At 36.9% G+C, this 72089-nt stretch overlaps 4 protein-coding genes across 7 annotated transcripts; 1 reads left to right on the plus strand and 3 right to left on the minus strand.

Annotated features, from left to right (window-relative positions):
* Positions 1-20496: 20496 nt before the first annotated feature.
* Positions 20497-22361, minus strand: LOC126615517 (protein MOS2-like). Its single transcript, XM_050283333.1, has 2 exons — positions 20975-22361; positions 20497-20660 (listed from the first exon to the last, which is right to left on the minus strand). The coding sequence occupies exon 1, from the start codon at positions 22311-22313 to the stop codon at positions 20982-20984; it is 1332 nt and encodes a 443-aa protein (XP_050139290.1). The 5' UTR covers positions 22314-22361; the 3' UTR covers positions 20497-20660; positions 20975-20981.
* A 6055-nt stretch (positions 22362-28416) lies between these two features.
* On the minus strand, positions 28417-31171 carry LOC126615519 (chloroplastic lipocalin-like). 3 transcript variants are annotated; one of them, XM_050283335.1, is made up of 5 exons: positions 30894-31171; positions 30267-30390; positions 29577-29816; positions 28943-29233; positions 28417-28766 (listed from the first exon to the last, which is right to left on the minus strand). In XM_050283335.1, exons 1-5 carry the CDS (start codon positions 30956-30958, stop codon positions 28488-28490), a joined length of 999 nt encoding a protein of 332 aa, XP_050139292.1. In that variant the 5' UTR covers positions 30959-31171; the 3' UTR covers positions 28417-28487. The 3 variants fall into 3 exon arrangements, with proteins under 3 accessions (XP_050139292.1, XP_050139293.1, XP_050139294.1); XM_050283336.1 differs by lacking the exon at positions 30894-31171 and having other exon boundaries at positions 29577-29857; positions 30267-30393; XM_050283337.1 differs by lacking the exon at positions 30894-31171 and having other exon boundaries at positions 29577-29857; positions 30322-30385.
* Positions 31172-31357: 186 nt separating this feature from the next.
* LOC126615518 (uncharacterized) lies at positions 31358-36227 on the minus strand. The gene is given in 10 exon segments (XM_050283334.1): positions 31358-31849; positions 32809-32880; positions 32883-32985; positions 33079-33168; positions 33668-33761; positions 34209-34237; positions 34858-34936; positions 35281-35393; positions 35819-35969; positions 36128-36227. Coding segments are annotated over 9 exon segments (1137 nt in total). The 5' UTR covers positions 35963-35969; positions 36128-36227; the 3' UTR covers positions 31358-31436.
* A 6600-nt stretch (positions 36228-42827) lies between these two features.
* LOC126614224 (septum-promoting GTP-binding protein 1-like) lies at positions 42828-45423 on the plus strand. 2 transcript variants are annotated; one of them, XM_050281814.1, is made up of 6 exons: positions 42828-43399; positions 43519-43639; positions 43728-43824; positions 43932-43971; positions 44110-44193; positions 45049-45337. In XM_050281814.1, exons 1-6 carry the CDS (start codon positions 43088-43090, stop codon positions 45091-45093), a joined length of 699 nt encoding a protein of 232 aa, XP_050137771.1. In that variant the 5' UTR covers positions 42828-43087; the 3' UTR covers positions 45094-45337. The 2 variants fall into 2 exon arrangements, with proteins under 2 accessions (XP_050137771.1, XP_050137770.1); XM_050281813.1 differs by having other exon boundaries at positions 42829-43399; positions 45069-45423.
* Positions 45424-72089: the final 26666 nt, after the last annotated feature.

The raw sequence follows: 72089 nt of genomic DNA on the forward strand, positions 1-72089 counted from the left end.
GGCGTTGTGGGCTGCACGTGCCGATTCACCACCCTTGAATCAAATTCTTAAAGATCAAGTCACCAACTGGAAGAAGAGCCCATCAATCTTGAAGATCATACCGTTGACCAAACTGCCCAGGTGTGAATTAGAAAGATTGAACAAAGCAACAAGTCGTCACCTTCACCTAGTGCCTGCTTGCCATGTGTTAGAGTCAACCTTCAAGAATCAAGCCTCAACGGCCCTTGAAGAAGCTTCCAGCCAAATTCAAGATCAAGCCTCGACGGCCCTTGAGGAAATCACAAGTCCGATTCAAGATCAAGCGTCCACCACCCTTGAATCAAATCCAATTCAAGAATAAGCTATAGAAAGCCAACAATTGGAGGAATCCAGAAAATCCTCCAACCCAGTTCAAGATCAAAGCTATGGAAAGTCAACAAGCGCAACAAAATGCGTGCTGATTCATCCAAAGCCAAAGATCATCTTCCACGTGAAGCTCCTTGTGGTCCAATTCCAACCTTCAAGATCAAACCCCGACGGCCCTCGAATGAATTTCAAAAAAAAAAATTCAGGAAAAAGCCTCAACGGCACTTGAAGAAAACTTTCAGCCCAATTCAAGATCAAGCCTCAACGGCCCTTGAAGAAATTTCCAGCCCAAATCAAGATCAAGCCCCAACGGCCCTTGGATCGACATCTACAATAAGGGACTTCAAAACGCATCTCCTACACGTGACAAGCACATGTATACGACGCACCTTGAAGTGGGGGCATTTGTAGGCATCGAAATTTTGGTAAATAAATGTTGACCGATAAATCAAAGTTTCAATGCTCATGTATTACATAAATTTTACACGTAGCGTGTCACTCGACAAAAAATTGAAATGAGTCGGAAAAGTCATCAAACAGGACACATGTCAACACCTAGCAGAAACGACTTATTTCATTCTATAAATAGAAGCCAATTTCACTCATTTCATTTCACCAATTTGATATTACACTAAAACCTTGAAGCTTTGAAACTCTAAAGCTCTCAAGCAAATTCCGAATGATCGAGAAAACTCTCTTCGTTCTTCGCCAAATCCGCCTTCAAGCTCAAGCCCCGACGGCCCCTTGAAGAACTTCCACCAATTCAAGATCAAGCCCCGACGGCCCTTGAAGAAAGTGTTCATCGTTCATTATCCGTTCATCCTAAGATCAAGCCCCAACGGCCCTTTGGATCAACAACGTCGACAAATCCACACATCCAACCGTCCTTCAAGATCAAGCCCAAAAGCTCTTGAAGATCCGTTCATCACTGTTCTTCCAGATCAAGCCCAAAAGCCCTTGAAGATCTGTTCATCACTGTTCTTCAAGATCAAGCCCAAAAGCCCTTTGAAGATCCGTTCATCACCGTCATTCAAGATCAAGCCTCAACGACCCTTGAAGAAACTTTCAACCGTTCATCCAATATCCAGTCTCGACGGCCCTTGGATCAATCGCACATCCACAAATACACACCTTACGAAGATCGAATCAGAGGATCAAATTTGAGAGAGATTGTAACCCCTAAATCATCAAATACAAATATTATTTTGTACACGTGTTCTTGTCTCGTTTGTTTCACGAAAATTTCGTGTTTACAAAAGTACAATAAATTAACTACATGAGCACTACTTTCTTGGTAAACTCATTTTAGCACAAATATTATATCACACTCTAATGCGCATGGTACAGTACTCATGCCCTACAGGCCCGAATATAATGTTAACGAGCTATTGTTGCATAAATGATAAGTTTCAAATCATTCAACAAATATCCTAGTTTTGGTTATTCAGACCAAAGACAAAAGGATTTAAAAAAAAGATACGGAGATGTGCATAACGAACACACTTTTACAAAGTGTAGCCTGTGCGTATAAACTTGAACCAAAAGGCCAATAGGAGTCAATCAAGAGTCTTTCATACGCCTATTTGAACGTCATTTTGCAAGAATTTTTTGCAATACACCGTGCCAAAGTTTTCATCTTTCTCAACTTGGACCCGGAAACGATGAAGAAGACATGTATGACTGTTCCTAGGAAGATCGCGATCATACGAGTAGCCATATGGCGAACAATAGTTCCGTACACGCTTGAAATGGGACAAAAAACTTAAATGAGCATTACACATCATTATGCAGTATAGCTGCAATAACCAAACGTAATGCAGGGGTAAAGGCCGAACAAATGTAAAACTGATCTCTATTACTTACGATGTTTCATGAAGTTTTTTAAATTGGCAAGGTAGTTGTTTTATTACTATTGTAAATTCCCCAATCATTTTGAAAATGCTTTACACCTCAAGGCAACAAAGTGAAGTAGTAACAAGGCATTAATGCAAATACATTGAAATTTTATTCTAGCTCATGAAACATCCCACAAATTTGTTAGCCCTAGAGATGTTAAATTCTCTATTTAAGATAGAGAAGAAGGTGGTGCCACGGAATTTACAATTATACAATGATTAAATAGTCGGTCAGCCCTGGCTTGAATGACAGGTCTGTTCCCGGTGTGTTCATAAGTAAATGTGTTGTTCACGAAAACATTATGGCACCATCTTCCCAACGCCACAAGGGACCGACAACTAAAGTCATCAATTTTCTTCCCTTTGAAAATGTAGTTGTAGACGTCGAATGCATACTTTATGCTGAAATGTTTATTGCACTCAACCACAGCCGGCGAGTCATCTAGATGCGCTATTGTTGGATGTGCACAACTCACCTAAAGCAAAATAACCACAATTGGACACATGTTTAGTCCGGCCATATTGGTGGAAAGAATTAATAGCTTTTGATTTTCTTAGAAAATGATCGCTTAGATGCAGTTGAACTTTGACGAAAGGTGTTCTACAATTATAAGGGATGAGGCAAAGTTGCGAGTTATTTGTAAAATGAAAAACGCATTTTCATTTAAAACTACTTTAGCAACGTATTTACTGATGTGAGTTATCAAATACGAGGGTTTCTAATTTGGTATTTATTTTGGTACGATAAACGCAACTTACAAGTTCCCATAAATTGTTTAATTAATCTCAACAATCACATAACTATTTATTATTTCGCACAAAAATTACTTGTTTGTAAATTCGTACAATAAGTAGTTTATTACAATAGAATTGCAGAAATCGTGAACTGAACTTGCATGTCGTGTTAGTGACCATCGTTACGTGAAAAAGAGACGGCAAGTAGGAAAAAGAATGCGACTAGCCTTAATTGTTCTGCAGTAAATGGACAAATGTATTTCTCTGCATTATTATTCCTACTTTATCAAAACGAAAATGGGACAAAAGAGATTAAATTTGTTAAGAAGTGAAGAACTGTTGAAGTACAATAGATTAAGTAAATGAGCACTCATTTCTTGGTAAACTCATTTTAGCACAAATATTATATCACACTCTATTGCGCATGGTACAGTACTCATGCCCTACACGCTCGAATATAATGTTAACGAGCTACTGTTGCATAAATGATAAGTTTCAAATCATTCAACAAATATCCTAGTTTTGGTTATTCAGACGAAAGACAAAAGGATTTAAAAAACAGATACGGAGGTGTGCATAACGAACACACTTTTACAAAGTGTAGCATGTGCGTAACAACTTGAACCAAAAGGCCAATAGGAGTCAATCAAGAGTCTTTCATACGCCTACTTGAACGTCATTTTGTAAGAATTTTTTGCAATACGCCGTGCCGAAGTTTTCATCTTATTCAACTTGGATCCGGAAACGATGAAGAACACACGTATGACTGTTACTAGGAAGATCGCGATCATACGAGTAGCCATATGGCGAACAATAGTTCTGTACACGCTTGAAATGGGACAAAAAACTTAAATGAGCATTACACATCATTATGCAATGTGATTGCAATAACCAAACGTAATGCAGGGGTAAAGGCCGAACAAATGTAAAACTGATCTCTATTACTTACGATGTTTCATGAAGTTTTTTAAATTGGCAGGGTATTTGTTTTATTAATATTGTAATTCCCCAATCATTTTGAAAATGCTTTACAACTCAAGGCAACAAAGTGAAGTAGTAACAAGGCATTAATGCAAATACGTTGAAATTTTATTCTAGCTCATGAAACATCCCACAAATTTGTTAGCCCTAGAGATGTTAAATTCTCTATTTAAGATAGAGAAGAAGGTGGTGCCACGGAATTTACAATTATACAATGATTAAATAGTCGGTCAGCCCTGGCTTGAATGACAGTTCTGTTCCCGGTGTGTTCATAAGTAAATGTGTTGTTCACGAAAACATTATGGCACCATCTTCCCAACGCCACAAGGGCCCGACAACTAAAGTCATCAATTTTCTTCCCTTTGAAAATATAGTTGTAGACGTCGAATGCATACTTTATGTTGAAATGTTTTTTGCACTCAACCACGGCCGGCGAGTCATCTAGATGCGCCATCGTTGGAAGTGCGCAACTCACCAAAAGCAAAATAAACACAATTGGACACATGTTTAGTCCGGCCATATTGGTGGAAAGAATTAGTAGTTTTGATTTTCTTAGAAAATGATCGCTTAGATGCAGTTGAACTTTGACGAAAGGTGTTCTACACTGATAAGGGATGAGGCAAAGCTGCGAGTTATTTGTAAAATGAAAAACGCATTTTCATTTAAAACTACTTTAGCAACGTATTTACTGATGTGAGGTATCAAATACGAGGGTTTCTAATTTGGTATTTATTTTGGTACGATAAACGCAACTTACAAGTTCCCATAAATTGTTTAATTAATCTCAACAATCACATAACTATTTATTATTTCGCCCAAAAATTTCTTGTTTGTAAATTCGTACACTAACTAGTTTATTACAATAGAATTGCAGAAATCGTGAACTGAACTTGCATGTCATGTTAGTGACCATCGTTACATGAAAAAGAGACGGTAAGTAGGAAAAAGAATGCGACTAGCCTTAATTGTTCTGCAGTAAATGGACAAATGTATTTCTCTGCATTATTATTCCTACTTTATCAAAACGAAAATGGGACAAAAGAGATTAAATTTGTTAAGAAGTGAAGAACTGTTGGAGTTATAGACATCGAAATTTTGGTAAATAAATGTTGACCGATAAATCAAAGTTTCAACGTTCATGTATTACATAAATTTTACACGTAGCGTGTGACTCGATGAAAAATTGAAATGAGTCGGAAAAGTCATCAAACAGGACACATGTCAACACCTGACAGAAATGACATCTGGAATATTATATTCAAAATTAGGCCTTGGAAAATTCTATAATTAGAAGTCAATTTCTTTCATTTCATTTCACTAATTTGATATTACACTAAAACCTTGAGGCTTTGAAACTCTAAAGCTCTCAAGCAAATTTCGAAGGATCGAGAAAACTTCCTTTGTTCTTCGCCAAATCCGCATTTAAGCTCAAGCCCCGACGGCCCCTTGAAGAACTTCCACCAATTCAACATCAAGCCCCGATGGCCCTTGAAGAAAGTGTTCATCGTTCATCATCCGTTCATCCTAAGATCAAGCCCCAACGGCCCCTTGGATCAACAACGTCGACAAATCCACACATCCAACCATCCTTCAAGATCAAGCCCAAAAGCCCTTGAAGATCCGTTCATCACTGTTCTTCAAGATCAAGCCCAAAAGCCCTTGAAGATCTGTTCATCACTGTTCTTCAAGATCAAGCCCAAAAGCCCCTTAAAGATTCATTCATCACCATCATTCAAGATCAAGCCTCAACGGCCCTTGAAGAAACTTTCAACCGTTCATCCAAGATCATGCTTCGACGGCCCTTGGATCAATCGCACATCCACAAATACACACCTTACGGAGATCGAATCAGAGGATCAAGTTTGAGAGAGATTGTAACCCCCTAAATCATCAAATACAAATAATATTTTGTACACGTGTTCTTGTCTCATTTGTTTCAGGAAAATTTCGTGTTTACAAATTTGGCACGCCCAGTGGGACAATCTCTACCTCTCATCTCTTTCTCCGTTCAAGGAATCCAAACACACCTCAAAGTCAATGGCATCAAGCAATGGACAAGCCATTCTCACAACCACTGAGGGAAGGATCCTGAGCACTTCTTCCCCGAACGGACAATCCATTGTTGCCACAACCACTCCTCAACATGCCACTTCAAAGTTGGTGCTGCTAAAGCAGCAAGGGGAGCATCAAAAGCTCGAGCCCGTCATCAACCTGACCTCGATGGGGGCACCGAAGCATGCTGATGAGGCAGACAAGATGACATCCCAAAGCAGCCAACGACGTTCTTCGTCAGCATCCTGGATGTCTAAAGGAAAGTCACGTCTATTGGTTGCACAAGTCATGACCATCGGCGTTACCTCCATCGAATAACAACTGGCTCAAATGAATGAAGCGATCGCAAGGCTAACACAGATTGTGGAAGAAAAAGATTTGCAAATCACTGCACTCGTTAACCGACTGGAGCCACAGAACGGCGAGAACCCCGACCCAGAGGATGATCCACTAAAGAGAGGAGCTGGTGAACAAAATGAGCCTTCAGTGGAGAAAATCGATGTGAAGCCGGAGCCAGACCAAGCAGCGGCGCTCATGGGATCTCTCTCCATCCAGCAGCTGCAAGAGATGATCACCAACACTATCAAGGCACAGTACGAAGGGAGTTCACATACCTCATTGTTCTACTCGAAGCCCTACTCCAAGAAGATTGATGCCCTGAAGATACCAAGGGGTTATCAACCACCAAAGTTCATGCAGTTTGATGAAAAAGGAAACCCAAAGCAGCACGTTGCACATTTCATCGAAACTTGCAACAACGCGGGGACGGAGGGAGACTACCTCGCCAAGCAGTTTGTGCGCTCGCTGAAAGGAAACGCCTTTGAGTGGTATACGGACCTAAAGCACGTTGCACATTTCACTCATTTCATTTCACCAATTTGATATTACACTAAAACCTTGAAGCTTTGAAACTCTAAAGCTCTCAAGAAAATTCCGAAGGATCGAGAAAACTTTCTTCGTTCTTCGCCAAATCCGCCTTCAAGCTCAAGCCCCGATGGCCCCTTGAAGAACTTCCACCAATTCAAGATCAAGCGCCGATGGCCCTTGAAGAAAGTGTTCATCGTTCATCATTCGTTCATCCTAAGATCAAGCCCCAACGACCCTTTGGATCAACAACGTCGACAAATCCACACATCCAACCGTCCTTCAAGATCAAGCCCAAAAGCTCTTGAAGATCCGTTCATCACTGTTCTTTAAGATCAAGCCCAAAAGCCCTTGAAGATCTGTTCATCACTGTTCTTCAAGATCAAGCCCAAAAGCCCCTTGAAGATCCGTTCATCACAGTCATTTAAGATCAAGCCTCAACGGCCCTTGAAGAAACTTTCAACCGTTCATCCAATATCAAGCCTCGACGGCCCTTGGATCAATCGCACATCCACAAATACACACCTTACAGAGATCGAATCAGAGGATCATATTTGAGAGAGATTGTAACCCCCAAATCATCAAATACAAATATTATTTTGAACACGTGTTCTTGTCTCGTTTGTTTCAGGAAAATTTCGTGTTTACAGAAGTACAATAGATTAAGTAAATGAGCACTCATTTCTTGGTAAACTCATTTTAGCCCAAATATTATATCACACTCTATTGCGCATGGTACAGTACTCATGCCCTACACGCCCGAATATAATGTTAACGAGCTACTGTTGCATAAATGATAAGTTTCAAATCATTCAACAAATATCCTAGTTTTGGTTATTCAGACCAAAGACAAAAGGATTTAAAAAAAGATACGGAGGTGTGCATAACGAACAAACTTTTACAAAGTGTAGCATGTTCGTAACAACATGGACCAAAAGGCCAATAGGAGTCAATCAAGAGTCTTTCATACGCCTATTTGAACGTCATTTTGTAAGAATTTTTTGCAATACGCCGTGCCGAAGTTTTCATCTTTCTCAACTTGGACCCGGAAACGATGAAGAAGACTCGTATGACTGTTACGTGAAAAAGAGACGTCAAGTAGGAAAAAGAACGCGACTCGCCTTAATTGTTCTGCAATAAATGGACAAATGTATTTCTCTGCATTATTATTCCTACTTTATCAAAACGAAAATGGGACAAAATAGATTCAATTTGTTAAGAAGTGAAGAACTATTGAAGTACAATAGATTAAGTAAATGAGCACTCCTTTCTTGGTAAACTCATTTTATCACAAATATTATATCACACTTTATTGCACATGGCACAGTAATCATGCCCTACACGCACGTATATCATGTTAACGAGCTACTGTTGCATCAATGATAAGTTTCAAATCATTTAACAAATATCCTAGTTTGGATATTCAGACCAAAGACAAAACGATTTAAAAAATGATACAGAGATGTGCATAACGAACACACTTTTACAAAGTGTAGCATGTGCGTAACAACTTGAACCAAAAGGCCAATAGGAGTCGATGTAGAGTCTTTCGTACGCCTATTTGAATGTCATTTTGTAAGAATTTTTTTGCAATACGCCGTGCCAAAGTTTTCATCTTTCTCAACTTGGACCCAGAAACGATGAAGAAAACACGTATGACTATTACCAGGAAGATAGCAATCATACGAGTTGCCATATGGCAGACAATAGTTCCGTACATGCTTGAAATGGGACAAAAAACTTAAATGAGCATTACACATCATTATGCAGTGTAGCTGCAATAACCAAACATAATGCACGGGTAAAGGCCGAACAAATGTAAAACTAATCTATATTACTTACGATGTTTCATGAAGTTTTTTTAATTGGCGCGGTAGTTGTTTTATTACTATTGTAAATTCCCCAATCATTTTGAAAATGCTTTACAACTCAAGGCAACAAAGTGAAGTAGAAACAAGCCATTAATGCAAATACATTGAAATTGTATTCTAGCTCATGAAACATCCCACAAATTTGTTAGCCGTAGAAATGTTAAATTCTCTATTTAAGATAGAGAAGAAGGTAGGGCCACGGAATTTACAATTATACAATGATTAAATAGTCGGTCAGCCCTGGCTTGAATGACAGTTCTGTTCCCGGTGTGTTCATAAGTAAATGTGTTGTTCACGAAAACATTATGGCACCATCTTCCCAACGCCACAAGGGCCCGACAACTAAAGTCATCAATTTTCTTCCCTTTGAAAATATAGTTGTAGACGTCGAATGCATACTTTATGTTGAAATGTTTTTTGCACTCAACCACGGCCGGCGAGTCATCTAGATGCGCCATCGTTGGAAGTGCGCAACTCACCAAAAGCAAAATAACGACAATTGGACACATGTTTAGTCCGGCCATTTTGGTGGAAAGAATTAGTAGCTTCAGATTTTCTTTGAAAATGATCGCTTAGATGCCGTTGAACTTTGACGAAAGGTGTTCTACACTTATAAGGGATGAGGCAAAGCTACGAGTTATTTGTAAAATGAAAAACGCATTTTCATTTAAAACTACTTTAGCAACGTATTTACTGATGTGAGTTATCAAATACGAGGGTTTCTAATTTGGTATTTATTTTGGTACGATAAACGCAACTTACAAGTTCCCATAAATTGTTTAATTAATCTCAACAATCACATAACTATTTATTATTTCGCACAAAAATTACTTGTTTATAAATAGTTTATTCCAATAGAATTGCAGTAATCGTGAACTGAACTTGCATGTCGTGTTAGTGACCATCGTTACGTGAAAAAGAGACGGCAAGTAGGAAAAATAATGCGACTAGCCTTAATTGTTCTGCAGTAAATGGACAAATGTATTTCTCTGCATTATTCCTACTTTATCAAAACGAAAATGGGACAAAAGAGATTAAATTTGTTAAGAAGTGAAAAACTGTTGAAGTACAATAGATTAAGTAAATGAGCACTCCTTTCTTGGTAAACTCATTTTAGCCCAAATATTATATCACACTCTATTGCGCATGGTACAGTACTCATGCCCTACACCCCCGAATATAATGTTAACGAGCTACTGTTGCATAAATGATAAGTTTCAAATCATTCAACAAATATCCTAGTTTTTGTTATTCAGACCAAAGACAAAAGGATTTATAAAAAAGATACGGAGGTGTGCATAACGAACACACTTTTACAAAGTGTAGCATGTGCGTAACAACTTGAACCAAAAGGCCCATAGGAATCAATCAAGAGTCTTTCGTACGCCTATTTGAACGTCATTTTGTAAGAATTTTTTGCAATACACAGTGCCGAAGTTTTCATCTTTCTCAACTTGGACCCAGAAACGATGAAGAAGACACGTATGACTGTTAGTAGGAAGATCGCGATCATACGAGTAGCCATATGGCGAACAATAGTTCCGTACACGCTTGAAATGGGACAAAAAACTTAAATGAGCATTACACATCATTATGCAGTGTAGCTGCAATAACCAAACGTAATGCAGGGGTAAAGGCCGAACAAATGTAAAACTGATCTCTATTACTTACGATGTTTCACGACATTTTTTAAATTGGCGCGGTAGTTGTTTTATTACTATTGTAAATTCCCCAATCATTTTGAAAATGCTTTACAACTCAAGGCAACAAAGTGAAGTAGTAACAAGCCATTAATGCAAATACATTGAAATTTTATTCTAGCTCATGAAACATCCCACAAATTTGTTAGCCCTAGAGATGTTAAATTCTCTATTTAAGATAGAGAAGAAGGTGGTGCCACGGAATTTACAATTATACAATGATTAAATAGTCGGTCAGCCCTGGCTTGAATGACAGTTCTGTTCCCGGTGTGTTCATAAGTAAATGTGCTGTTCACGAAAACATTATGGCACCATCTTCCCAACGCCACAAGGGCCCAACAACTAAAGTCATCAATTTTCTTCCCTTTGAAAATATAGTTGTGGACGTCAAATGCATACTTTATGCTGAAATGTTTTTTGCACTCAACCACGGCCGGTGAGTCATCTAGATGCGCCATCGTTGGAAGTGCGCAACTCACCAAAAGAAAAATAACCACAACTGGACACATGTTTAGTCCGGCCATATGGGTGGAAAGAATTAGTAGCTTTTGATTTTCTTAGAAAATGATCGCTTAGATGTAGTTGAACTTTGACGAAAGGTGTTCTACACTTATAAGGGATGAGGCAAAGCTGCGAGTTATTTGTAAAATGAAAAACGCATTTTCATTTAAAACTTCTTTAGCAACGTATTTACTGATGTGAGGTATCAAATATGAGGGTTTGTAATTTGGTATTTATTTTGGTACAATAAACGCAACTTACAAGTTCCCATAAATTGTTTAATTAATCTCAACGATCACATAACTATTTATTATTTCGCACAAAAATTACTTGTTTGTAAATTCGTACACTAACTAGTTTATTACAATAGAATTGTAGAAATTGTGAACTGAACTTGCATGTCGTGTTAGTGACCATCGTTACGTGAAAAAAAGACGGCAAGTAGGAAAAAGAATGCGACCAGCCTTAATTGTTCTGCAGTAAATGGACAAATGTATTTCTCTGCATTATTATTCCTACTTTATCAAAAAGAAAATGGGACAAAAGAGATTAAATTTGTTAAGAAGTGAAGAACTGTTGAAGTACAATAGATTAAGTAAATGAGCACTCCTTTCTTGGTAAACTCATTTTAGCACAAATATTATATCACACTCTATTGCTCATGGTACAGTACTCATGCCCTACACGCCCGAATATAATGTTAACGAGCTACTGTTGCATAAATGATAAGTTTCAAATCATTCAACAAATATCCTCGTTTTGGTTATTCAGACCAAAGACAAAACGATTTAAAAAATGATACAGAGGTGTGCATAATGAACACACTTTTACAAAGTGTAGCATGTGCGTAACAACTTGAACCAAAAGGCCAATAGGAGTCGATGAAGAGTCTTTCGTACGCCTAGTTGAATATCATTTTGTAAGAATTTTTTTGCAATACGCCGTGCCAAAGTTTTCATCTTTCTCAACTTGGACCCAGAAACGATGAAGAAAACAAGTATGACTATTACCAGAAAGATCGCAATCATACGAGTTGCCATATGGCGGACACTAGTTCCGTACATGCTTCAAATGGGACGAAAAACTTAAGTAAGCATTACACATCATTATGCAGTGTAGCTGCAATAACCAAACGTAATGCACGGGTAAAGGCCGAACAAATGTAAAACTAATCTCTATTACTTACGATGTTTCATGAAGTTTTTTAAATTGGCGCGGTTGTTGTTTTATTACTATTGTAAATTCCCCAATCATTTTGAAAATGCTTTACAACTCAAGGCAACAAAGTGAAGTAGTAACATGACATTAATGCAAATACATTGAAATTTTATTCTAACTCATGAAACATCCCACAAATTTGTTAGCCCTAGAGATGTTAAATTCTCTATTTAAGATAGAGAAGAAGGTGGTGCCACGGAATTTACAATTATACAATGATTGAATAGTCGGTCAGCCCTGGCTTGAATGACAGTTCTGTTTCCGGTGTGTTCATAAGTAAATGTGTTGTTCACGAAAACATTATGGCACCCTTTTCCCAACGCCACAAGGGCCCGACAACTAAAGTCATCAATTTTCTTCCCTTTGAAAATATAGTTGTAGACGTCGAATGCATACTTTATGCTGAAATGTTTTTTGCACTCAACCACGGCCGGCGAGTCATCTAGATGCGCCATCGTTGGAAGTGCGCAAATCACCAAAAGTAAAATAACCACAATTGGACACATGTTTAGTCCGGCCATATTGGTGGAAAGAATTAGTAGCTTTTGATTTTCTTAGAAAATGATCGCTTAGATGAGTTGAACTTTGACGAAAGGTGTTCTACACTTATAAGGGATGAGGCAAAGCTGTGAGTTATTTGTAAAATGAAAAACGCATTTTCATTCAAAACTACTTTAGCAACGTATTTACTAATGTGAGGTATCAAATACGAGGGTTTCTAATTTGATATTTATTTTGGTACGATAAACGCAACTTACAAGTTCCCATAAATTGTTTAATTAATCTCAACAATCACATAACTATTTATTATTTCGCATAAAAATTACTTGTTGTAAATTCGTACACTAACTAGTTTATTACAATAGAATTGCAGAAAACATGAACTGAACTTGCATGTCGTGTTAGTGACCATCGTTACGTGAAAAAGGGACGGCAAGTAGGAAAAAGAACGCGACTCGCCTTAATTGTTCTGCAGTAAATGGACAAATGTATTTCTCTTCATTATTATTCCTACTTTATCAAAACGAAAATGGGACAAAATAGATTAAATTTGTTAAGAAATGAAGAACTGTTGAAGCACAATAGATTAAGTAAATGCGCACTCCTTTCTTGGTAAACTCATTTTATCACAAATATTATATCACACTCTATTGCGCATGGTACAGTAATCATGCCCTACACGCACGTATATAACATTAACGATCTACTGTTGCATCAATGATAAGTTTCAAATCATTTAACAAATATCCTAGTTTTGGATATTCAGACCAAAGACAAAAAGATTTAAAAAATGATACATAGGTGTGCATAACGAACACACTTTTACAAAGTGTAGCATGTACGTAACAACTTGAACCAAAAGGCCAATAGGAGTCGATGAAGAGTCTTTCGTACGCCTATTTGAATGTCATTTTGTAAGAATTTTTTTGCAATACGCCGTGCCAAAGTTTTCATCTTTCTCAACTTGGACCCAGAAACGAAGAAGAAGACACGTATGACTATTACCAGGAAGATCGCAATCATACGAGTTGCCATATGGTGGACAATAGTTCCATACATGCTTGAAATGGGACGAAAAACTTAAATAAGCATTACACATCATTATGCAGTGTAGCTGCAATAACCAAACGTAATGCATGGGTAAAGGCCGAACAAATGTAAAACTAATCTCTATTACTTACGACGTTTCATGAAGTTTTTTAAATTGGCGCGGTTGTAGTTTTATTACTATTGTTTATTCCCCAATCATTTTAAAAATGTTGACAACTCAAAGCAACAAAGTGAAGTCGTAACAAGGCATTAATGCAAATACATTGAAATTTTATTCTAACTCATGAAATATCCCACAAATTTGTTAGCCCTAGAGATGTTAAATTCTCTATTTAAGATAGTGAAGAAGGTGGTGCCACGGAATTTACAATTATACAATGATTAAATACTCGGTCAGCCCTGGCTTGAATGACAGTTCTGTTCCCAGTGTGTTCATAAGTAAATGTGTTGTTCACAAAAACATTATGGCACCATCTTCCCAACGCCACAAGGGCCCGACAACTAAAGTCATCAATCTTCTTCCCTTTGAAAATATAGTTGTAGACGTCGAATGCATACTTTATGCTGAAATGTTTTTTGCACTCAACCACGGCCGGCGAGTCATCTAGATGCACCATCGTTGGAAGTGCGCAACTCACCAAAAGCAAAATAACCACAATTGGACACATGTTTTGTCCGGCCATATTGGTGGAAAGAATTAGTAGCTTTTGATTTTCTTAGAAAATGATCCCTTAGATGCAATTGAACTTTGACGAAAGGTGTTCTACGCTTATAAGGGATGAGGCAAAGCTGCGAGTTATTTGTAAAATGAAAAATGCATTTTCATTTAAAACTACTTTAGCAACGTATTTACTGATGTGAGGTATCAAATACGAGGGTTTCTAATTTGGTATTTATTTTGGTACGATAAACGCAACTTACAAGTTCCCATAAATTGTTTAATTAATCTTAACAATCACATAACTATTTATTATTTCGCATAAAAATTACTTGTTTGTAAATTCGTACACTAACTAGTTTATTACAATAGAATTGCAAAAATCGTGAACTGAACTTGCATGTCGTGTTAGTGACCATCGTTACGTGAAAAAGAGACGGCAAGTAGGAAAAAGAGCGCGACTCGCCTTAATTGTTCTGCAATAAATGGACAAATGTATTTCTCTGCATTATTATTCCTACTTTATCAAAACGAAAATGGGACAAAATAGATTAAATTTGTTAAGAAGTGAAGAACTATTGAAGTATAATAGATTCAGTAAATGAGCACTCCTTTCTTGGTAAACTCATTTTATCACAAATATTATATCACACTCTATTGCGCATGGTACAGTACTTGATAGGGATTTTACTACTCATGTGAATGGGCTAAAAACTCCTATTATACTTGCAAGAATCACAAGGTTGTTGTAATATAAACGGATCTCGCAAGGTCATTCCCCACAGGGATTATTAAATAATTCGAAGCAAAGCAAATTCCAATTAGTTATTGTAAAGTAGAAATTGAGGTGATTGATTTTATAACCTATTTAAAATAAAAACGAAATTAATTAATTAAAATAAAAAATTTGCAATATTGAAAACTAGAAGGAAAAGAAAACAGTTTTGGGAGAAATCAAATTAAGAAAGCACTAGGGTTTCACCATCACCTAGCAATCCTATGAACTTTTACCAATTACTTATGATCTACACATGCCACTTGGAAGGTTAGATTTTCCTAATTCATATTCTACTTGGAACCTCCAACATAGAACGTATATCTAACATGCAACCCGTCCGGACGTTCGGATCAAATCTGAACATGAAAGACTCATTATGCTTTGTGAAAATCCTTTGAAAAACCATGCAACCCTTAAGACGTGGTGTTCATCCTAAGTGAAATTACAATTATTAATCGCAAGAAGCCAGCGTCAATTTCAGGGAACCTTCCGACCAAAATTGCATCAAATTACTTTTCTAAAGATCCTAATGGTGATCAGGCATTAAGATAATTAGATAGTTTTTATCCCGGTGATTAACAATTCAAAGTATGCATGCAATCCATCATAAGCAATTAAATAAAAATCACATATTCATGCTAAGGCTCAAGGCTTCGCCCTAGCAAAAGAAATTAGTTCCGCATATTCATAATTGAAATCATAGAAAATATTATTAAGAAAATGATTGAAAACACCATCAAGTAGAAAATCTCCAAAACCCTAGCACTTCTCTTTGTCTCCAAAATTGCATAAAATAAAGCGTTTTGAAAAACTGTAGACGGCCAAGCAATATATCTGCTAAGCCCCCCACAAAAACCCTAGGAAACTAAAATTAATAAAAAAACCCCCATAAATTAGGAAACATAACCCCAAATTAAATGGTAAAATTCGTCTAAAATCTGAACAGCCACGTTTTGGACCCATAAGCTGCTCCAAAACTGGCCCAATATAGCTGGGTTTAATGTTTGGAATATTCTGAACACTTGTCCAGAAGGCCATGAACCCATCCGAGGTCATCTTGGGCTCCAAAAACGCAATTTAAGCCCAAAAACGTCATTTTCCAGCACTGCGCACTGCTTCTTTATTTTATCGCCAGAAAATAACCGCTTGGTGGAAAAATCCAAAATTTTGATACGATCAAGCTAAGTGACTCACGAACGTCCTTCAATTGGAATTACTCCAAAATTCCTCCATTTGGTCTTGTTTTGCTCCAGAGGAAGTTGAAAGTCTTATATTGAAAATACAATTCAAAGTATCAAAATTCTTCCAATATATTAACCAAAATATACTAAGATTAGGGTAAAATATATAATATAAAATCTATTCATCAGTACTCATGCCCTACACGCACGTATATAACGTTAACGAGCTACTGTTGCATCAATGATAAGTTTCAAATCATTTAACAAATATCCTTGTTTTGGATATTCAGACCAAAGACAAAAGGAATTAAAAAATGATACAGAGGTGTGCATAACGAACACACTTTTACAAAGTGTAGCATGTGCGTAACAACTTGAACCAAAAGGCCAATAGGAGTCGATGAAGAGTCTTTCGTACGCCTATTTGAACGTCATTTTGTAAGAATTTTTTTGCAATACGCCGTGCCAAAGTTTTCATCTTTCTCAACTTGGACCCAGAAACGATGAAGAAGACACGTATGACTATTACCAGAAAGATCGCAATCATACGAGTTGCCATATGGCGGACAATAGTTCCGTACATGCTTGAAATGGGATGAAAAACTTAAATAAGCATTACACATCATTATGCAGTGTAGCTGCAATAACCAAACGTAATGCACGAGTAAAGGCCGAACAAATGTAAAACTAATCTCTATTACTTACGACGTTTCATGAAGTTTTTAAATTGGCGCGGTTGTAGTTTTATTACTATTGTTTATTCCCCAATCATTTCGAAAATGTTTACAACTCAAAGCAACAAAGTAAAGTAGTAACAAGGCATTAATGCAAATACACCGAAATTTTATTCTAACTCATGAAACATCCCACAAATTTGTTGACCCTAAAAACTATCAAGCCTACGTGGCGCTCAGGCTTAGTGATCAATAAGGTAACTACATCCTTCGGTTGTGTTCGGGGCATGCCAACTGGACGGCCAAGCTCAGCCGATGAGTAAAATTTGTTGATGTTGCGTTGGGCGCGCTGCTGACTTCTGAATCTCGCGACTGCGATCGAGGAAGGAACACGTCTCAGCCTTCGGGTTCTAGAGCCTGAAGACTGATAAGCTCATATTTATATATATTTCACATCAAATTCACTTGTCTTTTCTTAGTTAGTTCCTTATATTTTTGAGCTATTTACTTTGTTTTTGTGTTTTATGGGATTTGTCAAGCAAAGAAAATAAAAATAGCACAAGTGGGATTTTAAGTAACAAATTCGTCAAAACTGCCTGTGCAGATCAGCTGACTTTGGAAGCAAATTTCAAATAGCTCAGAATGAATTAGAGAATGAGCCTTATAGTCTTGGAAAGCTACGGATGTCTATTTTCTGGAGCATTTCCTGGATTGTTAATATCATTTGTCTAGAAGAAGTTATGGCCGTTTTAACACTAAAAGGTTTCCAAGAGGCTGAGCAGTTTGTAACTGACAAGACTGCAATGAAGGCAATAAACCAAATAAATCTAACAGCCAAAACTGATGCAGCCAAGAACAAGTCAGCTGAAATTTATTCAAATATAAAAGGGAATGGAATTAAAGATGGGGATTATGAGGGAGTAATTGGCATAAAGGCTAACCAAAGAGTTACAATTGTTTTACCATTTCCTCCCACTTATTGTCATCATTAAATTGCTATTAGTGGGTGAGTTAAGGAGAAGAAAATGATGCAAAAAGAATTGGTTTAAAAGCAGCGTTGGGGAAGGAAGGAAAGGGGAGGAGGCCTCAGTCGATTTCTTTCGGTTCTATCTTCTCAAACTCATGTCTATCTTTTGTTTTTACTTAAGGATTGTGTGTAACTAAATTTTTAGTAGTTAGGGGCTATTTTGAAGCCTCGAATATGATTGCAAGTTTGTTATGACATTTCGTTTGAATTACTTTTTTGAATGGATGAAAATTGGTTCACTACTTGTCTCATTAATGAATTTTTTATTTGTTTTCTATGGATGCATACGTAGTAAGCATATCTAGGATTCTAACGCTATGAACATGTGTGTGCCTGCCCTTATCGAATGAGGACCTACATATGTTCTAGAGTAGTACTTGTTAATTGCGATTAACATGTGAACTAATTTCTAGGATAAGTAAGACAACGCCAGTACTTACGATGCCTTGTGATGACTCAAACTCTTTTCGTTCTTAATGATTTCTACTTGTTAAATCTATGAACACGTCATTCTAGATTGCATGCTAGAGACTAAGTTAAGTTGAAAACGCCATTCTCTTAACATACTACATAAGAAAGAGTAATAGGTTGAGTTCTAACATTGAGCCAACTTGAGCATCTTCATTCGGAAATAAAAGGAATTTGAATGAAATATATCATGTTTGCATGATTATTTGGTGGTGGATAGCAATTCCCCTAACTTGTTTTTCTTAATTTGTGAACTACTTAAAATTTGTTTATGTCCTGTTTTTGTTCTATTTAATTTAAATAGCAAATCAACTCCAAAAATCCCAAAAATTTGTAGAAGTGTAGCTCTATGTGTCTAGTGTCTGCATATAAAATTCCATAGACTTTAGATAAGTGTAAGTCGGTCTAATAATTATTTTTCGGTGGCTGGTTAGTAGGGACAGCAACCTAGTTTTTGTGACATTTTAAGTAGTTAGATTAAACAATCTTCTGCGGGAAAGACCCTTATTTTCATATGCTACAATTGACAAATCTTAATGTTAATAAGGAAAATCAATAGGACATTTGTGTGCTACTTTGTGGTGTGCATTTAATCCTATCAAAGATAAGGCTACTAGTTCTACGAAGTTCATAAATCGTCAGCGTCAGATTCGGTCACGGTGATTATATTTGTAAGACTATAAGCACGTCGAATCGACACCTGACTATATGGACACAAGTATTCAAAGCAGATGTACATCTTAATCGTAAATGTGGTTCGGCCGTCAGAATGCCGAACTCTAAATCCAACTTGTGAGTATCCAATCATAAAACAACTCGGCGTTCAATGCACCGAGTCTAGTCATTCGTAACACCTCACTTCGCCGAGAATGCTCGTGAGATGACCTCTGCCAATAAAGATTCGAAAACCCTTCTCGACCGAGACTTGGATAGATAACCAGTCGGCCTTGATGCAGTGTTGTTTATCCAAACTGAAGGTGCTTCACGGTCAGCTGATTCTACGACGGCAGTGCTGTTTATCCAAACTGAAGATGTTCGTCGGTTGCCTTCACAATGTTGTTTATCCAAACTGAAGATGTGTTGGCGAAAAAGAAAATAAAAATCTCAAGGTTGTTGAGAGGTTTCGTGTAGAGCGAGGGTTTGCGCAAGACAGTTTATGTGTTGAGTTGGAACAGCCTCGAACGATGCATCCCCTTCTTATTTATAGCAGCCAATCTCATCATGACCGAACGAGAACTATACTAGGATTAGGATACTTTAGCCTAATCTGACCAAGTCTTGGCCAATCCTACCTCCACCGGGACCCTGAATCGAGCTCTTTACCCGACCACATTCACTTCTCAAATCCCGGTATCCTTATTCCAATAAGACTCCTTATCATACTAAGACTCGGCCCATTCGCTCTCATCCAAATCAATCCTTCTTACAATAGGACTCGGCCGACCTGACTAGGCGGCCCATAGTATTCTTTGAAAAGTTTCAGACCGAACATAACCTTCACTCGGCCCAATAATATTATTTTGTGCCCTAACAGAATTGCAGGTTTTAGTTGGAATTGGAAATGCAGGGAGATGAGGTGTGTTAGAGGAAGCGTGAGGCTATGTTTTTGGTGGTAAGAAATAAAGAGGGGTGGCGGATGGAGGGGAAGAAGGGTGAGGATGGATGGTTTGGATGGGGTGGGCCCCACTCACTTTTTATTTAATTTTTATGGCACACAAATTTTTATTTTTAATTGCTTTATTTTATTTTTTTATCTACGTGGCTTTCACGTGAAATGGACGAGAAAAATAAAAAATATAGATTTCTAATTTGTCACATTATCACTTAACAGCTAAATTGACGGATTAATTAACATAAGTCTGACATTGCAGCAAATTCATACGTTGGGCATGACATTGCAATATTTAAAACATGAGATATAAGATTATGGTACAACCCATAATTGTAGTAGTTTTGTGTAATTTACCTAATAAACTAGCATGGGTGTGACACCAAGATTCACATTCCAGATCAAGAAAATCATTTGTAAAAAGCCTGTTATCTTAAATCACCTTAAAATACAGTACTAGTTGAAAAATGACATTTTCAGATCAAAATAATCACTCTCTTTGCAGCATAATCACGACCAACTGGTAAGGCAATGGCTTTTGGAAATTTGGACCTTCACACAACACAAGAATTGGACTTGTTAACCCACTGAGTACCAGACTAGCAGTAGCACCATTGTAATGGATACACAAAGACTAATCATACAATGAAGACTATGATGGTGGAATTCGCATAAATTATTAAATTCATCTGATTGAAATAATTAAATTCACAACAGTGGAAATTTCTTACATGGAAATAATGAGGAGACAATAGACTCCCAAGTAGAAGCAGCATGGCATGGGAAACGAAAATATCAAATTTAGTTGATAGGAATGTCAGCTTACAAACACAGTATACAGAGAATAAAATTGTGATTCAATGTACCTATGAATCAATATCCAAGGTCGTTGGGATCACCAGTAAACTCGGCAATCTGCTCAAGACCCACATTGAGCAAGGCATGGGTATCAGAATCCTTGACAACACCAGTCTCTCTGTCAGAATCCTTCTCCACAAGACTACCATAGACCCCCTTATGCTTCCCACATAACACAAGAACCGGTCCGCCGCGCCTTGGCAGGGCTGTCTCAAGAAAATCCTGAGAAACCCCCTGCACAAGCTCCCTACTTCCATCCATGGATATATCGCAAGTGTAGGGTCCAACAACATCCATCACCTCCCCTTTTCTCGAATACAATTTCCCACCTTTCAAGTCCTTGCTAATAACCCTGACCCGAATGTTCCTCGCAAGCCACGTCGAATGACCCCTTGGCTCTTCTCGTCTCGGCCTGCTATCACTACCCATTTTCCTTTGTGTCTCATTCAATCTCCTCAAGCACTTCTCCTCTTCTTTCGAACCCAATTCCGCAACTTCATCCGCATTCACTTTTACTACCTCTTCATCATGCTGTTTGCTCTTACTCAACAGCTTCAAAACCAGTTTCCCATTGCCCAATTTCTCTATAATCCTACCTCTCAAACCCACATGGTCTCGACCCGAAACGATCCTCACTTCCTTCCCCACATCTCCATCTTTCCTCTTCTCTTTCTCTTTTTCTTTCGAATTCTTTCTATCCTTCTCTTTCGAATTCGCAAGAAACCCTAACCCGTGCCTATCAGTACTCCTAGTATACTCCACTATCTTCACATCTTCCTTCGCATTCTTCCCAATTCCTCTACCCGGGTACCACCCGTACCCGGTAAGCAACGCCTCGCCGTAACCCTCCACCGGCATCTCTTCAAACTCCTCCAACCCCCTATGATCCGACAAGCGCTCCAAATCGTCTTTAAACTTCTGCAGCAGAGTATCCTCCACGCCTCTCAATCTCGGCCGGTCACCATTCCCCAACCCCTCCCGATTCTCCAATTCCGATTTCTCCCGGAGATTAAGACCGTACGAAATCTTGGCGTCGGGGTCGTCGGTGACGGAGAGCGTCTCGACCTCGAACTGGAGCTCGTGGCCGCCGGACTCGGTGATGGGAAGCTCGATGTTCTTCATCTTCTTGTGGGGCCGCCATTCGTTGGGGATCGGGGCGATCACGCGGGCTTTGAGGTCGGCGGAGAAGGGCTTCGAGGCGTCGAATTCGCTGACGAAGTGTTTGGAAACGGCGTCATTAGGGTGGTTTCCGGTGCCGTCGTTGAAGGTGGAGGTGGCGGAGGAGGGGTTGCGTTTAGGGTTTGATTTGGAGGATGATTTGGGAGGGAGAGAGAAGGAGAGTTTCATGGTTTGGTTTTTGGATTTTCAGCCGGCTATGTTTAAGTTTGCTCGAGTTTTTGGTGTGGGCTTTATATTTTGACCCAAGGGCCTTAATTTAACCCGTTCCAATTAGGATTGGGCAAAATTCCCACCCCTATCTACGCACTCCGAGGTTGTACCCCCTTCCCATTGCTTACATGAGGATGGGTTGCGCATCAACGTATTTGATCAAATGTCGGCCGTTCGTTGAATGAGGATCCTTTTCCGATTCTCTTTGTGAGGATTTGATGATCCTCAAATTATATCTGTTTATTATACATCGTGTGGTCAGAAATCATTTTAAATACTTTTATTTAAAACTAAACATGAACAATACCTAACGAAAACTGACCGCACAATGTACGATGAACATACACGATTTGAAAATTCTCAAAATCCTCACAACGAAGATCCGTATAGGATCCTCATTCGGGTTGTGCATCAACATATTTGACAATTCATTTTTATTTAAAAAATAAAAGGTTGAGATTTAATTAAATATGCGGATGGGTTGCGCTGCGCATCAGCATATTTTGACCAAATCTCGGCCTTTTTTTTATTTTAAAAAAATAGAAGGTTGAGATTTAATTAAATATGATGCATATTTGATAAAATCTAGATCTTTCAATTTTTATTTAAGAAAATAGAAGGCTGAGATTCAATTAGATAGGGGAGGGTGCATCAGTATTTGATCAAATCTCGATCATTCATTTTTATTTATAAAAAAAAAAATAGAAGATTGAGATATAATTAAATATGAGGATGGGTTGCTCATCAGCATATTTGATATCTTGACTATTTATTTTCATTTAAAAACATAAAAGGCCTAGATTTAACAAATATATTAGTATATTACCGCTCAACCCATGCGCATGTAAGCCATGCACAAGAGAGAAACCTTCTAATTGGGCTTTATAACTCAAACGGAAACAACGGTCAAGATTAAAAAAAAGTGTGTAAGAAGCTACAAATGGTGCGTGTTATCATGTTTCATATCCTTTACATGCATTTATGAATATGATAATATCTAGTGCAGCGTACGTATGTCTCAATCGAGGATAGACCTGACAATTTCTTGCAGGACTTGTTAACCTGACACGAAAATAACAATTTTCGGATCAATGGAATATACCCTACGCTAAAGGGTGGGGAACAAATTATTTTCGAATTCAGCATTTACAGTATTCGAACCTTAGACCTCTCATTTACAAGTAAAGAAAAATATCACTAGATCATAGTATTAAGCGAATAAAAACAATAGACCTGTATAGGAATTCCCCAAACTGTTTCCAATATGCACAATGACAGGTTTATGGGAGGCATTAAGATCACATAGAAGAATCATTAATAGCATAAACGAATAATCATAGTCATAGTTCATGTAGATTTACAACAAAGTAACAAAACGTGCACATCAACTTAATCTCTCTTTTGACAGATTAGGAAGAACATAACCAACAAGAAGAGCAAAAACTAACTAGCTCAGTGTTGGAATTAATGCACTAACCTAAATATTAAGACTCTAGACTTTCCCGAGAACAATTATTCCAGAGTTATTGTATTAGAGTTCCTAGCCAGTTGTCTAGGAAGAACTCTCTAGTACTTTGTATTATCTTTATATAGCCTTTGGCATATCATTTTGTATTAAGAGAGTTGCAATAAGAAGTAATACAAGAGCTCTGTTGTAGCAACTCAGATTTCCCATAAATTTGTTAAGCATTACCATCCCTCTACACTTCCTACAAATTGGTACCAGAGCCTAGTTCGTTCATATCTGGGCGTTCAAAACATCTCTAGCAGATGGCTTATGGTGGGAAAAAAGGTTTATCAGTTTCTTACTCTATTCTTTCAATTTTTAGAGGAGAGAATTATGATTTTTGGAAGATGAAGATGAGGACTTTGCTTCGGTCAAGACTCTGGAGCATAGTTGAAACAGGACTTGAAGAACCAGTTGCTGACGCCAAAGTTCCAGCTGCACAGAGAGAAAAGTTTGAAGCAGATGTAATGAAAGATGCCAAGGCTCTCTCAAAAATTCAAAACGGAGTCAATGGCAACATTTTTCCAAGAATCACGAGAGCCCAAAACAGCAAAAGAAGCTTGGGAGATATTAGAAAATGAGTTCCAAGGTGACAGCAAGGTAAAAACCATCAAGCTTCAGACGTTGCGTAGAGAGTTCCACAATTTGAAGGTGAAGGAATCAGAATGCATCCAAGACTACTTTTCCAAAGTTGTTGGTGAATCAAATTAGAACACTTGGAGAAGAGATGTCTGACCAGTAGGTTGTTGAGAAGATCTTGATTAGCTTGCCAGAAAAATACAATTCGATTGTTTTGGCCATTGAAGAGTCGAAGGACCTTGCCACTTTATCACTAGAGCAATTGATGGGTTCTTTAAGGTCTCATGAGCAAAGAAGGTTGAGACAAAATAATGAGCAATCTGTTGAAAGTGCTTTCCAATCAAAGCACACATTCAAATCCAAGAAGTTCTTCAAGAAAGACAATGCTCGAGATGACCAGCAAGGTGGGGAACAAAAAAGATGGAAGAAAGGTGAGTCTAGCAAAAGAAATGATGCCAAAAGAACTAAAGGTAATACGCCTTTTTGCAAGATTTGTAACAAAAATAACCATGACACAGCTGAGTGTTTTAACCGCAGGAAGCCAAAGTGTCATTATTGCAACAAATTTGGGCATGTTGAAAAGGAATGCAGATTCAAGAATTCTAATCAAGCAAATTTTGCGAAGAAGAATGATGCAAAATAAGGGATTTTATTTTATGCTAGTCAATCAAAATTTGGAGAAGGAAATAATGTTTGGTAAGTGGACAGCAGCTGCAGCAATCATATGACATCAAATGAAAAATTATTTGTTGATCTGGACACTTCTATTACTCCCAGCATAAAGATGGGAGATGATTATTATCACCAAGCGTTGGGGAAAGACATTGTTCCTGTCCAAACAAAAAAGGGAGTAAAATATATTCGTGATGTTTTGCTTATTCCAAACATAGCTCATAATTTATTAAGTGTTGGGCAGCTTATGCAAAATGGCTACAAAGTTATTTTCGAAGATGAGGACTGCACTATTCATGACAAGAAGGATATTGACCAGCTCGTTGCATCGGTTCCAGTGGAGACAAATCAAACTTTTCCTCTTTCAATGCGCTGTGGAAATGAAGTTTCTTTGAAGGTTGATGTTGTGCAAGACTATTGGTTGTGGCACAAGAGGTTCTGTCATTTAAATTTCCAAGGGCTAAAGCTTTTCCAAAAGAAAAGCATGGTAAAAGAGTTGCTAGAAATTGAAGCAATAACTAATGCTTGTTAAGGGTGCGTCATGGGCAAGCAGCACCGTAATTCATTCCCAAGACAAAGCACGTAGAGAGCAAAGGCACCGCTGGAACTTGTGCATACCAATATTTGTGACAAAATGCCAACTCCTTCCTTAAGCCAACACATGTACTTTCTCGTGTTCATTGATGATTATTCGAGGATGACATGGGTTTATTTTTTTGAAGGATAAATCATAAACTTTCACTGTCTTCAAACAATTCAAAGCTTTAGTAGAAAAGCAAAGTGGTTGCAGCATCAAAATCATTCGAAATGGTAGAGGAGGCGAATATACCTCTCATGAATTTGAAGATTACTGCAAAGATGAAGGCATTTGGAAGCAATTGACAGCAGGGTATGGTCCCCAACAAAATGGCATTGCCGAAAGAAAAAACTGAACAATCGTGGAGATGGCTAGATCCATGATTAATGAGAAAGGGCTACCAAAAAGTTTTTGGGCAGAAGCTTTGTATACAGCAATATACATTCTTAATAGATGTCTAACCAAAGTTGTAAAGAACAAAACTCCATTTGAAGCTTGGAGCGGATTCAAACCTTCGGTGAGTCATTTCAAAATTTTTGGCTGCATTTGTTATGCTCATATTCCTACTGAAAAGAGAACAAAGCTTGATAAAAAATAAAAAATTAAATTAAAAAAAAAGCCAAAAATGTATCTTTCTTGGCTATTGTTCCAGCACAAAAGGTTATAGGCCTTATAATGTTGAAACTAAGAAATTAATTGTGAGTTGGAGATGTGATTTTTAATGAAAGGGCTAGCTGGGTTTGGAATGAAAATAAAGTGCAAGAGATGTCATATGCAATTGTGCAAGAAGAAGGTGAAATTCCAAGAGAGCAGCAGCAAGAAGAAGTCACGCGTCAGACTCTAGTAGTTGTCGGAAGAAGAAGTTCAAATGATGATGGAAGTAGTTCGAATGCAAAACCTGTTTCTCTGAACTACTCTTCATCAGAAAGTCCTCCATTAAGAACTCAGAGTTTGCGAGAAGTGTACGAGACTTGCAATTTCGTTGGTGTAGAGCTGGAAAGCTTTGAAGAGGTACAAAATCAAGAAATATGGGTGAAAGCCATGAAGGAGGAGATGAGAATGATCGAGAAAAATCAAACATGGGAGCTGGTTGATTATCCACAAGATAGAGATGTCATAGATGTGAAGTGGATTTTCAAGACGAAATTCAATCAAGATGGCAACATTCAAAAGCACAAAGCTAGCCTCGTGGCAAGAGGCTTTACTCAAAAGCCAAATATTGATTTTCCGAGACCTTTGCTCCAGTTGCACAGTTAGAAACTATTAGAACTTTGATTGCTCTTGCTGCTCAAAAGAATTGGTTGATTTATCAACTTGATGTGAAGTCTGCATTTTTGAATGGAGTGTTGGAAGAAGAAGTTTACGTTAAACAACCCCCAGGTTTCGTGCTTGAAGCAAGAGAAGACAAAGTTTACAAGCTAAAAAAGGCCTTTTACGGGTTAAATCAAGCACCTTGAACGTGGTATGCTGAAATTGATAAGTATTTTGCCAAGCGTGGTTTCGAAAAGAGCCAAAATGAGCCTACACTCTATGTTTTGAAAAGAGGAGCTTCCATTCTCATTGTTTCCTTATATGTGGATGACTTAGTCTTCACTAGAAATGATCAAAGTTTGTTACAGCAGTTCAAGAAAGATATGATGAGCACTTATGAGATGAGTGATCTGGGTTTGCTTCATTATTTCTTGGGAATTGAAGTTTCTCAAACCAAAAATGGGATATTTATTTTTAAAAGAAATATGCTGAAAATCAGCTCAAGAAGTTCAATTTGTCTAGCTGAAAAACAATGGCTACTTCTTTGATGCCAAATGAAAAGATGAAGAAATGTGATGGTGCAAAGAAAGCAGATGCCACAAAGTATCAAAGTTTGATCGGTAGTCTTTTATATCTCACTGCCACCAGGCCGGATATCATGTTTGCTTCAAGTATGCTTTCAAGATACATGGAGGAACCAAGTCAGCTTCAATTTGGTGCCGGAAAAAGGGTGTTAAGATATGTGCATGGCACGCTTGACTATGGAATTATGTACAAGGTTGAAGCATGAAGTTCAAGGCTTATCGGGTACACTGATATTGATTGGGCTAGATGTCTTGATGATATGAAAAGTACGTCGGCCTATGTTTTCTCTCTTGGCTCAAGGATATGTTCTTGGCGTACGAAGAAACAAAGTGTGGTGACACAATCATCTGCCGAAGCAGAGTATGTGGCAGCAGCAAAAGCAACATCTCAAGCCGTATGGCTTCGAAGAATTCTTGAAGATATTGGAGAAAAGCAAGAATGAGGCACTGTATTGTATTGTGACAACAAGTCAGCCATTGCAATTGGCAAAAATTCATGATCATACCAAGCACATTGCAATCAAATATCATTTTGTCAGAGAAGCTGTTGAGAAGAAAGAAATTTAGCTTGAATATTGCCGAACGGATGAGCAGCTAGCGGACTTACTCACCAAGGCACTTCCGAAAGAAAAGTTTTGCTACCTCAGAGAGCTCATTGGAGTTGTGAAGAAAGTGCATTAAGGGGGAGTGTTGGAATTAATGCACTACCCTAAATGTTAAGACTCTAGACTTTCCCGACAATTATTCCAGAGTTAATTGTATCAGAGTTCCTAGCCTATGTTTGTTAAGTTGTCTAGGAAGAACTCTCTAGTACTTTGTATTCTCTTTATATAGCCTTTGGCATATCATTTTGTATTAAGAGAGTTGCAGTAAGAAGTAATACAAGAGCTCTGCTGTAGCAACTCAGATTTCCCATAAACTTGTTAAGCATTTCCATCCCTCTACACTTCCTACATTCAGGACTATTTTAAAAAGAGCTGAACAGATTTCTTCAGAGTGTCGAATACGCTCGTAAAGGGGTCAAATTGAACAGATTTCTTCAGTTCGAGATCAGGAAATTCCTTTGTTGAGGCCTGTTGCATCTCGGGCATTGACATCACTGCAGATAACTGCGTGTCTGTCATTTGCTCACAGTCTTGTGGTGTGTCCGTGATTTTGCTTGCGTTGTATCCGAAGTTGGCCAAGTAAGATTTGTACTTCTCTATGAACTCAGGACCGGGATTAGGCGTTCTCGAGTAAATCTGTAATATTAATGCCACAGAACGATTCCCACATAATATTATGCGTCCTCAAATTGTAGAGATGCGAGTAAAAACTCGCGCAACGTCAAACAAGAGTATAAAATGTTCAAAGTAGTAAGCACGAATACTTCTATCTAACATTCCTATGAATTAAAAGGCAGTTTATGAGTAAGTACCTGTATAAAACCAGTGTCCTTTGCTCCCGAAACAAGAGCGTAATTGTCATAATCAGTTGCAATCACATCATATGGAAGCTTAGGGATAAATGGCAATGATGGAAAACGGAGGAAACACTTCTCTTTGATCATCTCCTGCTTTTCTAGATCTGTTTCTTTTTTCTCCAAATCTTCGTCCGAAAGGCATTGAACATTTCCCCGTATTCCAGTGATATATCCATCAGGGCTCCCGTGAACACAGAAGGTATTAACCTGGATGGCCCGTTTCGCCAAATCAAATGTATACACACCCTGCAATTTAATAAGGTGATATATGGTTTTGCAGTCAGAAAATAGTTGGTGAACATGTGACTGAAAGAGCCTGTTATCTATAAGCAATGAGAAGCAAATCATCACAAGAAAGCTGATCTTGCTATGATTTCGACCACCTGCTACTTGGAAGGGCTATTGATAAACAACTAGGTAGCTCAACAACGATTGATGAGTAGGTTCAACAGTTCAGATCTGCACTCTCTTGTCCAATACAACAGAAGGGGGAGAATATATTTTCCTCTCAAATCTACACTATTTCCCGAACCAAGAGTCAAACTAAATGTCGCAGTTTTTTACAACTACACGTACCCTTTGTGTTCACCTGGGTGCAGTGGCAGTCTTCCTGACCTTGCCCAGCAAATCCACGTTTAAGCGAAGCAACTTCAAACCACCTTCCAGAATATCTAACAGGGTCAAAGTTATTTGCTGTCATGCCTCTCATCATCATTAGCCTCTCATCTCCTTCATCGGATCCCTTATCAAGCGGAAGAGTTACTGTCTCCTCCGTAGCATTTGCAGACTCGTATATATTTCTTTGATGGGAAACATCTGATGCAACCGCCTGCCCAAAAGCAGTAAAAGGCATCATGTATCCTCTACCTCCTGCAATGACACAAGAATACCTAAATCTTTTTCGTTTACAGCCGTAAGGCAACCTAGTTTTGGACTAAATTCCCTATTAAACTTTCAAGCACATACAAAGTCCGGCTCATTCTATTAGAAATCCTAACTTATTTAAATCGGTTATACAGAGTGAAGCACTAAAGGAAGTGACACTGAAAACTTTGTGTTCTACGAGGTCTCAAATACAACATCAAGAACACCAAGCTCAAACATCTCAGCCAGAAATGCTCTGACAATCCCGATATAGGAAAGAACTCGAACAAATGTTGATCTAAAGGGGTATAACTTCTGTCCGGTAGCATAGACAATGCCGAGCAAGGAAGTGATTGGTCCAAGACCTATGTTGTTCCAGCATCCTAAAACAATACAAATGATTAAATCTGCTAACCTGGTTTATTTGCGAGATAAACACTAATGTTGTTGCAAACCCTGATAAAACATGCCTGGTTAGTTGCTTGCCGCTGGTCGATTGCTCCAGACAGCAATTCATCATGATTTTACCAGGCACTCCCCTGTAAAGCAGGAGAACAAAAATATCACTCCTTGCATCCAGCAAAGACCAAACGAAAAACAACACCCACTAGCTTGCAAAATGGGGTTAAATTTAAAACCACTATACAATTCGTATAATTTCTTATGAAATCCAAGAACATAGAGGCATATATGCATTTGCAATTACACAATTATACATTACCTTCCAATGCATTTTGAGCACAACAATTAGGAGCACAAAAATCCAAGAAAACCAAACCATTTTTATTTTATTTTATTATTATTACAAGCGATATTTCTACACTAACAGGAGGAGGGGAAGGGTGTGAACCGGGACGCAATGGAAGGCCCTAACCTCAGGGCAATCCACCACATGCAAGAACAAACCATTTATGAGTAATTACAGCAAGATTATGAGCAAAAATACAAAACAAATGAGAAAATGTAAGCAAATAAAGCAAAAAAAGGCCCCATAATAATAAGATGATAGACTGGGAAGTGGAAGTGAGTGAGATTTATGTACCTGCAGGTAGAGACATTTGGAGAACGAGGAGGAGGAAGAAGAGAGCATTGGAGCACAAGTACCATTTCTATGCTTTTCCTCTCAAAAGCTTCAGAGTTTTCCACTAGTAAAATCTCTCACCTCCCTCCTATAATCCCATCTCGTCACCGTCTTGATGTCTTGCGTGAAACCGTTAGGCCCCAAATAACACTTTTTCCAATTGTCCAACTTTTTACTCGACTTAAAGAGTCAAGACATCACAATTGTCTGCAAGTGCCTTGTTTCTCATTTGGTTAAGAGCATTTATTTTTGCATCAAAGATCCCGTTTTCGACACCCCCTCTCCATAGATTAATGTAGATACTATACCCTTTGTTAAATAAAAAAAAACACCACGATTGTCTTATGTACCCATAGACACAAAGGAAAATGTCGAGAGAAAAACCCTTGTTAAAGACGTACGACAATATAATTGGGAAAAAGAGGAGATAAAATGACCGTGTTGCATTGTAAACCTAATAGAATAGGTTCTTAATAATTCTATTTAATTAGGGTAATCATGATTTCACTCATGATCTATGAGACTACTCTCTACATTTCCACAAGAAAGCAAACTGAATGATGAATCTTCCTTGGTATTGCTATTGATGTCAGTTTCTTTAGAAGGGATTTCAGTTGTATTCGACTGTGAAGGTGGTTTGACTTGTATAAATGCCACTTTAACCGGTCCAGACTTCAGTTTTGATGCATTGGAACTTGAAGACGAGCTCGTGCCAGTTAGCAAGCAACCTTCTTCGGAAAACTTCATGCTCGGAGTCTCTCCAATGGTTGTAACATCTTCGCAACGCTCAACCAGCTGCCTGATATCACCGTCATTGGACAGACCTGACATTAAATTGGTCTTATCCTCCTTGACCTCGACTGGACCTTTTTCAGCACTGTGGTTTGCATCTGCCGTTTCGTGAATAGTTTCATCAACTGGCACAAACCAAAGTTTAAGAAGACTCAACAGGTAAATTGTATTTCCATAATCACATTAAACTACAGGAGACCAAGGTTTAAACAAAGAACAAACTTTTCGACGAGGAGAAAACAAAACTTAGACAAAGCTACTATGAACGACTTTTGTCCTTGGATATAAACCAAGTAGATAATTGTTAAACTCAGTTCAACCAAGTTCTCGAGGACTTCATGTAGACTTTTCAAACACTTAAGCGGTTGAACCTGAATGAACCTTAGGAGAAAATTAGTTACTCGTACAATAGAATTACATCATACTGGAAGATGTGTTTGGAAACATATGATGTATTCCTATCGCTCAAAGACAGATGCATAAGCACAACTTATTAAGTTTTTGTGCAGAAACATAGAAGTCCGAAAGGCATTTTTCACTTTTTATGAGCACAGTGAACAAGCATCCTTTCAAGTGTGCAGAACCTCTAACCTACCAGTGGCTAAAGACATTGTAAAAGTCAAAGAAATACTTAAAAATAACATATACACATGAGAGCTACAAATAGAAAAAACTTGATAATCTTTTGCTTCCAATTAGTACGAGTAAGGAAAAATAGCATATCCTGAAAATCAGAGAAAATCAAAGCCTCCAATGACTTCATTGTTTAAAAAATGCTCATGTCAATGACAGAAAATAATTTGCCCAGCCACTGAGTGTCTTTATCCATGTGGCAGAAACAGTATCATACAGCAACAAACATATAAAGCAGCAAAGTCGATCATGTCACATTAGAACAGTTAACAGAGCAAATGGAGGAAAGAATTAAGACAAGCAAGGGAAGCATAAAGTACAGTATGCTGTTCTCCATCACTGGATTTAATCCAGCCACAGCTGACCAATAAACTCCCTGGTCCCCAGGGACCAGATGAAAGGAACTGTTCAATAGAGAGAAAGGAAGAAAAATATCCACGAGTATCCTCACCTCCAAGGAAAGACTCAGTGCTTTGATACAGCACAGATGATGCCCCTAAAGAAAGAGCTCCATCGTGACTTCCATCTCAGTCTTATGTGTCCTCTCAATCAATTCAAACTTATCTGATTTCCACACACACTCAAGAATGATAATTTCCTCATTTATAGCGTAAAACTCCCTAAACACCTGCATCAATCATGCACAAAGATGACGGTAAAAATCATAGATCTAAAAATAATTTGATACCAGAATAAATTTCCAAATAAAAGAAGGGGTGACCTCAAGTCCTCCTTGAACTATCTTGACAAATTGCTGTTTTTGGCAGAGAGAAGAAACCATGTTGAATACTGAAACAACATCAAGTAGAATCTGCTGAAAATGGAGGAAAAGAAAAGTTCAGTAAATCAATCCAACTACAAGAGACGAACTTAAAGCATGACATGCCTTTTTTTCTTTTCTTTGTCGGAAAAAAGCTTGAAGCTTGAAATGTCCAAACTTAGTGAAATGGCACATTCCTCAGGGATATCACATTATATCCTAAACATTATTACTTCTTTGGATACCTCAATCCCATGTTTAATCACTAACCAAAAGCTGCTGCAGCATGTATATTTTCCCTTCATCATGAAACCACAAACTACCCACTTGGCTATATTACATGTTTAACAACAGGATAATGTTTTGTTGGATAACTCAGTTCCATGTTCCTTCCTCTACAGGTTTGTGGGAATCTGTGAATGGGTTCAGAACTTGAACCATCTAAATGATAAGGACATGAGCATATATGCCATAAACTAAAGACGGTTAATAAATAATCTGTTTTCCGACTTTAAAAATTTTGGGGAAAAGGCTTGGAGTAACTTCTTACTTGTTGAACCAAAACTCGAAGTCGTGCAAGCAGAGCTAACACAGTCAGAGAAAATCCCATGAAAAATGATCAAGCAAGCAACGTGGATATCTCACTGTTGAATAGTCAAGATCAACAAATTCACAAGATGCATATGCAATTTATGTTTGGTGATCCAAGGGCTAGACTACTGGATACAGAATGGCAATCAGTTTGCAAAATAACACCCTAGCAATAGTTTAAAAACTTAAAATAAACATGCTGAAGTAACAAAGAAAAAAACAAATGGTCTATGTGAAAAGATACATCGCAAATCCAATACCATGCAAAAATGGTTACAGATTACTTGGGAGACTAGCTATTAAGATATTTTGACCAAGACAGCAGTTCTCAAATACTACTATGAGACTCAGATGCCTTAGACATATGGTAAATGTGATAGTCAATTGGACAGCAGTTTTCACATTAGTTCTGATCTTATATAAGTTACAAGAATGTTAGTATATGTATAACTAGTAAGCAAAGGATACATAGCCGCCTATAACTAGCAAGCAAAGGATACAAAGCCGCCTTCAACATTGTCTCAACCATCTGCAACAGAAACAAAACACAGTTAACACGTTAGAATAAAGCATGTATTTCATGTTGGACTACCTAACATGGTCCTTGTCACAAGCATAGAATCAGTTACAGGATCTAAGTATGCACAGCCGCACACAGAAAGGCATATGAATAGATAGATCACTTTTCTTTCATAAACACCTAAGGATATGACACCTTCATTAACTTGTACAAGACACTTATTTGGGTGCAGCTTCACTGGCTTAGAAGAGTGCACATTATCAAGTCCATGTTATCAAGAAAACTACACATAGTTTCATAATAAGTTGTTGATATTTACTTTTTTAACAAGTAAACGTATCTTGAAACATGATTCAGGTATCTTTATAAATCAAAAGTAAACATATATAATGACGTAATCTCATGTTTGGACTTTTATAAGTTAACATGTTGTATACCCCCCATCCTCAAATCAGGTCAAGCAAAATTAAGAAGAAACTTTGAATCATTCTACAAACCCAGATTAGTGAAAGTGAAAGGTTTCTCCATTGTTTTCGTAAGAATTATACAGATATAAAGCATTATTAACCACTACTATGAAGTTTAAGGGCGGAAATTTAACAAATCATTCGATGAAAGCAAGAAAACACCTGTGATAGAAGGCGTGCAGCTCCAAGAAGTCGCTCCATAAAATTATGTTTCCCACTTTCACATTTTCTTTTCTTCAAGCTGTGACACAATGATTTGGCATGTGATTTTAATATAAACTATGTAGTCAGGCCAATGAAGGCTTTATGCCTTTCAAACACAGAGCTGAGATTTCCAATTTAGAAGAGAGAAAGAACTCACTTATCTATGATCCTGATTCGTAACAAAAGATAAAGTTAATAAACCAAATATAAACAATATGTCATACATTTTCCTTCCTTTGGACAAAATAATTATGAATTCCATAATAAGCTTTCATGGAACTCTAATTTAAGTTCAATTATGCACTGATGAAACGTTGACTCTGCTCTACCTCCCCCCAAAAAAATGCAACATAGGATGCAAATTGAAATTTCATGTTTTACCTTTCTAATAGATGCAACTTTTGCTTAGGTCTGTTCCCAGTAATACTTTGAAAACAGCAACCAAAAAGTTCCTCCAGTTTAGTTGATTGTAAAAGCCTCAAGTCCCTCCTTACCTGACATAAACAAAAGTGAGGCAAACTACGTAAACGCATACAAAACAGCAAAGTAAAACACATAATAGATGATCAAATTTTAAAAATTCAACCCCATTAAACTAGGCAGACTAAAACTTCACCCCCATTAATGCAATACCGAACTTTTCCTCTTCTTCCATTAAATTTGAAGGCAATCAAACAAAAAAGTAAGAAGCTTACAACTGCAAAAACGGCTAACTTCAAAATTTGAAACCCATAAAAAAAACGTTATGCAACAAAAACCCACCATTCAAATTAGTCAGTTAAACCATTCACTGCAATCAAATCATGCTTGATACAAGTTAAAGAAAACTTAATTTTCCTTCTCTTTCATGAATTTTCTGAGGAACCAAACAAATGGGTAAAAGCATTATGATCATCAACAAGGTGGGAAAACCGTAAACCTTCATAAGGTGCTGGAAGTAGGAGCCGCGCCTGTGCTGGTTCTTGTTCTTGTACACCATTCTTTCCAGAATGGCAGCCTCTGCTTGGAGCTGACCAAGCAAAGATGCCAACTTCTCCTCCAGAGCTTCTGCGTCCGAATCCATTGAGTCACTGCAGATTATCATTGTTGGAGAAATTATGATTGAAAATATATATCATACGTATAGGCATTTAAACAAATAGTTTGTATGCAATGGGGGCTGAATTTTTGTAGAGTGATTCTATAAGGATTTGGACCTCAATCTCTGAACACCAATTTCTCTGAATACCTTTGAAGGGAGCTCAGGCCGCCGGCCACGGTGAAGGAGATAGGTTGAAGGATTGCAGCGGCAACTTCCTCTTCTTCTTCGTTATTACTAAATTTTTGAGTTTTAATATTGAGGTAAAATAAAAGTTAAAAGTGAATATTAGAATTTAATTTTTTAAAAAAAGAATATGATTTTTTATTAAAATAAACAGTATGACAGGTTTTTCGATTAAAATTTCTTTATTATTATTATTATTTAATTTTTATTTAAATTTCTCTTAAATTGGAGTGGGTTTAAATGTATCCGGGATGGGATATTCGGTCGGGTTCTTTGGGCCCAACATCAAACATGGGTTCGAAAGCAAGCTTCTTCATTCTCTGGCTTTTTGCATAATACGCTCCACAAAATTTGGGAAGGAATTCTTCCTCAAAATCAAAACATTTTGTGGTTCATTTACGATACGTTATCTTTATGATTAAAATCATTTATATTATAATTACTATATAAAATAACAAAATATAAAATCGTCTAGTCATCAAACTGTATTAAAATAAGTGATTTGATCGATAAAAATATTACGAACTGTCCTTTTATTTGCTACAATTGATTAACTAAAGACCTTAATTTTAAAGGAAAACTAATAAAAAAAGATTGAAAAGTTTTAGTTTTAATCAAAAACCATGTTATAAGTTTTGTTTAATGATTAGTACAAGGCTCATATTAAAGTAGTCCAACTAAAAAGCGCCCAACTATAATAAATTATGATTTGTCGATTTTACCTCTAACTTTTTTAAGTTGAGTTCCAGATTTTCGTTGTTAATGGAGTTCATCGTTGTTTTGCAGACCTTCTTCTTTTTCTTTGAAACAAAAATATAGATCCTCATGCTATATTTTGTATAATTTCGTTGATATGTGATCGTCGTTATTATTCATAGTGTATTTGAGATACTGTTTTTCAATTTTTCTTTATCAGTGGAGTTCATTGTTTGTTTCTCCAAAAAAATAAATTTGAGATCTGTATGTTGTTCAATAATAACGACGGGTCACTATTTCTGAACTGTAAAAATAAACTATCTCTGGATTTTAAGTAACACTGTTTCTAGAATCTAAGTCACTGTTTCTGGAACCTAAGTTACTTTACTTCTTGAATCTAAGTCACTGTTTTCTGGATCCAAATGAAATAGACACATTGTTTCTTAAATGTAAGCTAGAAAAGAAATAGTGAAATTCACTGTATTTGGATTCAAAGCAAATTAAGCACCTTGTTTCTTAAATATAATCAACTGATGCATGAAAGAAAAGAAACAGTCAAAGGTTAAAACATAGACTGTTTCTGGAATATAAGTCACTGTTTCTGAAATTAAGTCAATGCATCTGGAATTTAAGTCACTATTTCAAGATTTTGATTCTTTTCTTTCCAGATACATTGTTTATTTGTACTAGAAAAAAAAAACATTGTATCTGATTTTTTTTTTCCAAAAACAGTGTTATGTTTTGGATTCTCCAGAAACTGTTTTATGTTTTTGTTCTTTTTTTTTTTTAGACACTTTTTCACCAGTTTCTGCCATTAAACTTCTTTGAACTTGTGTTTGGTGGCTTTGTTTCCATGAATGCTTCATTTTTCAAGTTTGATTTGGTTGTTTTCGAAATGGAGGAATTCGATTTGGTTGTCTTTGCCACACCAGCACGAGCCATGGTCACATTAATTCTCGAGCCCATAAAATCAATCCACACTTGATAGTTAATTCCATTGTTGAGCTTCAACTCATTGAAATCTTGATCAAGTCCGCCACTCCAATACCAAGTGGTGCTCGAAGCATTAGACATAAGGGAGTTGATGTCCAAACCAACATGGTTGTCATCAGGATCCTAGAACTCTTGGTTTTCGAAGACATCAAACTCGACACCGAAGATGTTGTTGTTGTGGTCGCCGTTGTTAGAGAAGTTGAAAAAACCCAAGTGAAAAGTGTTGTGAGGAGCTTGCATCGCTTAAGCCAAAGAAGGGTGAGAAGAGGATGGTTTTTTTTTATTAAACTTTGAGCCCTTTTAATTAAATAATATTTTGGGATGGTTTTTTGTTAAATATTTGTTGGCCCAAGCCCTTTTTATTAAAGCTCCCTAATTTCAATTTTTTTTTTTTGTATATGTAAAATCTACAGAGTGATCTATACTATAAAAAGTTCCAATTAGGAGTGGGCACAAAAACCTTCGAACCGGAAAACTGAATCAAATTGTGATAAAGAAAACCGGTAAAAATCGGATTGACCAAAAAAATAAAAATCGGAACAAAAACCAAACAGAATTGTCTCAAACCGGTTTCGGTTACGGTTTGGAAATACTAAAATCCGAATGACGTGTTTAATATAAATATTGTCTGATTATTATTTTTTATATTGATAAGCCATTTTTCCAAGAAGGCCATGTGCATAAGCCTAATATTTTTCTCACTTCTCTCCCCTTCTTTATTGTTTTATCACTTCTCTTCACCACTTTATTTTTCTTCATTCTTTTTCATTATACTAGCCTCTTGCCACAAGCGTACGCATGTGGCAATTGGCTCTTTTGATTTTTTATTTGAAAAAACAAAAAAACAATATATTAAAAAAAAAAAGTTAGCTATGGTAGTTGTTTTTTTTTTTTTTGTTGTGAATTTCTTATTTTATTTGAAAGTTTAATGGGAGGGCCTTCTCCCTTCATATATATAGATTATGCATTATGTAAACTTTAGATTTAGTTTAGGATGTACACTTTGGTCTTGCTCTGAAGCTTTCTATCTTTTGATATATATTTATATGTACACTCTCTATTTTCCAGTTACAATCTGGTAGATCTAGTAGTGGGAGCTAAAATATGCTTGAATTTGTAGTTGAAATATGTGTTTGGTATTGGAAGAAGATTCGAAAATATATATATAATTTTGGATAGAACCGTAAACCAACATGAATCGAATCGGAAACCGTACAATTTTAGTAATATAAAATTTTGTGAAACCGCATTGAAACAAATTGTTGATATTTTCAGGTTCCAATTCCGATTTCGGGTTCGTGGAACCGGACTTAACTGTACTGTCCCACCTCTAATTTTGATCATAAGCGCAAAATTATGTGAATCAGCAAAAAGTATTTTGAGGGGGAATTCCTTTATAGTTTGTGGAGCCAAGCATTGTTCTCTTTTGATTTCTTTTCTCCTTTTTTGCGAGCAGATTCTTCTTCCTTGTTGCAAGGTAATTTCCTCTTTCTACAATCACAAGTGAATGGTATTTGTTTTTTTTATCATTCCCTACAATCACAAACACCGTTAGTTTCCACTAATCACAAGTGAAAGAGACGTCATAGTAAGAATTTTCAAATGATTTTTCTTTTCTAGAACAAGTGTTGATGTGTAGTAGTGGAAACCACTGTTATTTGGGTCCCATAAACCCAACAGGATCATTTTCGGATTTTTTTTTGTAATGATCATGAGGATTTGTAAATTGTGTTTGTTCATCGTACATCGTGCGGTCAGTTTTTATTAGGTACTGTTTGTATTTAATTTTAAATAAAAATATTTAAAATGATTTTTGACCGCACGATATACGATAAACAAATATGGTTCATGGATTTCTGGAATCCTCACAAAGAGGATCTGGATTCCCCATAAACCAATGACTCAATTTAAAAAATTCTTTTGAAAATTCAATTTAAAGAATAAGTACCATCGTTCAGATTTGGATCCTCTCCTGAGCTCAAAAAGAAGATCCTCCTGTCCAAACAGTGCGGGCCGTTGGATTTTCATCCAACGGCTATAATTAATATAACTTTAAAGGCATTCCACTATTTATAATCGTTGAATAAAAATCAAACGGCTCACACTGCTTGATCAGCAGGATCCCCTTCTTGACCTCAAGGATTCAAACCCCCAGCGTTCAGCTCATCTTTTTCATTGTCTTGTAATGTGCCACCACGTGTGTTGATCAAGCATGGCACGGAAATTCGAGGTGTACCTAATCATTACTTCTTTTCTAGTTTTGCTTTTTCCTCTTTTTATTTTCCTCTGCTTGGTTTGGTGGTGTTAGTTCTTATCATATCCACTCCAGTTAGTTGAATACGATGTTGAATTGTAAACAACATTTGCACAATGATTTTATTCCTGAAGCTTATATTATATCTTATGTTGTCAGTAATCGTTTTAGTCCAACAGATTATCATGATTGATATAGCAACTGAAAGATCATGATTTATATTCCGAAAGTTTTATCGACCTTTCATAATTTGTTGAGCAACTTCCAACACCTCTCTCAAAATTTTAGTTGACATGGAGATGGTGTTCTGAAGTTTTGAAGTTCAAATGATAATTTGATGAATACTGCGAGTGATAATTTGCCTTGTTAGTTTAGGGATTTTTTCTTTAACTTATTGCGTCTCTGATTCAAACCATTATCATCCCCTCAGTGTACAAGTATTACTTGTAATCAATGATAACTTTATGAATTTTATATGAAAAACGGAAATTAAAATGTACCATTTTTATTAGTAGATGTCATGCAATTTTCCATCAATGTTATTCAATTTTAGGCTTTCTACATATGCTTGACGATGTTACAACATGACACATTAACATTATTTAGCGTGTGAATTACAAGAGATGAAAATATTACACTATAATCATCAAAGTTTACAATTCAATAATAGTGGTAATTAAGGTTATATTTAATAATTAACCTCAATAACACATAATGACAACCATCACGGAGTGGCTATGTGGTTGAGAACAAATTTCAAGCTCGTATTTCACACGGCACATCCTGAGTTGTGGTTAAAGGAAGGCTGAAATACCTCTGTAAGCCTTTTTGACCGTTGAAAAGGTAAAGTATCGTGGCAAAGTTACCATATGATCTTTTTTTTAAATGAAAAATAACACATAATGACAACAAAATTAGTGTTTATGTTGTAAACGTACTATTACACTATCGATATAGAATGCTATGTGCGAACCTAATTGCGTTACAAAATTATCGTTCAAACTAAAGAGTACCAATAACTTTTTTCGTTAAAAGATAGCGTAGGCTATCCCATAAAAATATAAATTATACATTCGCCGAAAGAGTAAAGAATATTTCATTTAAAAGAAAATTGAAGAAATAGTAAAGAAGAAGGAAGGGTACCACCACTACCATTATACCGGGACAAGGATTGTCTACCCTCTTATTTTTTGTGCCCTTTCATGCCCTCCTGTTTTATGTGGTCACGGTTAAACCACGTTAACGTTTTATATTTTTTTTATAGAGATAATAAGACAAAAATGAATAGTAATATAAAATGTTGACGTGGCTTAACCATGACCACACAAACAGGAAGGCATGGGAGGGCACCAAAAATAGGAGGGCAGACAATCCTTGTCCATTATACCGACCACTGAAATGAAAAAGCACTTATTTTTAATTACTTTCACCACTGAAATGAAAAAAGCATCTATTTTTAATTACCACTGAAATGAAAAAAAGCATTTATTTTTAATTACTTTATCTAAATTTTAAAACTAAAAGAAATGCTAATGAGACTTTTAAAGTGAAATTTTTTTATGGACTATACGACATCTTTTAGCACAATATTTTATATTTTTTGTACGAGAATTGTGCCAAAAAACATGATATGACATAAAACTATAAAAAGTTCTACTTTTAAGAAAATTTTCTTAGTATTTCTCCTAAAATTAATGATGAAAAAAAAAGAATGAGCAAAGAGTTGGGGGCTGAAATTCGTCATTTAAATCAATCACACAAATTAATGGTTTGTCATGAAGATATTATTTATAACCATAATATCTGATTTGTTTGAACATATATGAAGGACTAATCAGTTGCCAAATTGAACGAGTTTTTGTTTAGAAGATGATAAAGAAAAGGATCGAATGTGTTTTCTTAGAAATAAGCTTTAATCAACAATAAAAAATAGGGAAAACTAATAAAAATGGCTTGAAAACTTTGAGTTTTAACGAAAATAACAAAATAAAGGGTAAAGTGAATAGTACCATAATTGACTTTTGAGTGTAAAAATGTGGTTTTTCGTTAAAATGAACAGTACCAGGAGCTTTTCGTTAAAATTCCCTAAAAAATAAGGAACTTTAACAAAAAGCTCCCGGTATTGTTCACTTTAACGAAAAATCTCATTTTTACACTAAAAAGTCAATCATGATACTATTCACTTGACCCGTTATTTTGTCTTTATCGTTAAAACTCAAAGTTTTCATACCATTTTAATTAGTTTTCCTTAAAAAATAATAATTTTAATTATAACGTTTATACAATAAAATAATGTCATGTCGTAAGCAAAGTATTGTCCCTTTTCAAGAGTACAAACTTCAAACCCAAGACTAGTTGCACAAAAAACATTATTTAATATTAAAAGGTAGCGTTCTTTATTTGAGATGTGTCAATGAGACTCTCTCAAAAGTGAAACTTTCGTAAATTTTTTTATCATTTCATGTTTTTTGCACAAAAATATTGATATAAATATTAACATTAAACTGTAAGTCTGTAATACGACAAATAGTCGAAAATCTCACCTTAAAAGAGTTCATATTCTTATCCAGACTACATTACAATAAGCTTACTTGTGCTGCGTGCATGTCCAAGAAATTTTATTCCTATTATAAAAACGTTTAATTTAATTTATCTTCCCCACCCATAACACTTTGTCCTTTTTCCCACGGATATGACTATAACACCCATCGCAGCCGCACACGATATTTTATACCGTAGACCCAAATTTACCAAAACACAAACAAAAACCGGTCAAGAAGCCGGCAATTTGGACTGTCTGTCCATCAGCGCCCTCCGTAGGCTGCTACTCAGTCGCCTTCCGACCTTCCTACCATTTGTATTTGTTTGTTAAAAGGATCATCACGCACGTTTTATACTTTCTACCAACTTACCAAACACAAAAAATCATGACAAATTCCAAATTCCATGGTCACAGTTATTCGTGAAGATTACTACAAAAGATGACACAGCTTTGTCGAAAAATTGTTCACGTTAATTTTAGGTGGTGCATAGTCGACCGGGTTTCGGTTATCCGGGAGTTTTTCAGATTCATCTGGGACAGGTTTCTTGTTTGTTCCATAGGGAAGCCGGCGGTCAGGTACCGGAGATTGCCCCTCGGAGCTTTCTCGCGGCCACAGGAAGTTTTGGAGGGTGTATTGGCAGTGGACAACCCCACAAGTAGTAGTCTTAACGTGTATGAGACGGATGAGGATTTGGTGAGCTTGAAGATCAGTTTGCTGGGTGATTGCCAGATTGGAAAGACAAGTTTTATGGTAAAGTATATAAGTAATTTATGGTTTAATGACTTGTTAATTTGGTTGTTGGCTAGAGTGTTATGCTACTAATGATGGATTATATTAATTTTTTCTCCTTTTTCTTTTTGTTCTTGAAGAGCAAATATGTTGGGGATGAGCAAGAACATAGATACCTGCAGATGGCAGGAGTAAATTTGATGGATAAAACGTTGATTGTTCAGGGCGCTCGGATTTCGTTTAGCATGTGGGATGTGGGAGGTATGCACATAAACACGCGAAAAATGTTGTGTTACCAGACAGTCTGACGGTATGATGTATTCAATTTGTTGTTATACGTTCTTTGTAGGCAACCAGAGTTCGATAGCTCATGTTCCAATCGCCTGTAAAGATGCAGTAGCAATTTTGTTCATGTTTGATCTTACTAGTAGGCGCACGCTAAACAGGTCAGCTCATAATCTTCTGATATGTAACATTTTAACCCAAATTGTTTAGCAATTAGCACTATGGTTAATAATACTAATAGAAACTGGTGCTTTTTGTGTTCTTGTAGTGTCATTGGATGGTACAGTCAAGCAAGAAAATGGAACCAGGTACTATATACAGTTTATCTTTTACATATTATAATTGAGTAATTAAAATTAGAGACATCCATAGTTAATTAGCCAATAATTATATTTATTTATGTAATTAATTAATCAAGTTCTTACTTTGTGTTTGTTAACGTGCAGACAGCAATTCCCATACTAATTGGGACTAAATTTGATGATTTTGTTAGACTTCCCCCAGATCTGCAGTGGACAATTGTAACCCAGGTATACAAATTTCCTGCAAATTTTGATTAAAACTAATACTACCTAGAGGGAAAGACAAAAATGATATAGTGAATGGGTTAGTCGTAATAATTACTAGTATGCTATTAGAGGTGAAGCCATCTTTGGACTAGGTTGAACTGTGAGAACTGTTCACTTTAACGAAAAACCATATTTTTATACTAAAAAGTCAATCATGTTACTATTCACTTTACTCTTTATTTTGTTCTTATCATTAAAACTCAAAGTTTTCAAGCCCTTTTCATTAGTTTTCCTATGTAAATATGTAGGATTTTCACCCATCAAGTAGAAATGAGCGATCCCACCCAATTATGTCTTGGTGTCAGGGCCCACTTCTTTTAAAATTTCTGGTTCTACTTACAGAGTTAACTTTACTTATCATTTTGACTAGATTTTTCTTAACTGTGTATGAGTGTATCTCTTTTCAACGTTTGAAAGGTCTAGGTTCGATTCTTCCAATTCTGACCAATTATATAAAACATCATTTCACCGAAAAAGAAAACATCACAATTGGCCATATCCCAAATAAAGAAACCCAAGTCCTAGTTATTGCCTTGACGATTACGGTAGCTGAAAATTTAGTTTTCAAAGTGTATCATGTGAAGGAGAAGAATGTTTTGGATAATAAATGGTAACGAAGACTTGGGGGGTCTTCTCCTGTATCTTCCGAGACTTGACATCTGCCGCACTCATGCTTTTCTTTCCGCGTCAAGATCAAATTCTGTTTACTCACTTAATTGAGTATCCGTTTTCCTCCTTTTCTTGCTAGGATTGGAAATCCTGTATTTTACATATCCATACATGGAGGGATTTTTCGATATTAAGATAAAAGGGTAGATATATATTTTTTTTTGCAGGCCAGGGCTTATGCAAAGGCTATAAAGGCGACCCTCTTCTTCTCAAGTGCAACCCACAACATCAATGTGAACAAGGTCTTCAAATTTATCTTGGCCAAGCTTTTTAACTTGCCTTGGAAAATAGAGAGAAATTTGACTATTGGCGAGCCAATCATCGATTATTAAATTTTTGAAATGTATTCTTTTACTTCACTCATTCTGTGTACATATTTTTTTGGGGAAAAAAAAGATGGGGAATGATAACTAATCATTTTTCTCTTTTTACACAACTTTGTTTGATTTTGTTTGTTGTTTTCGGTTTGATTAATTCACTATGGTGGGTGTGTGAGAGGAGAAAAATTACATGTTGTTTTGCGTTTAGGGTTCACCCCTGTCTATCATGTTATTTGGTGATTAGTCAGATAATGATAGAAGAAGAGACATAATGATATTTGGTCTACCTTCCTCACTCATTGTTTACCACGTGGATTTTGTCTTCACGTAAAAATGAGTGTTAAATGTGTTTAAAATTATACTCTGTTTGCGGATAATCAAGCCTAGTGTGGTTGAGTTGATTGTAATTTTGGGAATAGTTGACGTTTGTAGTCTTTTGTACGGGACGATTTTTTTCTTTAGACCGAGTTGAAATTTTCAGCAAGAATTTTATCGAAGCCCATTATGCATCATATTCTCAAGCTTTTTGTTCGTTTTCAATTTCATCAATGAATATCGTATCTTTTCCTGAAAATTTTTACAATTTCCTTTCCACTTGTACCCCAATTAAACGAATCTAGCCCGTTATATACTCTTTCTCATTTATTTATTTAATTTTTTTTTGTCAAAGGTTACTTTATTAGCAAACTACAACGTAATTACAAAATAGAGGTCCAAATACAATATCCACACGATCAAAAGAATGGACCTCTAGAGTAACCTTTAGGCCCAAAACAGAGAAACAGAGAAAACACAAAAAGCAAGCCCTATCTACTTCCTTTTAACGTCGTCGCTGCAAGCGCCACTACAACACCCCACAACGATTACAAACCGCCACCGCTAAATATTTTCAGGAACCAGTACCTCAGATATGGAAAGATAATGGACTTCGTCTTCCGTCAAATAACATTCTTGCTGATCGCAGCCACCAAGTAAGACAAAGTTACAAACCAAAGAAGTAGGTGGGATTACCACAAATGACCCGTGCAAAATAGGCAGACATAGAGAAGGAGGTGGTGTGGCTACGGTTTGAACAATGGAACTTTACGCACCTTCCCAGTTAAGGACAACAACAGTTCGCGGTCAAAAGTGATTGCAGATCGAAACGAAGATGGAATCGGCGTGCGCCAGATGAAGGACATGAAGATGGATGGGTGATGAATGAATCTGGGGGCAGGAAGATCAGTGATAGTCGGAGTGGAAAGGTTAGGAAAAAAAAGAAGGAAATTAGGGAAAAACAACAAAAAGAAAAGAAAGAGGAAGCATAGATGATGAAGAAGGGGCTGCCACCGACCAAATCGGAATTAGTGCCGGTGGCTAAAAAAAAATCTGGGCTTTGTTGCCGTTCTCACTCACGGAGAGAAAAATCTGTCACTCTCAGAGAGAAGATCTTTCACGCACGGAGAGAAAGTTATTTGAACAGAATAAATGTGATGAAAATTTAGAATAAATGTCAAAAAATTCAAAATAAATGTGATAACATTCTTTTTATGGAAAACAAAATGTGATAAAAAGTTCGAGAATGCAAGTGGTAGATTGCTTTGGTGGTAACATCATCTTATTTAACTCACTGTATCTCAGGTTTAACCCTTTTCCTCCTCTTAAAGTATGTTAGCGTAGAATATCGTTTGACAAAAACATATAATTTCCATTTTCCTACACTCAAGTTTTGCAAAAATACACTTTACTACACTTTGGCTACGACACTAGTTCTATTCAAACTGCTAACTATGATTCGGATTTTCTGCCAGACTTCAGGTTCCCTCTCCAGCATGCGCACATCATGATTTGCCAGAGGATAAAGATCGAATGGAAGAAGCAGGCAAGAATAGATAGAATTTTTTAGGGAAAAGTGCTTTGAGATCAAAGATCTTTCAACGCTCCTACTAAGACGAAAGACCAAGTATAAAAGTGGCACTAAAATCAAACTTTAAGTATGAAATGGGATGAAAAGCAAGTGTAGTAAAGTGCGATTTTTGCAAACTTGAGAGTAGTAAAGTGAAAATTACTCTTAAAAAGTTGTAGAATATTTATTTTCTTTTCAATGGTGAAAATTGTAGAGAGATTTATTTTTAATTAAATGGCTTATGTAACTAGCATTATGGTATAATAATATTCCTCTTCACTAGCATGTTGGAGTTTGAATTTTGACTTAGATGACAATTTTAATTCCTAATTGTTATTCTTGGCACATTGTGGCTTAGTCAAAATACCTCCAACCCTTAGACTAAAATATTATTGTGTATATATATATATATATATATATATATATATATATATATATATATATGCTAGGGAGACCAAATTTCCTAAACCAAATGAGGTGGCTGATGAGTTGGCTATGACATGTCACTAATCCAAATTTTAAAAACTCTTAATTACTTATAAAAAAATTAATGATAATTTTGAATGCCCGTTTGCATGTTTAACTATGTGGGACTCTTCTTCTTCCTCCTCTCTCTTCTCTCCCTTTTTACTTCATCATATCTCCTTCTACATTCTTGATCTTCTTGCTTTTCCATTTTGAACAACTCATTTTCTCACTTTGCGGATCGAACAATTCATTCTCACTCTGGAGATTGAACAATTCATTCTCTTGCTCTTCTATTTCTAACGATCCCCATGAAGAAGACATTGTAAGAACTCAAGATTTATACACTATGAAAAAAGATTTAGAGTGATTTTGATTTTGGTGGGTGAGTTTAGGTTGGATCTAGCATTTATATGGAGAAAAAACAAAGGTTGAGGTTGTAGATAATGACACGCGGCATGCCGTGATTGATTGAAAATATATCCACAAGGATTATGTACATATAGTGACAGGCGCCCCATGAGAATGGTTAAAATTGGGTTAATCTCAGTTTATTACCCTGAAATTTCTTGGTTTTTAACATTTGGTACATCAAGTTTTTTTTCATCCCAGAGTGGTACCTAAATTCATAATTTTGGGACACTTTCATACATCCATTAAAGTTGCTATTAAATCAACCATTAACTGCTGACGTGGCACCCACGTGTAGGGGTGGCCACGGGTCGGGCCGGGCCCAAATTTGAAGGAATCGGACACAACCCATTTTAAAATGAAACGGGGTGGGTATAGCAATTCTAATTCTTGGAACCGGACTTAACTTGACCCATTTGAAACGGGCCGGTTTAGGGTCAAGTCCACGGGTCCAATCATTTTTCTTTTTTTCAAAAACAAATTATTACTTTGGTATCATTTATTCAGGAATCAGGGAATAATATTCCTTCCTTGTAAAACCTTGCTGAGCACAGCAGTAATAACTCAATTTTCTCGTTCAGTCTCAAGCATAATTGTGAAATCCCGCCCCTGGAATTTCACTATTGACTACGTATTTTCATTATTAAATTTCGTATTTTGGTTACATTTTTTTTAGTTAATTTTTAATTCCGTAAATTTTAGGAATTAAATCGAATAGTTATCAGGTTTGAAATTTTCATAATTAATCTTTAAAATTCGTTGACCTTTCGAGGTCATAATTAATGTTTTCAAATAGATCTCGAAACCACGAGTGCATAGGCGAAAACCGTTTGCGAGTTCAGATTATTAAACTCCCGCAAGGAAGAAGCCCAATCAAATTTAAGGAAAAATAAGGGGACCAATCAGCTACAAGGACAAGTGACCTATCAAATTAAAGTAACTAAGCAACCAATTAGGAAGAGACATAGAGAGATAAAAAAACAAGGAAAGGAAAGGACCTCCCTCTTCTTGTCCACCGTACACCCACGACAAAACTACCCAGTTCTAATTCCGGCGATTCTGCCATTTTTTCCATTGAATCACCACCATCCAACACCTGCAAAACACTTAGTGACTTCCCATCTACCATTCCCGCCCAAGATTGAAGGGTTTTAGGTCCAAATTCGCAATGAACTTCATTGGAGCACCGAAGGTACTCGATGACGATCTCGTCGTTCCAGCAAGTCTCACCACCCACCACCACCACCCTTAATCAACTCCCCTTGGACCTAGTAACAAGACCCAACCAGTTGTAGGGGCGTCAGAACACTGAGGAAGGAGAATCGAAGCTCACCTATTCTAGGGTTTCTGATGGGTGCGAGCCAATTTGGGGCCTTTCCCGGCCAAATTGGACTTGGCCACAGGTATAAAACTTGCTCCACTCCTTGAGATCTTCATTTTGGTAAAATTTGGTAATTTTTAGAGTTAGTCGAAAAATTGGATTTCCGTTTGCTGGAAACTGCCACCTGCGGCGGCGCGTGGTCAATGGGTTGATGCTGCATTTCTAAGCTAAATTCGATGTCCTGATCTCAGATTTGATATTCGTTTACTGTGGTTCGATAGTTTGATTCTAGTATTGAATATTACCACCACTTGATCATTATATGATTTGACGATCCGACTGTTGGATCGTCATCAAACTTTGATAAGTTATAGTACATAATATTTCTGGACCATAGGAACTGACGGATTGGGAATCCAATGCACAGATCTTCCCAAATTGAATTTCTAAGTTTGTAAAACCTAACGTTGATAGCAACCTAATTCTAGCAATTGGCGGAGATTCGACCGTTGGATCACAATTAAATTTTAGTATGTTGTTCGAAATCTGATGTGCGGATTTTTTGGATCGAGTTACGTAGGTTTGTGGACCCTACCATTGACCTTTGACCGACAATTAACTTTTGGTCAACCAGTCCCAAATCATTCTAGAACGTCCTTGGGGATGTGTTTTATGTAAGTTACGTGGTTTATCACTTGGGTTTTGAGACGTGATTTGATATTTGTTCTAGGCGACGATCGTTCGTGACGCCTCTATATTCGGGCTAGGGAGTCGTAGTGCGGGCTCCAGGTGAGTGACTTTAATATATGTGATATTGGTAACTACCATGTTTTCGTAATTATTATCCTTTGTGGATATGACTTGGTTTTATAAAAATGTTTTCTATTGAATTGTTATTTTTAAAACTTGGTCATTGATTTATGTTTATGAAATGAAATTTGACGTATATATTTGAAATATGGTTTGATTTGTATGATTGGCATGTTGTGATGAAATGTGAGGGCTAGTAGTGGACTGTTAACCTATTATGATGGGGATTTGTTGCTTTGATATTGTTTCATTTCCCAGTTCGTTGATTTGTTCTAAATTTAGTATTTGTGTCTTGTTTCACTTTGTTAAGCTTTTGTAAATTGAGTAACTTATGCCTTATCTTGTTTCTTTGAGCCGTTGTACGTTATGGTTGTTGGCCTTCCGCTTGGTTCCGTTTAGTGATCTGAAACTGGGTTTCCGTTGGGGTTCCGTTGAGTGGTCCAGTTCCCTGTTCCGTCTGGATTCCGTTGAGTGGTCTGGAATCCATCGTGCTCCGCGATTCATTTGAGTGGTCAGGAATCGTATCCAGCTTGGATTTCGTTGAGTGATCCGATATCCATTTTACTCCACGATTCCGTTGAGAGGTCTGGAATTGTATCCACTTGGATTCTATTGAGAGGTATGAAATCCCTTTTACTTCGCGATTCCGTTGAGTGGTCTAGAATCGTATCTTGGTTGGATTCCATTGAGTGGTCTGGAATCCCGTTTCGTATTATGGTTCCATTGAGAGGTTCAAAACCCGATTAATTGCTTTGTTGATTCTTCGGATTGAGTTTGGATTGAGATAGCTTCAGAGATGTAGGTTTCGGCCGAACTATGTCGCTCTAGCCCTACTTTTCATTGTGTTGTATGAGTTTATGGTTGTGAGCTTTTGTGACTTGTTTCAAACGAGCCGTTGGATGTATGGGTGACTCATTTGGGATTTTTAATGACTTGATTGTGATTTCATAAAATATGATTTTATATTTGACATTTATAAACCGAATCGATGGTTGGTTTTTATTAGTATCACATACGTAGAATTATTGTCACTCACACGAGTTTCATGGCTTATCCAGGTTGTTGTTTGCCCGGTGCACCATTCCCATGGTGTAGGGGCGATTGTGCAGGTTTTAGTAGATACGAGGAGCTTTGGGGTAGCAGATTGAGTTCAGAGAGCTTGGAGTGTTAGGTTACTCCTATACTTTCCTTAAACAAATGTGATTATTGTTATGTTTAGTTCAGTATTTCAGTTTGTATTTCCTGGCATCCCCCTACAGTCTACTGTCTCGAGTCGATCCTAGACGTATGTCGGGATTGGGGCATGACAATAATAATAAACTAATCAAGTTTCACATACAAACAAATCACAAAACTACCTCGCCTAACATACAAAGAGAATCAAACAAGTCAGCTAATCATAAAACAAGACTAGACTTTTCAAGCAGGCAAAACAATAAACTGCTTAACTACATTGGTAAACTCAAAGGGTTGGATTGCAACAGTATCTTGGCTTTTGAAATGCAACAAATTGATTTCTCTAGAGTTGCACAAATTGGAAAGAGATTCAGTAACCCAATCGAGTGCATATTATACAATAATTGGTAGTCTACCTACCCGTCGTTCCTAATCGAGTGCTTACAAACCCTTTGAAAACTTATAAAAGATTGTTGTAATCTATCTACCCCTTTGTTCCTAATTGAGTACATATTATCGTTATTGGTAATTAAAACTCCCCAGTTTGTTAAGCCTGCAAATGCAAAAACCCAGGTCCCAGACCCAGAGTATGATATTAATTAACCAAAATAAAAAAATAATTCAAAATCCCTAAATCTAGAAAAACCCAAATTCCTTAAATCCTTAAAGGCTAAAATTGAATACCATTTGTTTTAAGATTTAGCTTCGAGATGGATTGGTCAGGACCGTGAGGTGGTGATTGAAGTTGAGAAGAGCGGATGGTGGTGGTCGGAGACTTGGAGTCGACTTTAAAGAGGTTAAGGAAGAAAGCTTAGCTATTGAGATTTGAGAGGGATGAAAGTCATCTGGACTCTGGGATAGAGAGATCAAGATGAATGAGAGTGAAAATTGAATAGATGATTGAGATGCGAGAGGGATGACTAAAGATAGGAGATTCATCCGAGTCTGGGAGAGTCTTCGAGAAAGTTTGAGAGTGAACTACAGACTCTAAGACCCTTGTGAGTGTGAGATGTTTGAACTTTGAACGATATAGATTTAATCTCCAGTATTGGTTAGTGGATACGGTCCAAGCCGGGGGCCCATGTCTTCATAAATTAGGACCCTGCCCTCCTGCTATTTACTAGGAACCGCCTTGCCCCGCACCGTTTTGAGTTTAGAAAAATATGGACCCGCCTTGAACCCGCCTCGAATTGCTAGTACTCGCCACTACCCGCTAGTCCAAGACCCGTTTGCCCAACCCTACCCACGTGGACAATGACTGGGTGTCACATGTCACTCTTGACCACCTAACCGTTCTTCCCTTTTCTCCTCTGTAGTGTCTTTTCCCCACCCAAATCACTCCCCTAAAACCCTAATTTCCCAAACCCTCCAAAGACCCGAGAGCTCATCGGCTTCATCGACGACCAGTTCTTCGCGCCACAAAGCTCAGACTTCCGTCAAAGTATGTATAGCATGAACCCAGACTGGAGGGATTACCCCGAGCCGCGAAACAAGAACTCGAACAAAGGTGATACGACATCGAGGATCGAATGATCAGATTAGGACGACATCAGCGGCCCATTTTTTATAATTTTTGAATTTTTTTAATTTCCACATATGCCCCATATTGACATGTGGTGCCCAATCATTGTTCACATGGGCACCACATTAGCAGTCAGTCCTGATTTAACACCAACCTTAACATATGTATGAAAGTGTTCCAAAATTATGACTTAGGTACCACTCAGGGATAAAAAAAAAACTTGATGTACCAAATGTTAAAAACTAAGAAACTTTAGAGTAGTAAACTGAGATTAGCCCTTAAAACTTTTATTGAAAATTATCCACAAAAATCTTTCAGAATCATGACACGTGATCTTACTGATTGGTTAAAAGTCTAATCGAAAATCTATCTACAAAAATTGTAATTTCTGATAACGACACGTGACGTAACGAAATTAGTTAAAATTTTTATTCAAAATTAATTATAAAATAATAATGGGTTTACTATTATTAATAAATAATAATTTTTTTTATACCAATTGTGTAGGCAATTCATTTACAAAGTAAAGATGCACTTGACCAACAACTATTCACTAAGGCAGTAATTTGCCTTCACCCATTGTTTGATTAGTAATTGTCTTAGTAAAGTGAACTTACTCGTAATAAAAAGAAAACTAATGAAAATGACTTGAAAACTATGAGTTTTAACGATAAGGACAAAATATAGGGTAAAGTGAATAGTACCAGGATTGACTTTTTTAATGTAAAAATGTGATTTTTCGTTAAAGTGAACAGTACCATGAGCTTTTCGTTAAAATTCCCTAAAAAAAACCTCTACTTCACCAAGGAAAAAACATCACAATGCCAATATGTTGACTTAATTCTGAATCCTCATTTGTTGACTTAATTTTGCTTAATGGATCATAATTTATATATTTTTAGCAGGCCAAGGTAGGTTTATGTAAAGGCTATGAAGGCTACCCGTTCTTCACAAGTGCAACCCACAATATCAACGTGAACAAAGTTTCTTCAAGCAAAGTTTTTTCTTTAACAAGAGGATATTCTAGAACAATGTTTGCTACCCGTTCTTCTGAATCCCCACTTGGTGATTAAGTTGTTGACAGAACCATGTTTGCTTCAACATATGAAATCAAACTTCGAACTTAGACAGGGATGTTGGACGACTCAAGCAATTATTTGTCTCCTCCTTTTATATAGTACTCGAACGAGTACTAGATCTAATCTACGATTATACTAACAAAGATATGAGAAGAAAACCATTCACATGAACTGAATCAAAAGAGCAACTGCACATGTATTGATTTGTTAGTTGTTACAGACTTAGTTGTCTTTGAATTAGACTTCCATGATTCCAATTTCAACTGCACATGAAACTAACATTATATCACCGGAAGCTTGAACTCTTTAAGCTAGACTCGACTCAAAATGCACATTCCATCTTCAACTGTATGCACACGAAAACCAATTGTATTGCCGGAAGCAAGCACATGCAGCAGATTTATTCGGTTACATACTACAGAACTGTTATTTCCAGATTTGGATTTTGTGAGGCTGCTTCGACTTGATGCAAGAATTCTTGAAAGAACCAAACTATAATATTGGAAAGATAAGTGTTGGAGAGAAATGTGAAAGAAAGATAGAGAGAGCTTGTAGTTATATTTCATATCTTGCTTATTGGTGTCATATACATTCATGTATTTGTTACCTGAGTTTGGTGTATGTTATTGTGAACATGGAAAATTCCTGAAACGAAAGAGACAAGAACAACGTGCACAAACAAATATTTGTATTTGAAAATTTTGGGTTACAATCTCTCTCAAATTTGATCATCTGATTCGATCTCCGTAAGGTGTTGATTTGTGGATGTGCGATTGATCCAAAGGGCCGTTGGGCTTGATCTAAGGATGAACGTTCTTCAAGGGCCGTGGGCTTGATCTTGAAGGTGGATTTGAGCGGATCTTCAAGGGGCTTTTGGGGCTTGATCTTGAGGATGAGCGTTTCTTCAAGGGCCGTTGAGACTTGATCTTGAATAACGGTGATGAACGGATCTTCAAGGGCTTTTGGGCTTGATCTTGAAGAACGGTTGGATGTGTGGATTTGTTGATGTTGTTGATCCAAGGGTCGTCGGGGCTTGATCTTGGAAGAACGATGAACGAAGAACGAAGAACACTTTCTTCAAGAGCCGTCGGGGCTTGATCTTGAGTTGGTGATTGTTGATCCAAGGGCCGTCGGGGCTTGATCTTGGAAGAACGAAGAACGCTTTCTTGATTCTTCGGGAACCTGGATGCTTGAGAGCTTCGGAGTTTCAGAGTTTCAGAGCTTCAAGGTTTTTGCCTAATATCTATTCTTTTTAAATGAATGAATTAGCCTTCTATTTATAGAAATTTCCAAGGCCTAACTTTGAATATAATATTCCAGATGAAATAAGTCGTTTCTGCCAGGTGTTGACACGTGTCCTATTTGATGACTTTTCCAACTTATTTCGATTTTTTGTTTAGACACACGCTACGCGTAAAATTTATGTAATACATGAGCGTTGAAACTTTGATTTATCGGTCAACATTTATTTACCGAAATTTCGATGTCTACAGTTATCATATGAGTTTATGTTAGTATATTAGTTTTTTGTTAGAAGATTTTAAGTACATTTTTAAGAATTAGAAGATGCATGAAATTAGAAAATTTTAATTTATAAAAAAAAAAAAAAAACAAACAAAAGTAGAGAAAGAAAGTAATACCGGACTTAACATAATAGCCATGTTGACTAACCCAGGTCTAAATGCCCTTTAAAATATATTGGCAAATATTTTGTTTTAAGTTTTCACTTTTCATCATTAACTACTATCTGTTTCAAAAATATGAAAATTAAAAATAAAAAACCTAAAAACGAAGGGACTATTTTTGCTCACCACTATAAACTATGGTGTGACAACCCGTCCCTAACTTTACGTTTTTATTTATTTTAATCGAGGGAATTGATGAAAATGCCCTAGAGGCAAGGACTTGGACTTCCGTTGACCATCGCTAGAGAAAAGTATGACTTATTCTTTTAGCGTATTTAAGTAGTACTCGTTGGTACGAACACATAGGCGAAAGCCGTTTGCGAGTCTAGTTTATATCAGTATAGTTACGAACATTTGAAATTGGTTATTTTAAGTTTAGTTTTAATTAAATTGAACTCCCATCTTGTGGGAGGGGGAACCAATTAGTTTTTGGAAAGAAAGGAAGAAAGAGGAGGCTGCCTGATGGCAGTGAAGGAGAGGGGAGGAAGAGAGCACATGAGGGAGATGGACAAATTGGGAGAGGGGAGAGGAAGAAACTGCCCAATTAGAAAGAGAAGAAATGAGGGAAAGGAGGAAAAGAGAAAAAGAAAGGAAAAGAGAAAAAGAAGGGGAAAGTGGGTCATCCCATGACCCGCGCGACCCGAAGAGAACCATGGTCAAATTCGGTTATTTTCCGGCAAATCAAAGCAAACCACTACCTAGAAACTACTCCTTAGTCTTTCCTCTTCCATATCCACCTAAAATTTGAAGGAATTTGGGTGTAAATTCATCAAAAGGCCAACAGCGGGGCTAAAGGTTCGTGGTGGCCATCCTTCAAATTCTGAAACAAAACCCACAAATTACCACCATCAAAATACTCCTCTAAAGCTCAAGAACAAAGCCCAAACAAGTTTGGGGGCGTCGGAGTTGCTATGGAGCTGAATGAACGGCACCCAAAACTAGGGTTTTTGACGGGTTTTAGCAAAATTGGGGCTCTTCCAGGCCAAATTGGCCTCGATTGCAGGTATGAAAGTTACTCTACTCATTGAGATCTTTATTTCTATAATTGGTGAGAATTTTTAAATATAGTTGAGTTTTCCGGCGAGCCGTGGCGGCCAATCGCCACTCGCGGCAGCTGGTGCGACGGCGCATGGCCAAGGAGCCGACATGGTGTTTTTATGTGAATTTCATTATTCTAATTATGCTTTTGAAACCTAACTGCGGTGGTTTGGATATTAGTATGAGTATAGTATATGTTAGATTAAATGATTATATATTTGGTTTTGGGTTGAACTTTGGAAATGTGAACTACGAATGGCTTGATCCCTGTTTAGGGTACGTAGGTAGTCTAAAGAGATGTTAGATGCAGCCATACAATAAATGAGACTAAATAATTAAGACAATAGCCTTGTTTGGGGAATTGAGCAATGTGAAGGGCATTGGTAGAAAATGTGAGTTTAACCTTATTAATTAGTGATTGGATGTTGGTCATAAATCATTGTGTGAGGGATCGAGAAATTGAAGTAAAGAATTGTAGTATTGATAGTTAGTTAAACTAGTGTTTAGTTGACCTTGTCACCGATAATTATTCCTGAAAATAAATAGTTCGGGAGTATGGCGTTATAGATTGTGCCTTTTAAGCCACATTATAGGTATATATATATATATAAATTTTTTTTTTGGAAGCACTACGATATGGTTAAGATTTGGATTATATCAGGGCATATCCATAAGTATATTATTGCGCATAATTACTGTGAATGCTTTGAAGTACGAAGGTGAACGCAGGATGCACACGTAAGTTCCAGTGAGTATATGTTGAGAAATGTGAGATGCATGGTTATGATTACATTTTATTTGGAATGATTGAGTTATGGCATGACTATATTTACGTTTTAATCAACTCCGACACTGTCATACAGGTTGTAATAAAAGGCAACTCCAACATTGTCGTACAGGTTGCCTATGAGTTGTATATGTCATATTAGATGCAGTTAGAGCTCATAACCCTACACCCCGGTGTTAGTGCTCTCGCCTGAGGACAGGGCCTAGCCTTCACGTGATCATTCACCTCCCACACCACACGCTCACCTTGGATTCAAGGTAGGTGCCAACCTGTCGTATAGACCATATTGGGTGGTTCCGACTCGTAGGTGACTTTCGATACTTTGCACAGCCTTCACGTGATCGTAGCACTTGAGCGTATTTATTTACACCCAGCCTGTTGTATAGACCACTAGAGGTGGTTCCGACTCGTGTGTAGGGATATGTGATGAGCTATGGATTCAGCCATATAGGCCACAAGAGGTGGATCTGGCTGACACATTACTTAGATATTGGATGAGCTATAGGTTCAGTCGTACAAGCCACAATAAGTGGATCTGGCTGACATATTACGTTTCATGGATTGATTTCACCTGGTTTACTTATTTCATTATGTTGAAATATTGAGCATGACATACATATGGATGCTACTATTCTGAGCACCAGCGCACCAGCACACTCTGGTATCGCGTGTGAATGGGTTCATACCCGCTCACTAGCGCACTCTGGTATTTAGGCACTCTTAGGTTCTAATGTATTCACATTTTTTTTCATCATCATCACACTTTATGGTTTCGTCACCTTTTAGGTGTCGGCTAGCACATCTCGATTTGGAGTCCTAGTGGACATTCCGGGTCGGGGTGTGTCATATGGTGTAAGCTCACCATATACTTAATTAATTGACAAGTATCCTTTCACTTAACCTTGGTTAATTTTTTTATTTTTTTTTAAATTGAAGAAGTAACATTTAATATGAAAGTTAACTAGAGTTAGGTGAAAGGATACATGTCAATTAATTAAGTGTATGGTGAACAATCACCATAATTATGGTAGTGAGAAAAAATGATCCCAAAAACGAATTGGCTATCTAACAGCCCCATACACTTTAATTTACACCATCCAAATTTAGAGTAATATTCAAAACAAGCTATGGAGTTTTAATTTTCTCACTTTGTACATTTTAACTTTCTAAAAGGGAAATTAGGTTCACATCTTTCTTTTTGTTACTCCATTAATTAAAATCCTATTCATTTTCAATTTTTGATCAAGGTCCTTGGGTATAAATAACATCATTAATTATTTGAATAATAAAATATTTTTATTTTTAAATATATTCATTTAGTGTTAAAAATGTTACAATTAATATATTTATATTTATGACTAAATTTTTTATCATATATTTTTATTTTTAGTTTGTACCTATTTTTAATTGCAAATATTTTTTAATTTGTACCAATTTTCTTTTCATTTTTAATTTGTACCCATATATTAGTTTCTTTTTGTGCCCAATTTTTTTAAAGTTTTATTTGTGTTTGTACCCATGTGTATGCCTCACGTGACATTGTATATTTAATCAATGATAGAACAATTACATATGGTATATTTATGTTTTATGCCTAAACTTTGTATCATATATTTATATTTTTAGTTTGTACCCACTTTTAATTTGCAACATTTTTTTTAAATTTGTAGTAATTTCTTGTTAGTTTTATTTTGTACCCATGTATTAATTTCTTTTAGCACCTATATTTTTTTAAAATTCATTTGTACTCATAATTTTTAATCTTTTATCTGTACCCTAATTTATTTATAATGTACTCATTCTTCTTTATTAATGTACCACTTTGTTATATGTGAAATGTACCTTTTTTTTTGTAAAATGTACCAATTTTTTTAACACTATGGATACATTATTTTGCCATTTATTATTTCTTATTTTTACATAGTTTTTATCCATTTATTAAATCAAAATGTTTGAATTTTTTTATTGTAACCGTTTCAAATAGTATTATAATGAGGGATTTTAAATTTATAGGATTATAAATCTCATAAAATATCAAACAATTAATGTCAAAACTATAAAAATAAAAATATTAATAGTAATATAATGAGGTGTACAAAGTCAAGGGATTTTGATCAAACTTTGAATACTATTAAGGTTTTAATCAAAGAATGTTAAGGATTAGGGCTTGTATCCCTTTTTAAAATCGCCCCAATTTATGTTTTTAGTCTGTTGGCCATCTTGTACTTCCTTATATTGCAGAAGGGGAGTCTAGCTAGGGGAGGCAGATTGTCTGCCCTCCTGTTACGGTGCCCTTCCCATCTCCTTCTATTTGTGCAGTCATGGTTAAGCCACGTCAACATTTTATATTAATATTTTTATAGTAATAATAAGACAAAAAACAATAGAAATATAAAATGTTGGCGTGGTTTAACCGTAACCGCACAAATAGGAGGGGATGGGAAGGGCACCATAACAGGAGGGCAGACAATCTGCCTCCCTAGCTAGGACCTATTTATAGGTTAACGTGCAAGGCAAACTTACTCTACATGGACCAAAAAACTCATCATGGAGATTCAGCTTTTTATAAGTCAGATGCTTTGTATCCTTGACGACAATCAATTGCACAATTTTGATCTAAAATTTACAAGTGTGATGTCCATTATCGGATATTGAATCCCCATATGGCATATCATCAAATGAACAAAATGATTGTACGTAAGTACACAATAGTCAAAGAGTAATTTGGTCTCCCTAGCATTATTCATAGTCAAAATTTGCACAATAGAAACTCAAACGACTAAAGTGAAACTTGAAGTAAACAACATAGACCATAAATGACTAAATTTGACCATATAATAGAACAACAAAAAAGGTCAAATTTAGAACAACAAAAAAAGATAGACGAAAATTAAAAAGAGAGAGATACAAATGCAAAATATAAGATTAATTTTATACTTTTCGACTTTTTTTTTTTTAACAAAAGAATATTATCTACATTAAGGAGGTATGAGAGTGAGCTAAGCTTCACAATGGGCTAACCATAATAATATGGTTCAAATTCATCTTTAGTGAGAATTGAATCTAAGATCTCTTCCTTACACTACCTGAGTTGAGAATGGTAATGTAAAATGCGAGATAGCCTGGTTACTTGTCCACCATGTTTTGTGGCTGGAAAGAGAATCTGTTTTTCAACTTTACTATGTTTTCGGAGGTCAGCTGTTCTTGGCGGGGTAGAACTGATAACTGGAGGCTTGTTTTCGTAGCTAGGTGATATGTCTCTGTGACGTCTGATCATGTCATGAGTAAGAATGTCGGCCAACTGAAAAGAAGAACTGACATGTCTAGTAGTAACGGATCTTTCTTGAATTTTTTCCCGAATGAAGTGGCAATCTATCTCTATATGTCGAGTTCTTTCATGAAAAACAGGATTAGCTGCAATGTGCAAAGCTATTTTATTATCACAATATAACAAAACCGATTTCGGGTGGCCAGTCCGGAATCCTTGAGAAGATATCTAAGCCATGGAAACTCCTAACAAGTATTCGCCATAGCCCTGTATTCGGCTTCTGCTGAAGACAACAAAACAGTCCTTTGTCTCTTCGATTTCCAAGCAATTAATGAAGAACCCAAAAAAATACAATAGCCGGTAGTGGATCTTCTAGTAATCGGGCAACCTGCCCAGTCGGAGTCACAATACGCACTCAAAGGTAAGATCACTTTTTGAAGAGAAGAAAATACCTTTTCCCGGTGTGCTCTTGATATAACGTAGGATACGTAATGCCGCCTCCATGTGAGGTTTCCTAGGTTCATGCATAAATCTGCTCAAAATGTTCACTGAGTAGGTGATGTCAGGTCTTGTAATAGTGAGATAGATGAAGCGACCGACCAATCGCCTATATTGTGAGGGATCTTTAAGCAAGTCACCTTTGTTTGAAAATTTGAGACCTCGTTCCATAGGATACTCAATGGGAGCTGCGCCTAACAAGCTACTGTCTTTGAGAATTTCCAAAGCATATTTCCTTTGGGAAAAGCAAAATACCTTTATGTGAACGAGCAACCTCGATACCCAGAAAGAACTTTAAATCACCAAGATCCTTGATCCAGAACTGACTATGCAGAAATAGTTTTAGTGCTGCAATTACCACAAGGTCATTAACTGTGATTACAATGTCGTCCACATATATTAAGAGTGCTGTAAAAGACTTGCCGTGATGACGTGTAAAGAGAGAATAATCAGCGTTGGACTGAGTGTAACCGGCTGATTGTAGGGCCATGGAGAACTTAGCAAACCATTGTCGTGATGCTTGCTTCAAACCATATAGTACTTGTGAAGGTGACATACAAGATTCTTCCCTTATCGTCGGAGACCAGGAGGAGCGGACATGTAAATTTTCTCATGTAAATCACCATGAAGAACCGCATTATTAACATCAAGCTGATGCAAAGACCAATTAAAAATAGCAGCAAGAGCCAATAATTTATCGGTGGCTGTACAAGCAAGAAGTACGGCGATTCCGTAGGAAAGCTTCAAATATCTTCAAGAGGGCAATTTTCACCTACTTTCGAGTGCTTGTCATCATCTTGCAACGAAGGTACTCACTCTAATTTATCTAGTTCCCTGATACGGTATTAGACAGGTACTTGTTCGAAAACTCGAATTTCCATTCCCCACTTAAATTTTGATTTGTAAAGTGCACACCTAAATTTCGATCGGTCTGTACTGCTCTATCTACACACGCAGGATGTGGCTGCATGTCTTATAAGCCTACTATAACTATTGTTATTCACTTAATTTCTTGAAAACTAAAGTATCCTTTACGTGGAATTAATTAAAATACATATTGTTATTGACTTAATTTCTTGAAAACTTAAGTATCCTTTACGTGGAATTACAATACATATTGTAAGCCTACTATAACTTTAATTTCCTGTTAAATATCCGTTTTTGTTCTAGCATTTCAAATAATCCCCACTTAAGAACGCATCAATTATTTGTGTTCACCGCCTCAATATCATATAGGATCGAAGGAGTTAGAGGATGAGGAGGAGGAGGAAGACAAAAGAAGAGCTACGCGTTAGGGTACTCTTGACCCTAATGTTGGGCAGCTGGGGCAGCAAGGAGCATTAGGCTCAGTGGGTGCAGCTCAAATTGGCCCAATTTCTTTACAAGGCCAGAGGAGAGGTATACTCAAAGACATGGTGGTCGTTATTCACCTTATCAACAACAACAACACCCTCCCATGCACGTGCAGAGACAGGCGATGAACCAAGGTCAAAATCACCACAACTTTCAACAATGCACGATGAACAATTGCCAGAGTTAGGATAATTCTCAAGGGAAAGATCATACAATTGATTCTTTGAAGGGTCAATTCCGTTTGTATCTGCTATCTTGTGAGGCTTTCCTGTTTGTAATCTAATCGATGATTTACCAGGCTTATCCATCCTTTGACTTCTTGCTTGCAAGTTTTAATGGTTTTCTGTGGCTTCTTGCACAATATGAAGTTTACATGTATAATGTGATTTTATAGAGCCAGATCAATGAATAAAGATTACTTCATCTGCAACTTAATCTATTCAAATTTTTGAACGAGTCGTTGTCTTTTCCTACTGGTATTGATTATTAACGTTGGTGACTTGAACAACATTATGGAAAAGCAGATTGATGAGACCAAAATCCAGCCAGCTGAGGAACTTATTCCCTTCATTTGCAAAAGCAATGGTCATTGCAGCAGTAACCTTCCAATGTTAAACAGTGAGAGATCTAAAATACAGCTAACTATAAACCGAAAAAAGAAACAATTATACAATAATTCCCATAGAAGTAATACATCAAACACTGAGAGATCTTCAAATATTTTATGATGGGCTTTTTGTCACAACCTTTGAATCAATTCCAGGTTGGAGAGGGTTATATAATTCCAACAACACAACAATACAACAGTTGTTCAGGAAGTTTCAAACTTGGCGTTTAAACGTGCAGAAGTTTCAAACTTGGCGTTTAAACGTGCAATCTTTGTGCATGTCTTCAAATCTAAATATTAATTCAAGGGTCCGTTATGATTCCCTCTGTTATAAAGAAAAACACTAAGGGCGGAAAAATGAACAATGAATTAAATAGATTGAAGCTAAATCTTTATTTCCTTAGAAAATTGTTAGTTGCAGATATTGTGAGGCGGACTGCATCTATATACTTTTTCAGCTAGACTTTGATATACCTCTTGGTTTCCATGGTTTGCTCACTTCCCATGAAGTAATCACAGTAAGCTTTTCCAGAATACGACCGCGGCGGACTAGATAGACCAGCACACAGCTCAAGTAATGTACCTAGGAAGCCTTTGATCCGAACCTCTTTCAAAGTTTGGATGGTTTCCAAGGTATTGACTTGTGTTTGAGTAATTTAATTAGAAGACTAGCTAATGACTGATTAATTATGAGTTATACTGATAACCGTATGAAAAAATTGAAGTAAATTCATGAAGAACTAGAGAGAGAGAGAAAAGGAAATGTGAGAACGAAGAGAAGGAAAGAAGATATTTTCTATTTCTGAGAGAAATGACAAAAGTGATTACATACATTGTAGCTCTTTTGGTATTTATACTACTAACAAACTAAACACTCTGTAACAACCAGCCTAACTTAGTTATTGACTTTCTAACTACAGCTGAGCTGGAATTACTTTTACTGAGATGCTGACATAGCACTTTCTAACTTTAGCTGAGCTGGAAAAGTTGTGGAGTGGCGGCATGGCGGCATGGCGTTTCGATTGTCAGATTCTCCAATCAAATTTTGTTCGAACATTGTTGTGTGCATTGCATTTTAAGGTCAAGTTTGTGACACTAAAATGAGGTGGGTACAAATTGGTTCCACTCCTTTGGTAATAACCTGCAAAATAATAAACACATAACTAATAAAGAAAAATAACTTTATGTCACACATATATTAACTTAAACACATGGGCTAACTAAAATTAATTAAATACCTGAAGCACGTATGAGCAAACTCTGAATGCCCTAACGGGGTAAATTGCTACTGAGAATTGAGAATTGTATGTATCCTTGTTCTTTAGAAGAAAAAAGAAAGAAAAGAATTGTATCCAAACTTGGTAGAGATTGAGAGTCTCGGACCTCAACCATTCTCACTATCTCCATCAACGTGGCGCTGATATCCTCAAATTTCCTCGTATACTTGATCTCACTTAGTATTTTTGTGTTGTTTTCTATGTCAACTTGCCAAAGAGGCTCTCTAGCCAAAGCCAGTTTTCGCAGCTCTTCCATTGCTTGAGAAGCTAGCTCAGTGGTTTTGATTCTGTTCATTTCAACAACTAGTGAGACTGAAATGAGTAGGTCACTGGCTCTTTGAATAGTGTTGCTTGCAAGATGCATTTGTGAACCGAAATTTGAGAGGTGATCAGCTTGCGGGGATGAGTCTTGAGGGGGCGCCGGCACAGTACGTTGAGGTAAATCCATAAGATCATCTAAATCAAGTTGTGGATTGCTATCTATCTGAAAATTAGCCAAAAGGTTGAAGACTTAGTTTAATAAGAAAAATTAAAATGGAATATTGTGCGAAGTTAACATGAGAACATTGTAATTATGTTCAACTTACAGAGCCCCATTCGTTTCTCTTTGGTAAATTTCACTTTTTTTTACCAGACAGTCTAATTAAAATACTCTAATCTACGAGAGAGCAGATTAACTAGTTTAACTCACATCTGCTTTAGTAAATTTTACTTAATTACCTTCAAATCAACCCACAGCTCTAGCATCGATTTGCAGCAAGCCTCGGTTTTTGTTATCTTACTACCTGAAGCTGCACACACTTCTTCAACGGATCTGAAGAAAACACAAAGCCTAAAGTGATTAGAATCATGATGATGACAAAACCTCTCAAAAAAAAAAAAAAAAAAAAAACACCTAAAAAAGTGAATACCAAGCACTGCATGTCTATATATTTGCATTTAATTACACACATGTCTAGCTTATTTCAAAGAACTTACTTCTTAACGGGTTGAAGCTCATGGTTTGGGGATTCTTCTTCGAAATTTTGAGAATAATTCATTTTTTCGATATGACCGTTACTTCTTAACGGGTTGAAGCTGTGCAATGTTTGAAGATGACAATCGTGAGTAGCTCTATCTCTGGCCTTTCAACAATTCTATCGAGACCTAATTTAAGTGGCAAAGTATAATTAAATCTTTTTCGAGAAAAAGTACATTGAATGTCAAAAAAGTGATCGATTCATATAACAAATTTCAATATTTTATTTAAATAGTTATAGTGCACTACTCTTTATTTATAGAAATATAAAAGAAAATAAATGCATGATGACTGTTCGGAAGTGCTAAAGAACAATTATGCTTTGATATATATATATATATATATATATATATATATATATATTAATCTCTATAACAGCTTACGTAAATATAGCATATGTAAAATCTGACTCTAAAGCTTATACATAAAATAACATTGTGTTACACGAATTAGTTAATTAGAGGAGACAAAAACCTTCCAAGAAAATGCATAGGAAGATCCAGTCAAATACAGGAGGAGAAGGCCAGGAATACAAGGGGTTGCGTTTTCAAGAATTAGTTTCTCAATTTCAGAGATACAACAGTGTAAACTTTATTTGGTAGTATATTTTGCAAAATGAATTTTCAAAATGAAAAACATATGAAACAAAAAGAAAAAAAATTAAGTAGATGTTTTATAAATTGTCAAATTGATGTTTCTCATTTTTTTTTCATTCGGTTTGAAGGAAGAACCCTTGGAACCGCAAGGGAATTTTGGGTCCATTTCTAATAATAAAAGGTGAAAATTAAGAGTAACCATTCACTTCCGATACCCAAAAGGATCGTATATACCTCTGGTAAATCATGGATACGATGAAATGATTGAGAGTCGGGCTAGGTCTTCACTAAGGTCTCCATCATCACCTTCATCCAGGGTTAGTGATGCGACTTTTACCATCTCTTAATTGGTTCCTTCTCCTCAGGAGCTTTTGATTGTGCAATAAACACCTTAGTATGTTATGCTAATTATAAAGTGGAAGGATGCTTCGAGAATACCAAAAAAGTAGTGTTTTTCCTAGAAACAGTGGGTGGACGGACTATTTGAGAAGGCCGAAAGGGTAGTGGGTTTCTCATAAACAGTGGGCGGACAGATGTTTCGAGAAAGGTTAGTGGTTTTCCTAGAAACGGTGTGCTGTGGATTCTTCGAGAAGCCCAAAAGGGTAGTGGGTTTCTTAGAAGCAATGGGCAAGGTGGATGTTTCAAAAAGGTTAGAAGAGTAGTGGTTTTCCTAGAAATAGTGGATAGACGTTTCTGAACGTGGTTCTGCAGTTACAATCTTCAAGCTTTTCTTGTGAATTTGGCAAGTGTATCTACAAAATTTGGTTGACCAATTTTGGAAATTTATTGTTAATACCTATGCTAAACATGTAAACCAACAATGTAATAAATGATGTGGCTTATTTAATCTGACAGAGGAGAGAGGGGGCGCACAACAGAGAGTAGGGAGAGAGATGTGTTTGTTTGGTTGTGTAGATGATGTATTATTCCCCTTACGCAGTACCTTTATTTATAGTAATAAGGAAAGGAAGAACCCTTCTCCTCCAAGGAATATAACAACAGAGAGTAGGGAGGGAGATGTGTTTGTTGGGTTGTGTAGAGGATGTATTATTCCCCTTACGCAGTACCTTTATTTATAGTAATAAGGAAGGGAAGAACCCTTCTCCTCCAAGGAATATAAGTCCTAATAGGGAAGAATAACTAGTATAAAATCTAATATGGGATTTACACAATCACACTTAAATACAATGTTTATAACTATCACATCTCGGCCCGGGCCCCTACCACATCCCGAGCTCGACTCTATCGTAGCATGATATTGTCCGCTTTAAGCCCCGACCACGCCCTCACGGTTTTGTTTCTAGGAACTCGCGCGAGCAAAACTTCCCAGTGGGTCACCCATCCTAGGAATACTTTTGCACGAACTCGCTTAACTTCGGAGTTCTGATGGAACTCGAAGCCAATGAGCTCCTAAAAGGCCTCGTGCTAGGTAGAGATAGGAATATACATATAAGGCTTACAGGATCCATTCCCATGGGCGATGTGGGATGTTACAATCCACCCCCCTTAAGGGCCCAACGTCCTCGTCGGCACACTTCCGACCAGGGATTAGCTCTAATACCAAATTGTCACATCCTGGCTCGGGCCCCCACCATATCCCAGGCACAACTCTGCCGTAGCACGGTATTGTCCGCTTTGGGCCCCGACCACACCCTCACGATTTTGTTTCTGGGAACTCACACGAGAACTTCCTAGTGGGTCAACCATCATGGGCTTGCTCTCGTGCAAACTCGCTTAACTTTGGAGTTTTTACAGAACTCAAAGCCAGTGAGCTCCCAAAAGGCCTCGTGCTACATATAAGGCTTACAGGATCCACTCCCCTGGGCGATGTGGGATGTTACAATAACATTCCCCATTAAGTGTGTAAATACTCAAGTAAATTTGGCATCATGTAGAGTTGAGGAAGTCGACTTGTCGGCATTGATTCTAGGAACACGTTAGTCTCAAAGTAAAGTAGGAACTTGAATATGGCACTAAGTCTCACAAAAACCAATGGGTATGGTAAAACCTAAGTAGGGACAAAAACTTATTGTCTAAGGAACAATGCGTGAGAGAATACAAAGTTAAATGAAACGTCTACAGGACGTCATCAGGGATATGATCAACCCAAGGTGGGTGCCTCGTCAAAACCTCGTTAGGTAATAAAAACCCAGTGGGAAAAATGCTCCTAATCGTAGGGAAAAAGAGTACAGTAAGATCAAGCAAGTATACTTCAGGATACTCCCCTTGAGTTCGATATAATTCCAAAGAGAACTAACAATGTTACAACTTAGAAAGTTTACGAATACATATTCCTTGAATAAGCTTCTGAAATGTCGCCTTTGGTAGTGATTTGGTGAAGAAGTCGACTAGATTGTCTTGTGAGCGGATTTGCTTGACTTCGATCTTCTGATGCTATTGCTATTAATATGAGAAGAAGAACTTCGGCGCAATGTGCTTGGTGTTATCTCCTTTGATATAACCCTTCTTGAGATGTTCGATGCATGCTGCATTATCTTTATAAATCATCGTGGGGACGTCAACGATTGGGTAAATATCACATGAGCTTTGAATATGGCCCACAACTGCTTTTAACCAGAAGCATTCCCGAGTTGCTTCATGTAAGGTGAGAATTTCAGCATGGTTAGACGAAGTGGCAACTAAGGTTTGTTTAGTTGACCTCTAAGATATTGCGGTGCTTCTAACGGTAAAGACATAACCCGTTTGACAGCGTGCCTTGTGTGGGTCAGATAAGTAACCTGTGTCGGCATAACCAACAAGGTGGGGATCGGTGTGCGTGTGGGTTTCTCATAAACAGTGGGCGAACGGATACTTCGAGAAAGAGTAGTGGTTTTCCTAGAAACGGTGTGTGTGTGGATTCTTCGAGAAGGCCAAAAGTGTAATGGGTTTCTTAGAAGCAGTGGGTAGGGCAGATGTTTCGAAAAGGGTAGAAGAGTAATGGTTTTCCTAGAAATATTGGATAGACGTTTATGAACGTTGTTCTGCAGTTACAGTCTTCAAGCTTTTTTTGAAATTGGCAAGTGTGTTTGCAATATTTGGTAGACCAATTTTGAAAATTTATTGTTAATACCTATGCTAAACATGTAAACCAATAAGGTAATAAAAGCCTTTTTTTTTAAATGAAAATAGGTTAATGCATAGGGAAATTTTTCAAACCCCCAAAAGCGGGAAAAAAAATCAATTTTAAAGTATGTCAGCAATATTTGATTTCTATGTTCACGAACTTTTTATCGCTATATTATTGACATTAGATAAATATTTAATTCTGATCACTTCAATAATTATGCTTTGATATGAAAAATGGATAAATTACATAAAATTATCTCAACTATTTGGCCAATCACAGTTTCATACCCCATCTTTAAAACATTTAAATGTCATACTTTATCTTCGAATTTGTTGCAATGTCATGCCTTCTATCAGTTTGTCTGTCAATTCCTCTGTTAAATGCTGACATAACTTGAGGCAGGGCCCACTTCCTATAAAAAATAAATAAATATTAAAAAATATTAAAAATAAAAAATAAAAATATTTAATAACTGTTTAAATGAGGGACCTACCCTTACAAACCCATCACCTTTTCTTTGGTTCTTTTCCATCTACCCATGTCGCCCAACCTTCCTTCATCACAAAAACCAGAACCCCACCTCCTCCCTTTCTTCCTTCATCTCCACTTCCCTCCCAAAGCTCATCCCCCTCCCCTTCCTCCTCATCCTCCACCACCACATTCCTCTCTAATCCCTACTGTTGAACCCTCACTGTCCTCAAGGATGAGATTGCCCACGTCAAAATCCCAGAAATTTCACAGTTCGATCCGCCATGAAATTTCAACTAAAAAAAAATCCCATAAATTTCACAGTTCAACCTGCCATGAACAGCGGCCAAATAGCATAAACTATGGGTGGGTCCTGTTTATGGCACTGAGAGTAGTAGAACGGTGGTGACGGAGACAGTTCTTGTCGCCGGAGTTTGCCGTAAACTCACCTAGAAGAAGAAGACCAACAATGCCAAGCCTCTCCATCATAATCATCGTCCTCACACTCCTCCTCTTCCTCTGCCTCTTATTCTTTACGGAATCCCCAACCCACCACCGCCTCCTGGTGTTCCTCGACGACCATTTTCTCTAGTTCTCTCACTCCATCTTCTTCCACTCCCACATCTCCCGCTGCTTCGATCTTGACTTCAAGCTCGCCGAAGACCCCAAGCTATCGCTCCAGCGCTATGGCCAGTACTTGTACGACGATCTCATTCTCTTCTCCCCTTTGCCCATCGTAAGTTCATCAATCAAAAATCAAAATCACCACATTTTGCTTAATTTCTTGATTTGCATTGAAATGTGATTTGATTTGGTTGTGATTTAAGGTTTTGGAAGAGCTTTGGATGTGCAGTCTATGCTCGATTTCTTTGACGTTGGGCACGACTTGATCTTGGCAATTGATGCTTCTGCATCTGATTCAGTTTTGCAAAAAAAGAGGAGGAGGAAGGGGAGGGGGAGAAGCGCCTTGGGATGGAGGTGGAGATGGAGGAAAAGAAGGCGGTGGTGAGGTTTTGGCTTTAGTGGTGAAGGAAGGTTAGGGGGGACACATATGGATAGGGAAAAACCGAAGAATGGGTGATGGGTTGTAGGGGTGGGTCCCCCATTTAAAAAAATAATTAAATAATTTTATTTTTTTAGTTTTTAATATTTAATTAATTTTTTAATAGGGAGTGAGCCCCGCCTCAAGTCACGTCAACAGTTAACGGATGAATTGACAGACAAACTGACAAAAAGTCTGACATTGCAACAAAATCAAAGATAAGGTATGACATTGAAATGTTTTAAAGATAGGATATGAAACTGTGATCGGTCCAATAGTTGAAATAGTTTTGTGTAATTTACCCATAAAAATTCTCCTAACTGAAGGGGTATTTGCTGACTGGATTTGAAGTCTTTGTGTTAGACCATCTCCAAAGAAGATATCAAATTTTAAACCTAAAATTTAAATCTGAAGGCTTACGTGGCACTTTGATATCTTTTAAAGTTTTTCTTTCCATCCTATATGTCAAATTTTAAACCTAAAATAAAAATTCATATTTATTTTCTTTGCATTGGGAATGAAAGAAAATGAATTAAAAGGTATAAAGATATTTAAATATTGCATTGGTAATGAAAAGAAACAAAAAGGAAAGCAAGTGGTTATCTATCACAGTAGTGAAAAAGTGTTGAGCCCTTACATGATGGCGTGAGTTTGAAACATGACGGTGGCTAACTGAACATTTAGTCTAACAAAATCAACAATTTGACACACACAAAAAAAACAAAAAGGCAATGCTTTAACCAATAAAAAAATTAATAAAAAGCATTTAATAATTAATTAAAAAAATTGAAGGTGTTATCAAATTTGGCAACAAGAGGAAGAGATGTCATCCCATGTCATACCACATCGGATTTGGCTTCTAAGTTGAAAAATATTATTGTTGTCTTCTTTTACCGTTATTGCTAATTTAGACATTTTGACATCTCCTTTGGGAGAAAAACTTGTGTAGGCTTGACTTGCCACTGGATTTTACTAAGTGGCACTACAATCTAATAAAAACTTGCCACGTAGTAAGTCTTAAGTATAATATTTGATTAAGTACCTACTATCCCCCAACCTTTTGGTGTCATTTTAAATTGGTCTCAACCTTTTTAAACATTCTAAATAAGTACCCAATATTAAAAATGTCGCATCCGTTAAACTCCAATTAATTGTTCAAACATAGATTCTATTCAAAAGCCACCAACTAGGGTATATCATGGACATTATAAATATTAGTTGTCTCAAAATCTAAATTTCAAACATATATTATAATATGAAACCCAATGATCAAAAGGTATTGAATTGAATCGAAAATGGACCCAAATTAAAATTTCATCAGGAGGGCAATCTTAATAAAGAAGAATTCAGATAGGGTTTTAAGGAATTTGTATCTACTCATGTGATTTCTTTGTTCGCCGATTCTCGGCTCGTAAAGTTTCCAGTTCTTCTTTGTGGGTGGTGAAGATGGTGGTGTCCGCAACATGGTAGTCCATACCATTTTAGCACCTCCATG

Source organism: Malus sylvestris, chromosome 3 (genome assembly GCF_916048215.2).
Source record: "Malus sylvestris chromosome 3, drMalSylv7.2, whole genome shotgun sequence".
Taxonomy (NCBI): domain Eukaryota; kingdom Viridiplantae; phylum Streptophyta; class Magnoliopsida; order Rosales; family Rosaceae; genus Malus; species Malus sylvestris.

Bases quoted from the DNA above. Each gene is read 5' to 3' on its own strand.
- LOC126615519 (XM_050283335.1), bottom strand. From the start codon at position 30,958: ATGGTACTTGTGCTCCAATGCTCTCTTCTTCCTCCTCCTCGTTCTCCA. The intron at 30,391-30,893 runs GTACATAAATCT...CCTGCTTTACAG, and splicing joins CCAAATGTCTCTACCTGCAG to GGGAGTGCCTGGTAAAATCA. The intron at 29,817-30,266 runs GTTAGCAGATTT...GCTTTTGGGCAG, and splicing joins TTATCTCGCAAATAAACCAG to GCGGTTGCATCAGATGTTTC.
- LOC126615517 (XM_050283333.1), bottom strand. From the start codon at position 22,313: ATGAAACTCTCCTTCTCTCTCCCTCCCAAATCATCCTCCAAATCAAAC.
- LOC126614224 (XM_050281813.1), top strand. From the start codon at position 43,088: ATGACACAGCTTTGTCGAAAAATTGTTCACGTTAATTTTAGGTGGTGC. The intron at 43,400-43,518 runs GTAAAGTATATA...TTGTTCTTGAAG, and splicing joins TTGGAAAGACAAGTTTTATG to AGCAAATATGTTGGGGATGA. The intron at 43,825-43,931 runs GTCAGCTCATAA...GTGTTCTTGTAG, and splicing joins AGTAGGCGCACGCTAAACAG to TGTCATTGGATGGTACAGTC.